At 44.3% G+C, this 64,148-nt stretch overlaps 1 protein-coding gene and 2 long non-coding RNA genes across 4 annotated transcripts in view; 2 read left to right on the plus strand and 1 right to left on the minus strand.

The window, feature by feature from the left end:
• LOC119241594 (uncharacterized) overlaps positions 1 to 9,467 on the plus strand; it is a 19,999-nt gene extending 10,532 nt beyond the window's left edge. The window contains exons 2-4 of the long non-coding RNA XR_008550658.1: positions 519 to 3,744; positions 5,813 to 5,913; positions 6,002 to 9,467. This is a non-coding gene — a long non-coding RNA (uncharacterized LOC119241594). The remainder of the gene's footprint in view (positions 1 to 518; positions 3,745 to 5,812; positions 5,914 to 6,001) is intronic.
• Positions 9,468 to 18,816: 9,349 nt separating this feature from the next.
• Positions 18,817 to 48,061, minus strand: LOC119241597 (uncharacterized). 2 transcript variants are annotated; one of them, XR_005124340.2, is made up of 4 exons: positions 47,911 to 48,061; positions 23,381 to 23,487; positions 21,182 to 21,287; positions 18,817 to 20,364 (listed from the first exon to the last, which is right to left on the minus strand). It is a non-coding gene; the product is annotated as an uncharacterized LOC119241597 (long non-coding RNA). The 2 variants fall into 2 exon arrangements; XR_008550659.1 differs by lacking the exon at positions 23,381 to 23,487.
• Positions 48,062 to 48,174: 113 nt separating this feature from the next.
• On the plus strand, positions 48,175 to 57,623 carry MRPS24 (mitochondrial ribosomal protein S24). The gene is made up of 4 exons (XM_037510510.2): positions 48,175 to 48,238; positions 48,318 to 48,386; positions 48,630 to 48,741; positions 54,468 to 57,623. Exons 1-4 carry the CDS (start codon positions 48,200 to 48,202, stop codon positions 54,749 to 54,751), a joined length of 504 nt encoding a protein of 167 aa, XP_037366407.1. The 5' UTR covers positions 48,175 to 48,199; the 3' UTR covers positions 54,752 to 57,623.
• Positions 57,624 to 64,148: the final 6,525 nt, after the last annotated feature.

A 64,148-nucleotide genomic window follows, 5' to 3' on the forward strand; every position in this document is an offset into this window, starting at 1 on the left:
TTCCATTGCCATGCTGCTTTAACTACTCTGGCTTTAGCATATAGTTGGAAATCAGAAGTGTGATATACCTTCATTTCCCCCCTTTGATATCAGGAAAGCTTTGGCTATTTGGGGTCTTTTGTGTTTTCTGATGAACTTCATTAATCTTTGTTCTATTTCTTTGAAGAACAACATTGGGATTTTTATTGGGATTGCATTGAATCTCTAAATTGCTTTGGGTTGGATGTCCATTTTGACAATGCTGACTCCTCCAACCCATGAGCTGGGTATATCTTTTTGTTTATTTAAAGGAAGGGGGATGGAGTACAGATGATCCAGGGTCTGTGGGCCAGGCTAAATTTCAGTCTTTGTCCTTAGGGTAATGTATAGCAACATAATCCTTGTTTTTAGCTTTCACAGCATTTGCAGGATGACACTAAGAGTTTCTTGTGTTTATTTATTTATTTATTTATTTATTTATTTTTAAGATCTGGACTCAAGCCCAGCTCTCTTCTTTCTTTTTCTTTTTTTTTTTTTAGATTTATTTATTTATACAAGCACTGGGTACAGTCAGAAGTGCGAGAGGGTGAGAGAATTCACCAGAGCCAGAGCAGGGAGCAGAGAAGGCAGAAGGACCGAAGTACATTGCTGAGGGAGCAGCGGGCGGCAGGAGAGGTCTGCGCACCATGTGGGACCCTCTTCCGGTGGCCAGGGAGCAGCCGGGGATCGAACCAGCACTGCAGAGGCCTCAGGCAGCTTCGCAACCCAGAGCTCAACCACTGAGCCACCAGGGAGGTCCCCTCTTGTGTTTTTTAAATAAGAATGTCTCACCCCATGCTCCACCCCCAGAAAACTTTTCCTCATATGAATTACCTCTGCATTCTGCCAGTAACTTTCACATTATGCATAGGAATATAATAAAAATGAACATACGATTCTGCCTGACAAACATAAAACCAAAAAAGTATTTGGGGATTGAATTTATTGAATAAATAAGATTAACTGAATGTTGATGGAAGAACAGTTAATTGTTAATTAACAGTTAATTAACAGTTTCTTGAAAAGTATATTTTTTATATATATGTAAATAAAAGGTCTATTTTCTTCTGAATAACATTGAAAACATATTGATCAAGGTAATATATAAACATAATTAGGAAATTTCTAGAAGAATCTGAGTGTAGTACCATTCAAAATTCACAGTCCTTGAGATCACGGAGTCATATCTTTCTCAGTCTAGTAAAAATATCACGAATTGTGTACATCATTTTAGTAAGGTTTTAAAGAAGTCATCACACAGGCATCATTGAGCAAATCGGAATCTATTCAACAGTAGTGAGCAACACATTCTTATTTCTGAAATGCCACGTTAGCTACATGAAAATTATCAATATTTATATACAAAGAAAAGTGATAGAATTTGTGATTACTGATTAGTCTAAATCGTCAGACTCATCCAGATACTTCTTTTACGTCTGAGAGATATGTGTACTGTTACGGAGCATCAGATAAAATCCAGCTGTACTTTAATCCCATTTCAATCTATCCTCACAGAAAATATTGACTCTTTTTTTTCCTGCAGACATGCAGCTGTCAACTATCCAATTATGGGTCTAGATTTGCATTACACTTTTATTTCCTACCTGTTCCTTTTCATCTAAAACACTTGTCCCTTGAAATAGCTTTCACTGTCTGAATATGAAGGCAGGAAGTGCAGTGTCATCAAACCTGTTGGATAATGTTCATGGGCACAACAAATAATATTGGCTAAATTTAAGGGGATGTATTTCTGCTTTTAGAAGTGGTAAAATCACTACTTATCGCCATGCATTGTTAATGTCATAGTTATCGTTCCAGTAAAAATTTCATTCCGTACCAATATGTATGACATTCTGCCCCCCACCCCCAAAGTAAAGTCTTTAGCACATTGAAATACCCACAAAGTATGTGCACTTGATTGAAAAGTAGGTGAAATTACAGAAGCTCCTAGGGATATATATAGACTGGGATTTCTGGAAATCTTAAAGATTTATAAGCAATAGCAGAAAGTATATATATTGTAAAGATTAGTGAAGACCCACAAGATTGTGGTGATCATTAAATCCAAATGCAACAGTTCAACAGAATAAAAAATTCTTTCTTATGAATTCTTTCTTAGAACAGTTCTCTTGAACCAACCATTTTTTTCCTGCTTGGTCTTATAAGAATACTAGCAACCTCTGACTCACAGATCAATTATCCTAGATAATATCATAGTATATTACATCAATTCTTTGGATGTGGACTAAAAGGTCATTGAGAAGGAACATGAGCTTCTTATTATGTCCATAGGTAACATCTGTCACATTTGTTCACTTTGTATTGGGAAGAACGAGTCACATGATCACTCATAACTGTACAGGAACTGGGAAAGCTACTTTTGCATCACTAATTTCAGGCTATAACTATTATGGAATTGAAAAAGGATTTATAGGTAGCTTCTTGTCTTTAATATAGAGAAATATTGCCATTCAATTGTTCTGAACGTAAGAGGGTGTTTTTGTTGCAGGTTTTGTGGGGTTTTTTGGTCTGTTTATATTTTGCCTGCTCAATTTTCTGGCCAACTAGGTACATATAAAGCCCCAAAATGCAAATTAACTCATATTGGGAACAATAGAATGAAATAAATCTGCAAAAACAAGGTCAGTATATAGAGCTCATCTCACTAAACAGGAAAGAATTGAACTCAATAGTCTATATCCATGTAGAAAATGCTTGAATTAAGGTGAATGCTTGAATTAATAAGGTGAACAGATTTTTGACTTTGAGATTCATGTAACATTCACAGTGAAGATACCCTAAAATGTCATTTATATTTGACTGCATTGCAAAGACCCTTTATATTTTTGTGTACAATGAATAATATTCTCAATTCTGAATCTTATAGGAACATCCAGGGAAAAGAAATAATGCCCCAGGCAAACATGCATGAAATTAATTAGCATCATAGAGTAAATGCCACATTTGGCCTTATATGGTGGCAGCCCTGTATGAGTCACTGAAATGGCTTTAAAATAGAAATGTTTGCTGATAGCCCCTGACATATTCATCTTTTTCTCCCAGCATAAATACTCAGTGAGTACAAAGGAGATTATTTTTTTTAAGATTTATTTATTTATTTATATAGGCACTGGGTACAGTCAGAAGCACGGGAGGGTAAGAGAATTCGCCAGAGCCAGAGCGGGGAGCAGAACAGGCAGGCTGAGGAAGTACACTGCTGAGGGGAGCAGCGGGTGGCAGGAGAGGTCTGCGCGCCATGTGGGACCCTTCTGGCGGCCGGGGATCAAACCAGCACTGCGGAGGCTGTGGGCAGCTTCACAACCCATCGCTCAACCGCTGCACCACCAGGGGAGGCCCACAAAGGAGACTATTTTACAATAATATACACATTCAGTTCATAAAGCAAAAGGAAAGTAAGAGGGCTCATTTGCATGTCTGGACCTGGGATTTCTTGCATAGCACTCCAACAATACACAAGAGTCTTGCCAGGTCCCCATACCAAAAGCTTTCCCTATGGTCCGTGTGCCCCAGAAAATGGGTGATCTTGGCTTTCTTTTCCTTATATAATAAGTTTCTTTTCTGGATTTATTGGACTGCTTTCTATGGAAATTTTCATCTTTCTCCAATTTCTCGCTCTCTCTAGTCTATAGGTAGAGTGTACCAATGATGTTCCTGATGCTGGTTTTCATGGAAAGTCTTGTAGAGTTGTCCTTTCAGAACGCTCAGGTAACCGCACCAGGATGAGGTCCAGATCCCAGCACCTCTTAACAAGTTTCTGTCATGGACCGTGCATATGTGGGAATGGACCCAACTTACATTTCTGGAGGACTGTAGTGCAAGGAGAGGATGAAATAATGCATTCAGAATAGAGATAAAATATACGGGTCACAAATATCCTAACCTGCAGGATTCTCCTACAGAGACAAGAGAGTAAAAATGTTCTTCCCAGACAAACAAAAGCTGAAGAAGTGGTCCTCTAACAAATCTTCCCTGAAAGAAATGTTTACAAGAGATCCCCTGTATAATTTAAAGAGAAAAGAAAAAAAAGAAAAGAAAAAAGAAAAAGCTGAGCAGGGAAATAGAACCAGAAAACTAAAGTGAAAGTGGCAGTAGAAGATCCTCTATAGAGCTCACCAATCCAATGGCAGAGAGAGGCCAGCCTCGGTTCAGGAAACAAAACCCAAGATTGCACAGTCCCCAGGAGACCCATCTGAGCCCCCCAAAATAAACACAGGCTCCCGGCTCAAGGCTGAATATTACACCAAACCACGGAACAGACTCAGGGATGTCAGAGTCTGGGCTAAAGTATATTGTGCTGAACCATGATGTGCAACAAGATACATTCTATGTGGAGCCGAGAGTTTTCATTTTTCTCACAATGCATTTTGAATAGCAGCTGCTTTGTAATGTTTGCAATAGGATCCATTTCTGGATCTGTAGATAAATGATGTTTTAGTCGTGCTTTTATTTTACTTATTTTTTTTAAAGATTTATTTATTTTTATACAAGAACCAGTGTACAGGCCAGATGCACTGGAGGGTGAGAGGATTCACCAGAGACAGAGCAGGGAACAGAACAGGCAGACTGACGAAATATACACTGCTGAAGGGAGCAGCAGGAAGGCAGGAGAGGTCTGCCCCGCTATGTGGGAGTCTCGCCGGCAGGCCAGAATTGAACCGGCACTGCAGAGGCTGTGGACAGCCTCACAGTGCGGCGCTCAACCACCTGTGCCACCAGGAAGGCCAATTTTTACTTATTTTTTTTTAACAGATTTCTTTACTTATGAACATAAGAGCTGGGGTGCAGCCAGAGGTGCAGGGGTGGGGTAAGGGGATTCACCAGAGACAGAGTGGGGAACAGAACAGGTAGGCTGACTGCAATCCACTGCTGAGGGGAGCAGCGGGGAGACAGGAGAGGTCTGCAGCGCCCTGCAGGTCACCTTCCTGGCGGGGGATGTGATGTTGGCACCAGATGATGTGATGAGTCCCTTCAAGGTCGCCAAAATGTTGTAGGTTGTAGAGTGTGTGCGGGTCCTGGGGGTCACTCTGGGAAAGATGCCCCCAGAGCTCCCGTTACAGCGGGACACAGCGAGTTCCCCAGCCACGTTTCTCCAGGAGACAGAGACACTAGTTACATTAAAGGGCAGATTTAGGGCCTCCCCTGCTGGCGCAGCCATTGAGCTCTGGCCTGTGGGGCTGCCCGCAGCCTCTGCAGCGCCTGTTCGTTTCCTGGCGGCTGGCGCGGGTCCCACAAAAAAAACAAAAAACGGCAGGTTTCTGAGGGAAAGGGACAGGTTTCCCTGAGAGAGGCCTGCATGGTTGCGGGCGGGCGGCCTTGACAGGTCACGGCGGGCAGGAGGCTGCTGCTGCCCTGCAGAGGGAGAGAGTTGGTGAGAAGAGGCACCTGCATAGTCATGGGTGGGCAGACGGACAGCTGCCCCGAGCCCGTGCAGAGACTGCCCTGATACAGTCCTTTTCTCTTTGGGAGGGTCAGTCCTCCATGGAGTGGCTGTTTGTTGCTGATGTCGGGTAACAGGCAACACTAGAAAGGGACCAGAGATTCCAGGGTGGGCCCCATCTCCATATCCTTCCCCTCAGGCCTGTGCGCCACTCCCTAGAGCTTCGGATCCTGCTCAGGTGTCCTGCCTTGTGACAAGGCACTGGCCTAAGGGTCCAACCTCCACAGCTGGGTTAATGGTCCTATTATTCCCCTCGACCCCCACCTCCTTGCGTGAGTCAGGTTTTAGTCACGTGAGGCCTCCCTTTCCAGTCTTTCCATTCTTGCCCTCCATCAGATGGAACTCGTGAAGCAGAGTCTGCAGATGGCTTCACAGTGTGGTGCTTAACCCCTGCGCCATCAGAGAGGCGCCACGCCTTGCTTTTATGTCAGCTTCAGGTAAGGGGATTTTTAACGATTAAAAAAAATCTTTCCCAGAAATTCAAGCAACCTTGTTTGCTGTTTTAATGACTTGTGTATATTTTAGGGTCTGGCTGCGGCGGACACTGTCGGTGAAAGGCTGGGAATCCCGGAGCGTGCAACAGACCCGCCTGTGCCTTCTGCCCCATCCTGCCTGCCCCAGCCCACTGTGACCTGCTCGTTAGCTGGAGTTATGTTGGGACAAGGCCTGGGGGTGGACTAAAAGTTTCAGGGAGTGACTGGCCAGGAGCCTGATTTGTGCCCCCCAGATGACCAGGTGAGCTCTTAGAAGTCTCCTGCTTCTCTACTCCCTGCTTGCTTCAAGTTGCAAATGTGCCCCTGCTGGGGCCATGGGTACTCTGTCACCCAATGGCTCAGGGCTCGGACTTTGGAAAAAGATCACCTCTGGGCCTGCGGGATAAATAAAGAAGAAATTTTTCCATAACCTCTTACAATCTAAAAATCAAAAGGTAGAAGGTCCTAACTCTAAATGCAAATAAAGCGAGGTGTGTTAAGAATTGTATTTAAAATAGGGCCTCCGGGCCTTCCCTGGTGGCATAGGCGGTTGAGCACAGTGCTGTGAAGCAGTGCTGTGAAGCTGTCCGCAGCCTCTGCAGCGCCTGTTTGATCCCGGCTGGCTAGAGAGGGTTCCACATGGCACAGCAGACCTCTCGTGTCACGCCTGCTGCTCCCCTTAGCAGTGCATTTCAGTCAGTCTGCTTGTTCTGTTCCCTACTCTGTCTCTGGTGAATCCTCTCACCCCCCAAATCTCTGGTCTGTACCCCAGTTCTTGTGTGCATAAATAAATAAATCTTAAAAGATTATTTATGCACACAAGAACTGGGTTGTAAGCCAGACATGGGGGTTGTGTTTGAGAGGATTCACCAGAGACAGAGTTGGGGGCAGAACAGACAGACTGACTGAAACACACTGCTGAGCAGTGCAGCGGGGAGACAGGAGGGGTCTGCACACCATGTGGGCTGCTCCGAGGCCTGCGGAATCGACCTGGCACTGCGGACAGCTCCACAGGCTGCGCTCAACCTGCTGCGCCAATGGGGAGGCCCTAAAACACATTTTCAATGGAAATAGTAATTTTAATTTTGGAAATGACCTAAGGAAATGCTTTCAAAATCAGATAAATCTTTATGTGTAACAACAATACCAGAATTGTCAGGCCTAGTCTGCCAGCCAGGAACGGATCCCAGGCTGCAGGGCAGCACAGAGCCCCAGCCACTAGACCCCCACGGGTTGGTGTCTCACAAAGCCGCAGCAGGAACTTCGCAGACGCTCAGGCAAGCAAGCGAGAAGAGGCAGTTTGTTTATAGAAAGAAAAAGTTTATTGAGGAGAAAAAGAACAGAAATAAAGTGGGACTCCCAGGCCAGGGAACCAGGCCTGGGAGGGGCAAGGAAGCCAAAGTGGAGTCGTGTCTCAGGGAATATATACCTTTTTTCCCTCATTATTCTAAAGCTCCACCAGTCTCTTTGTGATTGGTTAGTTCTCGGCTGTCTCACTTAATTTGCTACTGAGCAGGGGATCTTTACATTCCTTATCTAACAGCTTTGTCTTTCCCCATTTGTTGCATCTTTAAATTTATGGCCCAGTCTTCTGGATGGACATCCCTGCATTGAAGTTAAACAGCTGCCCTTCTAATGTGTCCATAAATTAAACCACTCTCCATTTCTCCAGTCTCCGCCTCCCTTTACCACCTGAAGGAAACCAGGACTAGCATTAACAATGTTGTCCTTGGTCCTGGATGTTTGTTTTTCCTAGTGGAATGGGTTACTTTCCCTTGGTTGTCCTTATCTCTGAAGCCTCCCTAAATTCTTCAGAGGTCCCCTCCTGCACTGTCCCTAAAACTGCATAATTCCTAGCTTGCCCTGTGTCTTAACAATGTTCAATAACACTTTATTTACAGTAAAATGATTCGAAACTATCCAAATAAAAACCCCCAATATACACAAAATTAAATGTAAAAGCTGGATACAGTAACACTGAACAGTCTTTAATGGTGTGAAAAGTCCTTCTATTAGTGTTAAATGTTGAAAGTGGAGAATCCTGGCAGTGCTGTGATCCCACCACAGAAGAAACATTAATGACACACCCTCTCCTTACCCCTCACGTGTGAGGATGATACCGGAATTGTCAGGCCTAGTCTCCCAGCCAGGAAGGGATTCTAGGCTGCAGGGCAGTGCTGAGCCCCAGCCACTAGACCCCCCATGGGTTGGTGTCTCAGGAAGCCACAGCAGGAACTTCGCAGACACTCAGGCAAGCAAGCGAGAAGAGGCAGTTTGTTTAGAAAAAGAAAAAGTTTATTGAGGAGAAAGAGCAGAAATAAAGTGGGACTCCCAGGCCAGGGAACCAGGCCTGGGAGGGGCAAGGAAGCCAAAGTGGAGTCGTGTCTCAGGGAATATATACCTTTTTTCCCTCATTATTCTAAAGCTCCACCAGTCTCTTTGTGATTGGTTAGTTCTCGGCTGTCTCACTTAATTTGCTACTGAGTAGGGGATCTTTACATTCCTTATCTAACAGCTTTGTCTTTCCCCATTTGTTGCATCTTTAAATTTATGGCCCAGTCTTCTGGATGGGCATCTCTGCATTGAAGTTAAACAGCTGCCCTTCTAATGTGTCCATAAATTATTTTTTTTTTTTTCTTTAATACCTCCTCAAGGGTATGCTACCGCACCTCCACACCCTCACCAAAATACCAGTAACCCTCTACCATAGTTCAATGGGCCCCTTCCGTGCTTTGCTTTGACCCCTCCTCCCTCCATAGTAACTTCAGTTCTGCAGTCAGAATCCAAGAGTTTGTTTTGGCTTCATTTCCTCTCTTCTGTAGGTTTGTGTCTTTAGATTCCATATGTAAGTGACATCATCTGGTATTTCTTTCCCCTTCGAACTTATGTTGTTTATCATAATCCTCTCCAGTTCCATCCATGTTGTAGCAAATGACAAAATTTGATCTTTTTATTTTTATAGCTCAGCAATATTTCATTTTATATGTATATACTACATCTTCATTGTCTAATCATCTGTCCTTGGGCATTTACATTGTTTCTGCAACTTAGTTATTGTAAATAATGCTGCCGTAAACACAGGAGTGCATATATCTTTTTGAATAAGTGTTTTTATATTCTTCAGATAGGTACCTAGGAGCAGGATTGCTGGAATGTAATATTTTTCAGAAACCTCCATGCTGTTTTCCATAGTGACTGGACCAGTTTACATGCCCAGCAATAGTATCGAAGGGTCCTTTTTCTCCATACCTTGGCATCACTTGTTTTTTGGTCTTTTTGATGTGGGTCATTCCCACAGATAGGAGGTGACAGCTCGTTGTGGTTTTGATTAGCATTTCTCTGATGATGTGATGATGTGAACATTTCTTCTTGAGCCTGTTGACTAGCTATCTGTATGTCTTCTTTGGAGAAGTATCTATTCAAATCCTCTGCCTATTTCTTGATTTTTTTTTTTTTAAATATTAAATTTTATTTTTATATTCCCCCATACAATTGCAAACGCCCCATTCTGACCCCAATCCTTCCCCTCCCGCCCCCCACCCCCCAAAAAGTGTCTCTGGTTCATAGTTTTTTGTTGATTTTGATTTTCACTTTCTTATATTCATTTTCCTGGTCCCTTATTTAAGTTTTCTAGATTCCTGCTATGAGTGAGACCATCCGGTATTTTTCTTTTTCTTTTTGGCTTATTTCGCTGAGCATGATCCCTTCCAGCGCCATCCATGTTGCTGCAAATTGCATGTGTTTATCTTTTTTGAATGCTGAGTAATATTCCATGGTATATATGTACCACATCTTCTTGATCCAGTCATCTATTTTTGGGCATTTGGGTTGTTTCCAAAGCTTAGCTATTGTAAACAGTGCTGCTATAAACATAGGAGTGCAGGTGCTCTTTGGAATTGATGTTTCTGTGTCCTTTGGGTAAATACCTAGGAGTGGAATTGCTGGATCATATGGAAGCTCTATGTTTAGTAGGTCCAGAAATCTCCACACAGCTCTCCATAGTGGTTGGACCAGTTTGCACTCCCACCAACAGTGCACAAGAGTTCCTTTTTCTCCACATCCTCGCCAACATTTGTTGTTGCTAGTTTTTTTAATATGTGCCATTCTCACTGGTGTGAGATGGTATCTCATGGTAGTTTTGATTTGCATTTCCCTGATTACAAGTGATGTTGAACATTTTTTCATATGTCTGTTGGCCATTTGCATTCTCAGTATCTTCTTCTGCTTCTTCTCTTCCTGCTCAGCTCCACCCTCCCTTGGGTGGGGCAGGGAACCTCCCCCTTTCCTGGGACCACCCTGTTACAGGATCGGGTAGGACGCATTAAAGACTTTATTTCCCTATTTTCTCCCTGAGTTGTACATTTTCCTTATTTCTTTTTCTCTTGTAAATAAACCTTTTATTAACCCTTTTGTGTGTGTCTATAGTAGAGTATTCATAAGTCCCTTTAAAGCGCGCGGGTGAGGACCCACAGCCAGGAACCCGTTTAATATCGGGGTTGCTCTATAACACTGCCTCCGCCCTGGCGGCCCCCGCGGCCTCCGGGCCCTGACGGTGCGGTCCAGCCCCTCCGACACGGCCTACCCAAACGCCCCTCGCCGGCACAGTCCGCGGCAGGGACGGAAACGCGCCGGGGAGGGAGAAGCCGTGGGGCCGGCCGAGGCCGGGGCGGGCAGTGGCCCGGCGCAGGCTCTAGACGGCGGGCGGCCTGAGGGCGCGGCGAGGAGGGGAGCCCAGGGGCCAGCAAGCCCGACTCTGTTTCCCGCACTAGTGGGGCAGGCCTCATCGCGAGCGTGGCGACACTCGCCAAGATGGCGACAGGCCACCCGGCCGGGGCCTCCTGCGCTCGCCGGGCGCCGTCGCCGGGGAGTGTGGGGCGGCCGCCCGCCCGACCGCGGCCACGGCCCTCGCCCTGCCCGCCCGCCCCAGTCCTCGGCCCTGCGCCTGGAGAGCGCGGCCGGAGCGCCGGGGGCGGCGCGGAGGTCGGGCGGGGAGACGCGCGAGGGAGGCCCGGGCGCGCCCCTCCTCGCTGTCCCCGCGCCGACCGCGGGAGGGGCCCCGGGTCGCCCTCCCGCCGCCCCCGGCCGCGCCCCCGGGGCCTCGCGGGGACCCGACGGCGGACTCCGCCATCCGCGCCGAGGAGACCCCGCGGGCCCGGCCGCGGCCGCGCAACTAGGATAGTCCGGACCCTGGCCGCGGGCTTCCCCTGGACCCCGCCCCCCGGCAGGAGAAGGTGCCGCATTCCCAGCCGCGCTGCGGGCGGCGGCGCCTGGGCCCGCCCCCCGGGGTCATCGCCACAATAGCGCGTAAGGGCCGGGGCGGAGCAGGACGAGGAGGGGCGGGGCAGGGCGAGCAGGGGTCGCCTGGGTCCCGGGGCGGGGCGGGGCCGGGCCGGGTCGGGTCGGGTCGCCTGGGTCCTGAGGTGTGGTGGGGCTGGGGCAGGATCAGGGCGGGGCCGGGCCGCCTGGGTACCGGGGCGGGGTTGGGGTGGAGCTAGGGTGGGGCGAGGTCTCCTGGGGCCAGGCGGGGCGGGGCCTGGGTAACGGGGCGTGGCCGGGGCGGGGGGCGTGGCCGGGGGCGGGGGGACGGGGCGGCGCCCCAGAGCGCAGGGGCTGTGGACGCGCCCTGGCCGTCAGACCGCGGGCCTCGAGCCGGCGGAAACTGCGACCTGGCCCCCCGCCCCGCCCCCGCGCCTCCCCGCCCCCGCCTACCTTGGCCGCGGGCAGCCGGCGCCGGGCCTGGCGGCCGGTGGGGCGGGCGGCGAGGGGACCGGCAGCGCCGGCGCGGGCTCTGGATCGCGCGGGGGAGGCGCTGGGTCTGCGGCCGGGCCACCCAAAAACGCCCAGACACGTCTCTGATCACGAAGCTCAGCAGCGTCGGGCCCGGGGGGTGCTTGGAGGGGAGCCCGCCCGGGACTCCGGGGCCGCTGGCCTGGCTGGCTCGCCGGCCCCGCCCCTCTCTCGCCCGGCCCCGCCGCAGCCCCCGCCTGGCCTCGGTCGCGGGGCCCCTGGCGAGGGCGGACGCAAGACGGGGTACACGCGGGTTGGGGGACAGTTCCTGCAGAGGAGCCTGCGGCCCTGAAACGCCTCCCGGCTCTCCCGGCACAGCGGCGGGGACGGGGCGCTCGCGGCCTCTGCTCGGGGCGCGCACACGAGCGGTCACCCGTGTCCACGCCCGTCTTCGTGCGGCGGGAGCCCCGAGAGGGGGAGCTGCCTGCCTGGGCGGCGTGTGGCCCCTCAGCCTGTGGGTCCCGCTGCGTGGGCGACGCGAGGCAGGACTTGGTGATCTGCCGACGCCGCGGCTCCGGGGTTGGGGGCCGGGTGAGGGTGCGCCCCGTGGGCCCCAGGGGCGATGTGGGCCCGGCCCGCGTGCCCCGAACAGCCGCCCGGGGGGCCGTTCCCTCGAGGAGGCCGGGCCGCCGCCTGGCCACGCCCCCTGGAGCCTCCGCCGCCGTCATCCCGGGGAGCGCAGAGGAGCCGCGGGGCCGCCCGGCACGGCACCCGCAGACCGCGCTCCGCAGCGCCCGGGGTGCGCGGCCCAGGGCAGGGCAGGGCGGGGCGGGGCGGGCTCTCCGGGACCTCTCTGGCCCGGGCGGCGCCGGGCCCCCTGGCCCGCCTCGGGACAGCCCGCCGGCTGCGCCTTCCCGGGGACTGGAGCCGGGGCCGCCCCGCCGCGCCCCGACTGCGTGAAGGTCCTTTCCGCGGAGGCCGCGGCACCGCGGGTGTCCGTCTCGGGCGCTGGATGGCGGAGCCCACGGGGGACGGGCGGGTTTGGGGGTGACGGGGTGTCCCCACTTTGTGGGACGGCGAGTGAGAATGACCAAGACAGATATGCTCACTGACTTGGCGGGGGGACAAGTCCAGTTCCTGGAAAGAAGAAGGGGCTCCGAGAGGCCAGCGAGGGGCTGGGGTCAGAGGACGGGAGGGCGGCGGCCGAACGGGGTGTCAGGGGGACGAGGTGTGGGGAGGACGGGCAAGGACACAGACTGGCCCCGGGGTGCCGTGGGCACAGCTGGCAGATCGCCTGTCCCCCACTCCCCGCAGCCCCCCACTTACTTTAGCGCGGTTCACAGCGGGTCTTTCCCCGTTTGTCACAGCTGCCCCTCCCCGCAGTGAGGGACGCTGCGCCCCCCGTCTCCCGCTGAGCGGCGCCCCCTGCGTCCACGCACCCTGCCCCGCCCCCCTGGGGCGCACGCCCGCCCCCGCCCCATCAGGACGGGTCTCGCGGACGCGAGTCGCCGCCCTCCGGCACGGCCAGCCGCGCTCCCCTCCCCCACACTCGGAAACGGGGCCGCCGCTGCGACGCCGCTCCCGGGAGCCCCGGGCTGGGGGGGCGTCCCGGACGGTCGCGGGAGGCGACTGTGCGTCGGGCGGAGCGTGCCCCTCGACGGCCGCGGGGACGGGGTGTGGTCGGAGGCCCGGCCGCGTTTGCGGGGATGCTGGGGGGGCGGCAGGAAAGCTGAGACACGCCCTTTCCTGCCGCGGAGCCAGAGACCCCGCAGAAAGGACGGCTGGGTGTCCCCTCGGGGCCCCCCGGGGAGGCGCCCTGCGTCTGGGGGACGAGCCGAGCAGCAGCCCCGAGGGAAAGAGTAAATAAATACAAGTCGCGCGGACTTGAGACCCACAGCGACGGCGTCCACGGAAAGACCCCGCGGGGCCGCCCTGGGGTGGAAGGAGGCTCCGTCCGGCCGTGGCCGCGCCGCCCGGAGCTGGACCCACGGCCAGGAGCGCGCAGCGCCCCCACCCCCCACCCCCCACCCCCGCTGCTCCCGAACCAGGGATTCAGCAGATCCCCGTTCGGCTGCCCACTCCCCTGGTGCACCCCCTCTGGTCTACACCCGCGCGTGGACACGCAGTCAGTGACTCTTGAAGAAGAAGGGCTGAGCCGTCGCGGCGTGAGAGCAGGGGCGGGGGCGCAGCTGCAGAGCAGCGTCATCAGCGTGGGGAGGCGGCTGTCCCGGGCGGGCGTGGGGGTGCAATGGGCCGGGCCTGGATTCCTCATGGGAGCAGGGTGATTCACTTTGGGGGCGATGCGCCGGGTCCCGGGAATATTTTGGTTAAATGCATGTGGAGCACCGTGGTGGGAACGCGCGGCGCCGCCGCAGGTGGGGTAACTGCGGGAGGCGTCCCCAGAGTGAGGTGGGGCGCCCCCGAGCTGCAGGTGGGGTAACTGCGGGAGGCGCCCCGAGAGTGAGGTGGGGCGCCCCCGAGCTGCAGGTGGGGTAACTGCGTGGAGGCGCCTGAGAGTGACATGGGGTGCTCCCGAGCTGCCGGGAGTCCCCGCTGGCAGCCACCTGCGCGGCGGCGGCTCTTCAGCCTCTCCCGAGACTGACCAGACGCCGGGATGTTCGCGGGCGAGGCCGAGCAGATCTCCGGCCCTGCGGAGGGCTCAGGGCCGAGCGGAGTGTGGGGGTACAGGCCGCCGCTCCGCCGTGCGCCGGGGCTCTGCGGCCTCCACCTGGGCGCGGGGGCGCGGGGCGGGCGCGGGGGACCCCTGGATGCGGGCGGAGCATGTAGGGGCGCCTCTGCGGCCGGGGCGGGAGCGGCGGCGGGAGAGGAGCGGACCCCGCGGGGGCGCCGGGGACAGCGCAGAGTCAGGGTGCCGCGTGCCCGGGCCCCCGGAGATCCCCGTGGCCCCAGGACCCTCCGCCCGCATGCCCGGACCCCCGTAGCCACCCCCACTGCCGCGGCCCCAGGACCACCCGTCCTTGTGCCCGGGCCCCCGGAGCCGCCCCTCGCGGCCCCAGGACCCCCGCACCCCGGCCTGCGTGCCCGGGTCCCAGGAGCCGCCCCCCGCGGCCCCAGGACCCCACGCCCGCGTGCCCGGGTCCCGGAGCCGCCCCCCGCGGCCCCAGGACCCCCCTCCCGCCTGCCGGGGCCCCCGGAGCGCGGTCCCACGCCAGGGACGCCCACGACGCCCGCTGAAGAGCCGCTCAGACCCGCCCCCCGACTCGGAGCTGCGGGGGACGGTGCGCCTGGCGGGGGCCGCGGACGGACTTGGCCCGGTTCAGAGCAGGTCTGGGGTGAGCGTCCCCCAAGCTCTGCCCTGGCCGGGCGGGACGACCCTGGAGGCGCCGCGGCCCCCAGAATGCGGACGCGGCCCGGGAGCGGCCCGAGGAGACCTGGGGGGAGGGCGAGCTGCCGCCGGGGACCCCGCCAGGGACCCCGAGCCGCAGACGCAGCGGGGGAGCAGGAGCCCGAAGCCCCCGAAACCCCGGCCCCCGGCGCACGGGGGCAGCCCACGGAGGGCGGGGCTCACGGCCACGCCAGCGGCTGGGGACGGGGCGGGGGGCGCCTTCTCGTGGCCCCGGGGCAGGGGGAGCTAGGGGCCCCTCTGAGCCCCCGAAAGGAGAGTCGGGGTGCCCGAAGCTCCTGGGGGGGGGGGGGTTCTCCGCAGCAGGCGGGAGAGTCTCAAAGAGCCGCTCCGACCAGCCGAGGCGGGAGCCGAGCCGGGAGCCCTGCCCGCTGGGACGAGCCGCGGGGCTCCCGGAGCAGCTGCGTCCCTCGCGGCCCCCGTGGGGGAGGCCCGCGGGCGGGAGGGCGAGGGCGGAGGAGCCGCGGGGCGGGCGGGGACGGGGCCTGCGGGGACGCCCGGAGCGGCCCGCGGGAGCTGGTCTCAGGGCCTGGCGCAGGGTCCGGGCAGCGGGGGACGAGGCCTGGATCGGCGGGGACGGCGGTGAGCGCCCCTGGGGCGGGGCGGTCACCCAGGAGAGCTGCGGTCTCAGACCTCAGAGCGCGCGCAGCGGTGGGGTTGGTATGGGGGGCGCTGAGCTCGCGGCCGGAGAGGCGGGAGCCGACGCCCCTGCGGGGAGCGGGTCTGTGGGGGGCGTCGGGAGCGACCATGGGGTCCTGCACACGGGCGCCTCGTTCCGCCCGCGGAGCGCCCGGTCTGGAAGGAGCGGGTCTCCGCTGTGTCTGTGGTGCTGCGGAGCTCGGGGCGCCGCTCAGCCGTGCGGGTCGTTGCCTCAGGGTCCCGTGGCCAGAGAAGCCAGGGGGCACGGTACGGAGACGGCAAGTGGCGAGGTGCACGGGGGCGGGTAGGGGAGACGGATCCTTGCGTGGTTGCGCCCAACGCCTAGTGGCAAACCTGCAGCTGGAAAACAGGGGGCCTTTGGGTGAGCGAGCTCTCTCGGCTGCTGGGGGTGGGCTCCTGGGGAGCCGTGGGCCCCTGGGGAGGGATGCGACCCTGCGGGAGGGGAGGGCCCCTGGGGAGGGGAGGGCCCTTGCGGAGGGGTGGGCCTCTGCGCGGTGGTGGAGAGTAGGCCCCTGGCGAGGCGTGGGCCCCGGGGAAGGGGCAGGCCCCTGCGGGGGGGGGGGGGGTCTGTGGGTGGTTGGGCCCCTGCAAGGGGGGGTGGGCCCTGGGGAGGGGCCTGTGCACACTGCACCCCTGGGCCGCCGGGCTGCGAAAATAAAGGCTCCGCGGAGAGCAAGGAGCAGAGGAAGACCAGTGCTGCAAACAAGGTCGCTGCAAACAAGGCGGAGGATGTGGAGGGTCCTGGGGGGATAGGGTCCTGGGGATAGAGGGTCCAGGGGCAGAGGGTCCGGGGTGTAGAGGGTGCAGGGGGGAGAGGGTCCTGGGGGTAGAGGGTTGGGGGGCAGAGGGTGGGGGGAGAGGGTCCCGGAGGTAGAGGGTGCCTGGAGGGAGAGGGTCTGCGGGGGTGTAGAGGGTCCTGGGGGTAGAGGTTCCAGGGGGTAGAGGGACCCTCTACATCCCCCGCCTTGTTTGCAGCTGCCGTTCTCAATTAAATACATTTCTTAAGACACCTCACTTTATATGCATTTTGAGTTACAACATTCTATTTTTTAATTTTTATTTATTTTTTAAAAAGATTTATTTATTTCTACAAGTACTGGGTACAGTCAGAAGTGCAGGAGGGTGAGAGAATTCGCCAGAGCCAGAGCGGGGAGCAGAACAGGCAGACTGACGAAGTACACTGCTGAGGGGACCCTCGCCAGTGGCCGGGGATCGAACCGGTGCTGCAGAGGCTGTGGGCAGCTTTGCAGCCCAGGGCTCAACGGCTGGGCCTCCAAGGAGGCCCCTTGTCTCGTTTATTAATTGTACATAAACATGTGGCTTTATTTCTGGGCTCTCCATTCTATTCCATTAGCCTGTGTGTCTGATTTTGTTCCATTGCCATGCTGCTTTAATTACTCTGGCTTTATAGCATAGTGGAAATCAGGAGTGTGATACCTTCATTCCCCCCCCCCTTTTTTTTTTTTAAAGATTTTTTTTTTTTTTAATAGAGGCATGTTTTTTATTTATTTATTTATTTGTTTGTTTGTTTGTTTTGTTTATACATGCACTGGGTACAGTCAGAAACGCGGGAGGGTGAGAGGATTCACCAGAGCCAGAGCGGGGAGCAGAGCAGGCAGAAGGACCGAAGTACACTGCTGAGGGGAGCAGCGGGCAGCAGGAGAGTCTGCGCGCCATGCGGGACCCTCCTCCGGTGACTGGGGAGCAGCCGGGGATTGAACCGGCGCTGCAGAGGCTGCGGGCAGCTTGGCAACTCAGCGCTCAACCGCTGCGCCACCAGGGAGGCCCCATTTCCCCCCTTTGATATCAGGAAAGCTTTGGCTATTTGGGGTCTTTTGTGATTTCTTATGAACTTCAGTAACCTTTATTCTATTTCTTTGAAGAATACCATTGGGATTTTTATTGGGATTGCACTGTATCTCTAAATTGCTTTGGGCTGGATGGCCATTTTAACAATGTTGATTCCTCCAACCCATAAGCTGGGTATATATTTTTTTAAAGATTTATTTATTTATTTATACAAGCACTGTGTACAGTCAGTAGCGTGGGAGGATGAGAGAATTCACCAGAGCCAGAGTGGGGAACAGAACAGTGATGAAGTACACTGCTGAGGGGAGCAGCAGGCGCTGCAGGAGAGGTCTGCGCGCCATGTGGGATCCTCCCTGGTGGCCGGGGATCTACTTGGCGCTGCAAAGGCTGCAGGCAGCTTCGCAGCCCAGTGCTCAACCACTGCGCCACCAGGGGAGGCCCTAGCTGGGTATAGGCATATCTATTTATTTAAATGAAGGAGGATGGAGTACAGATGATCCAGGGTCTGTTGGCCAGGCTAAATTTCATTCTTTGTCCTTAGAGTAATGGATAAACATAATCCTTGTTGTTAACTTTCACAGCATTTACAGGATGACACTGAGAATTTCTTGTGTTTTTTAAATAACTAAGAATGTCTCACCCCTTGCCCTACCCACCAAAAAACCTCTTTCCTCATATGAATGACCTCTGCATTCTGGCAGTAACTTTCATATTATGCATAGGAATATAATAAAAATGAACATGAAATTCTGCCTGACAGGCATAAAATAAAAGAAAATATTTGGGAATGTAATTTATTTAATAAATAAGATGAACTGAATGTTGATGGAAGAACAGTTAATAGTTTAATCAAAAGTATATTATATAGGGCCTCCCCTGGTGGCGCAGGCAGTTGAGCGCCATGCTCTGAAGCTGTCCACAGCCTCTGCAGTGCCAGTTCTATCCCAGCCGGCTGGCGAGGGTCCCACATGGTGCACAGACCTCTCCTGCCGCCCACTGTTCCTCTCAGCAGTGTACTTCGTCAGTCTGCCTGTTCTGTTCCCCGCTCTGGCTCTGGTGAATCCTCTCACCTCCCGTGCCTCTGGCCTATACCCTGGTTCTTGTATGAATAAGTAAATATTTTTTTTAAAGGTGTATATATATATATATATATATATATATATATATAATAGAGAGAGAGAGAGAGAGAGAGAGAGAGAGAGAGAGTCTGTTTTCTTCTGAATAACTTTTAGAGCATACTGACCAATCTCATATATAAACATAATTAGCACATTTCTAGAAGAATCTGAGTGTAGTGTCATTCAGAAATCACAGTTCTTGAGTTCATGGGGTTATATTTTTCTGAGTCTAGTAAAAATATCATTAATTGTGTACATTATTTTTGTAAGGTCTTGGAGAAGTCATTACATAGGTATCATTGAGCAAACCTGAATCTATTACAAACAGTATTTAGCAAGGCATTCTAATTTCTGAAATGCCACATTAGATAGAAGAAAATTATCAATATTTATATACAAAGAAAAGTGATAGAATTTGTGATTACTGAATAGTCTAAGTCATCAAATTCATCCAGATATTTCTTTTAAGTCTGAGAGAGATGTGTGCTGTTATGGAGCATCAGACAAAATCCAGCTGTACTTCAATCCCATTTCAATCTATCATTACAGAAAATATTGACTATTTTTCCTGCAGTCATGCAGCTGTCAGCTATCCAACTATGGGTCTAGATTTGTGTTATAGTTTTATTTCCTACCTGTTCATTTTCATTTAAAACACGTTTTCCATGAAACAACTTTCGCTGTCTGAACAAGGAAAGCATGAAGTGTGGTCTCATCAAACCTGTCAGTGAATGTTCATGGGCACAGCAAATAATATTGGCTAAATTTAAGGGGATGTAGTTCTACTTTTAAGAAGTGGTAAAATCACTACTTATCTACACAGTTTGTTAATGTCATGGTTATCATTCCAGTAACAATTTCATTTTGTTCCAATATATATGACCATCTGCCCTCGTCCCCATTAAAGTCTATTACACATCGAAATACCCACAAAGTATGTGCACTCGATTGAAAATAAGTGAAGTTACAGAATTTCCTAGGGAGGTACATAGACTGAGGTCTCTGAAAATATTAAAGATTTGTAAGCAATAGCAGAAAGTATATACATCGTAAAGATTAATGAAGACCCACAAGATTGTGGTGATAATTAAATCCAAATGCAACAGTTCAACAGAATAAAAACATTCTTTCTTATAAAATGATTCTTACTTAGAAACAATTGTGATGGAACAATTTTTTTCCTGTGTGGTCTTGCAAGAATACTATCTCCCTCCAGCTCACAGATCAACTATCTAGAGAATATCATAGTATATAACATCAATTCTTTGGGTGTGGACTAAGAGGTCATTGAGAAGCAACATGAATTTCTTAACATGTCCAGAGGTAACATGTCACATTCGTTCACTTTGTATTGGGAAGAACTAGTCACATGATCACTCAGAGCTCGAGGGAACTGGGAAAGCTACTTTTGCCTCATTAATTTCTGGCTATCACTATATTATGGAGTTGAAAAACGATTTATAGGTAGCTTCTTGTCTTTAATCTAGAGAAATGTTGCTATTCAGTTGTTCTGAATATAAGAGGGTTTTTTTTTTTTTTTGGTCTGTTTATATTTAGCCTGCTCATGTTTCTGGCCAACGAGGTACATATAAAGCCCAAAATACAAAGTAACTCTTCTTGGGAACAATAGTATGAAATAAATCCACAAAAATGAGGTCAGTATAGAGAGCTCATCTTACTAACAGAGGAAAGAATTGAGCTGAATATTCTGTATCCATGTAGAAAACGCTTGAATTTCTGTGAATAAGGTAAATAGATTTTAGACTGTGAGATTAATGTAACATTCACAGTGATGATATACTAAAATATCCTTTATATTTACTACATTATAAAGACCCATTATATTTTTGTGTACAATGAATAATATTCTATACTGTAAATCGTGTAGGAACTTCCAGGGAAATGAAATAATGCCCCAAGCAAACATGCATGAAATGAATTAGCTTCATAGATTAAATGCCACATTTGGCCTTATATAGTAGCAGCCCTGAATGAGTCACTGAAATGGCCTTAAAATTGGAAATGTTTGCTGGTAGCCCCTGACCTATTCTTTTCATCTTTTTCTCCCAGCAGAAATACTCCGTGAGTAAAAAGTAGATTACTTTACACTTTTATTTCACAAACTGAAGGGAAAGTAAGAGGGCTCATTTGCATGTCTGGACCTGGGATTTCTTGCGTAGAACTGCAACGATATGCACTGCTCTTGCCAGGTCCTGTACCAAAAGCTTTCCCTGTGGTCCTTGTGCTCCAGAAAATTGCTGATCTTGGCTATCTTTTCCTTATATGATATTTTTTTTTTCTTTTCTGTATTTACTGGCTTGCTTTCTATTTAAATTTTCATCTTTCTCAAATCTCTCTCTGGTCTATAGGTAGAGTGTACTGATGATGAGCCGATGCTGGTTTTCATGGAAAGCCTCGTAGATTATATCTACGGCTCTAGTTTTCTGAGTTATCCTTTCAGAACCCTCAGGTAACCACTACAGGACAAGGCCCAGATCACAGCACCTCTAACATGTTCCTGTTATGGTACGTGCATATGTGCGGATGGACCCACCTTACATTCCTGGAGGACAGTCCAGCACATACTTCAGCTTCAGGTGGGGGAACTTGCCTCTTGGCCCCGTTTTTTGTGGTACTTAGAAGATTCCCATTACACAGATCTGGATCAAAGAACAAATTGATTAGTAATTTGAGCAGTTTATATTCAAATATCTCTATATGTGCACTCCCCTAGAATAAACCTAAAATTTCATTAAGACTTTCACATGAAAAATTTAATTCAGGGCCTGCAAATATCCTCTAGGCTGATTGTAAGACAAGGTTTGTCTTTAAGAATAAATGGAAAATGTGTAAATCAGAGTATTCAATGTACATTAATTATCATTATATGGAACATTTATTTAATCATAAATTAATATGATAGAATTCCATCCTTCTTTGTAAATCAAAAGAGATCATTGCTATCATTTCTTTTTTAATGCCCAACAGTTCTTAGTGATGAAAAATGTGGTCATCCTAATAGCTAAAGTTCAAATTTAAATTAGGTTACTTGCTTATTTACTATAAAGTCTTGGGGAAATTATTTTTTTTAGTTTTTTTCTTGTGTCCCTATCTGTGATATGCAGGTAATAATAGCAATCGCACATGACTCTTGAATTAAGTGAAGGGAAAATACATGTTTATATGTAAAAAAAATCCATAAATACACTAATATGCTGTTAAATGTAAAGTCTTTGTTTTTAATGATATTTTAAATTTATTGAATGAAGTGGGGTGCAGGCCAGAATAGCACCAGAAACAGGGTGGGGAGAGAAACAGTCAGATCCACTGCCGAGGGGAGCCCTGGCAGGGACAGGAGTGGTCTGTTCCACAGTGTGGGTCAGCTCCCCGGCCGGGCATCAAACTCTGGCCACCGTGGCCGGTTCTAGCTCGATAGCGCTGAGACTTGAACCCCTGCAACACCAGGGAGGCCCAGACTGCTGTTGGGGTTTTGGACTGTGACTGGTACTTGGTCTCTGCCTCCCGGGGTTTTGCAAGCCAGCCGCCGGAACCCGTGTGGTTTCCATTCGCACATGTCTATCTGGGTGCGAAGGCCAAAGAGCCTTCAGCAGGCACTGGTCATGGCTTGTCACCTTCAGGAGGGGCATCCTTGGCGATATATTGGGTTCTTGCAAGGTCTGGATCCGAACAATTCAAGGGATCTTCTCTGTGTTGGAATGATTTGCTCTCGGGCAGTTTTGTTTCCATTTCCATTCCAATGCTGGGTCTGGTCTTGACACTGAATACCAATTTCTTTTTCCCTCAGTCAATAAAAGGAAACAGAGTTTGAGGAAGAGGAAAGTGGTTGAATTTGTCAACAAATTAGAGGGCAGCAGACACATGTCTGAAAGACCACCGTCCTGCTCTTGGGCAGAGGGCAGGGGTGTTTCTAGGAAGGGAAAAAGGGGGAAAACAGGCAAGGGGCTGCAAAGCGGAGGGGGAAGTGGCTGGCATGGAGACAGGAGGGTGCCAGCCTGCTTTTCTTCAATAGCTGATGTTTAACTCCCTCTTCCTTGAAATGCGGGAGGACTGGTTATCTAAAGACAAACCTGTCAAACAAGGGGGGAATTGCAAGAAATACAGGAAAGACAAACTGGTTCATGCTTATCTGCCAGACCAGTCATTTGTAACTGCATCATGATCCCCACACACTGGTCTGCCCTTCCACTTCTGTGGGAGAAAGGGGCATGGCATCTTCTGGCTGCTTTCTGCTGAGTGGGGTCCTGGTGGGGGGTTTACCAAGGAAGACCTGCACTTGCTGGTGCCACAGTTCCTGACATGGTGTTAATGTAATGAGTGTACTGTAATGAGGTGTGGCTGTAATGAGGTGTACAGGGATGGCTTTTTCCCTTCCTCAAGAGCATGGCATGTAGGGTACAGCCGTCACTGAAAAGGACCAGAGACTAGTATAAATAGTGACTGAGACATCATTTTTCTCTACCATCATCCCAAGTCTGTAAAATAGTAAACCAAGTGCAATTTTAAATGATTTTACCTATATTTGCGTAAACTCAGGACAGAATAACCAAGCAGAATGTTGTTGTCTTTGTGGAAAATTCCACAGGCCTTAGCGTGAGCCTTTTAACACCCAGTCCATGAAGGCTTCATCAAAGTCACAGTCTTACCAGACTTCATCTGAGATTTCTTCTCCTCAAGGGTCCCAGAGCTTTCTCCAGGGTTTTTCCAGTCCTGCCAATCGAGGCAGCTTCCTCACCTTTCATGGAGGTCTTTGGAATCTGGTAAGCAAGGTGACAGGCTCTTCTTGGCTCGTTCTTCTCAGCTCAGTTCCAGTTTTACTCCCAGAAGAATTCCAATCAAAGCCTTGTAACATAACATGTTTTTAATTTTCTTGTTTAAGGAGAAATAAATAAAATTGTCTATTGAGGTTGTGCAAAGGTAGACAGTGTCCTGAGAATACAAATATGGCCTACACATTTTTAGGATGAGAAAAGAGAAAAGCAAATGTTCCAGTTTGCTCATAAAAAGATGCAAATTGCCACTGCTAAGATCACAGCCCTGGTATAGAGAAGTTCTCTGGAGATAAAAAACAAAACATTAAAAACCAATATTTTTAAAAAGACGTTAAAAATTATACAAATCCTCCTCAGTGAACTTTTCCCATCTATTAAGTCTTGATCTTCTGTTGGTAATTTTCATAAATCCAATTTCTCTATAGGCTCGGTAGGTCTTCTCAGTTCCAAAACATATCTATATTGTCAGTCTCTTTTTGTGAGTTTTCTGAAGACAAAACTCACTCAACAAGTTACCCTTAGAAATAACCAAAACTTGAAAATGACCATACCTAAAATTATGGTTTAAGCTAAAAGGCAAGGATGTTTGCTCACAAGGATGTTTTGGGATACACACACACACACACACATATGTATTTTAGAATAATAAGAATCATCCAATAATATACTGGAACATACATGGTTTTTAAAACTCTCATATACTTTAGAACACTTTAATCAAATTTTATATATGCTGAAAAGTTATAACTTTTCCTCTCCATGACAATGTTTTCTCGATGAAGTTTTAATATCTCTAGATTGATCCAATGTTGTTGCATTTTCCTACAAGGAAAATAATTTATTAAGAGTCCTAAGACATATTCAATCATTTTACTGATCAATAAACTTTATTGTTTTTGAAATTTGACTTCAAGAAAAAATTTGTCACAGAGTTAATAAATATATACAGATTTTTATAAAACAACACTAAATTACCCACAGTGATAACTAGAGCTTTTAAAAAGTATATATATATATATTAACAGTGCTCAACAATGCTGATAGGACTATATTTTTCAGTTAACCAAGTTTGAGTGTAAAAGAGAAACAAGATTTTAGATTTCCTAAACAGTATTTAATTTTGTCATCAAGAACCAGAAAAAGCAGTTTAAGAATCCTTGAGTCTTGACTGCAGATGAAAAAGAAATTAAATTTGGTTTTACGTAAGTACACTATTAACAATAAAATATTTCTAAAGCCAGGCATTCTAGCACAAAACATTTTTCTAAAATGCCTCTCTCAGACCTTCAGTGCTTCAACATGTTCTTTGTCTTCCTATTTTGCACCATTTTTTAAAATAGCCATATTGTTTTGACACCAAAATTTTTTTTTATAGACAGAGTTTTTAATGATGCATGTGGTATGATAACATACATCTATGGAGGTGTGAACCTATACCCCTGTAACATACACAGTGTTGGAAACCAATGTTAACTCAATAACCATAATTTTTTTTGATTTCTTTTTTTTTTAGACTTTTAAATATAATTTTTTTTTATTTTTATATTCCACATACAATTGCAAGCCCCTTATTTTGACCCCAATCCCTCCCCTTCCCACTCCTGACACCCCATAGAGTGACTCTGGTTCATAGTTGTTTGTTGATTTAGCTTTTCACTTTCTTATAGTTATTCTTTTTCCTGGTCCCTTATTTAAGTTTTCTAGATTCCTGCGATGAGTGAGACCATCCGGTATTTTTCTATTTCTTTCTGGCTTATTTCACTGAGCATGATCCCTTCCAGCGCCATCCATGTTGCTGCAAATTGCATGAGTTTATCTTTTTTGAATGCTGAGTGATATTCCATATGTACATATGGAATATGTACATATGTAATATTCCGTATGGTACATATGTAATATATGTACCACATTGTCTTGATCCAGTCATCTATTTTTGGGCATTTGAGTTGTTTCCAAAGCTAAGCTATTGTAAACAGTGCTGTTATAAACATAGGGATGCAGGTGCTCTTTGGAATTGATGTTTCTGTGTCCTTTGGGTTAATACCTAGGAGTGGAATTGCTGGATCATATGGAAGCTCTATGTTTCCTAGATCAAGAAATCTCCACACAGCTCTCCATAGTGGTTGGACCAGTTTGCACTCCCACCAACAGTGCAGGAGAGTTCCTTTTTCTCCACATCCTCGCCAACATTTGTAGTTGCTAGTTTTTTTTAATATGTGCCATTCTCACTGGTGTAAAACTTACACCAGTAAGTTTTGATTTGCATTTCCCTGATTACAAGTGATGTTGAACATTTTTTCATATGCCTGTTGGCCATTTGCATTTCCTCTTCAGAGAAGTTTCTTTTTAGGTCTTCTGCGCATTTTTTGACAGGATTATTTTCCTTGTTGTTGTTGAGTCTCATCAACTCTTTGGAGATTTTTGTGATCAGTCCTTTATCATTAATGTTGTGTGCAAAAATGTTCTCCCAGTCGGTGGGGTTTTTCTTTGTCTTGGTTATTGTCTCTTTTGCTGTGCAGAAGCTCTTTAATTTGATGTAGTCCCAGCTGTTTATCTTTGCCTTCACTATCACTGCTTTGGGTGATGTGTCTGTAAAGATGCCTTTGAGGTGCATATCATATAGTGTTTCGCCTATATTTTCTTCTATGTATTTATGGTTTCAGGTCCTATGTCTAGTTCTTTAATCCATTTTGAGTTGATTTTTGTGTATGGTGTGAGGTAGTGGTCAAGCTTCATTCTTTTGCATGTAGCGACCCAGTTTTCCCAGCACCATTTTTTGAACAAACTTTCTTTGCTCCAATGCATAGTCTTTGTTCCTTTGTCAAAGATTAGTTGACCATAAATCTGTGGGTTTATTTCTGGATTTTCTATTCAATTTCATTGATCTGTGTGTCTATTCTTGCTCCAATACCATGCAGTTTTGATGATTATTGCTTTGTAGTATAGTTTGAAGTCTGGGAGTGTGATGCCTCCATTCCCTTCTTTTTTTTCAGGAGAGCTTTGGCTATTCGGGGTTTTGGGTGATTCCACATGAATTTCATCAATAGTTGTTCTATTTCTTTGAAGAATGACATTGAGATTTTTATTGGAATAGCATTGAATCTGTAGATTGCTTTTGGTAGGATGGCCATTTTAATAATGTTTATTCTTCCAATCCATGAGCAGGGGATGTCTTTCCATTTCTTTATGTCTTCTTCTATTTCTTCTAACAGTGTTTTATAGTTTTCTTTGTATAGGTCCTTTACCGCTTTTTTTAGATTTATTCCCAAGTATTTGATTTTTTTTGTTTTGATAATAAAAGGGATGGTTTTTTAAATTTCTTCTTCTTCAGATTTATTGTTTGTGTATAGGAAGGCTACTGACTTTTGCGTGTTGATTTTGTATCCTGCCACTTTACTGAACTGATTGATGAGTTGAATTAGTTTTTCTGTGGATTTTTTGGGGTTCTCTATGCATATTATCATATCATCTGCAAATAGTGATAGTTTGACTTCTTCTTTTCCTATTTGGATTCCTTAGATGTCTTTCTCTTGTCTTATTGCTCTGGCTAGGACTTCCAGTATTATATTGAAAAGCAGTGGTGAGAGTGGACATCCTTGCCTTGTTCCAGATCTTAATGGAATTGCTTTCAGCTTTTCACCATTGAGAATGATACTGGCTGTTGGCTTGTCATAGATGGCCTTTATGATGTTGAGGTATGTTCCTTGTATCCCAAGAATTTCAAGGGCTTTTATCATGAATGGGTGTTGCACTTTGTCGAAAGCTTTCTCAGCATCTATTGATTTTATCATATGGTTTTTATATTTCTTTTTGTTGATGTGTTGGATAATGTTGATTGATTTTTGGATGTTGAACCATCCTTGTGTCCCTGGCATGAATCCTACTTGGTCGTGGTGAATTATCTTATGGATACATTGTTGGATTCTGATAGCTAAAATTTTATTGAGGATTTTTGCATCAGTGTTCATTAGGGAGATTGGCCTGTAGTTTTCCTTTTTTGTGTTGTCCTTGTTTGGTTTTGGTATTAGTGTAATGTTGGCTTCATAGAACGTGTTTGGTATTGTCCCTTCCTTCTCAATTTTTTGGAAGAATTTGTGAAGGATAGGCACTAATTCGTCTCTAAATGTTTGGTAGAATTCATTTGTAAATCCATCAGGTCCTGGGCTTTTGTTTTTGGGGAGGTTTTTGATTATCATTTCAATTTCGCTGCTTGTAATTAGTCGGTTTAGGTGTTCTATTTCTTCTTTATCTAGCTTTGGGTGATTGTAAAGTTGTAGGAATTTGTCCATCTCCTCTAGAATGTTGAACTTGTTTCCATATAACTGTTCATAGTAGTTACTGATTATTCTTCTGATTTCTGCTGTGTCTGTTGTGATTTCTCCTCTTTCATTTATGATCCTGTTTATTTGTGCTTTCTCCCTTTTTTCCTTTGTGAACCTGGCTCGGGGATTGTCTATTTTATTGATTTTTTTTCAAAGAACCAGCTCTTGGTTTCATTGATTTTTTAAAAAAAGATATATTTATTTATTTATACAAGCACTGTGTACAGTCAAAAGCGTGGGAGGGTGAGAGAATTCATCAGAGCCAGAGAGGTGAACAGAGCAGGCAGAAGGACCTAAGTACACTGCTGAGGCGAGCATCGGGTGGCAGGAGAGGTCTGCACGCCATGTGGGACCCTCCTCCAGTGGCCGGGGAACAACCGGGATCGAACCGATGCTGCAGTGGCTGCGGGCAGCTTTGCAACCCAGCGCACAACTGCTGTGCCACCAGGGAGGCCTGGTTTCATTGATCTTTTGGATTGTTTTTTTTAGTTTCAATTTCATTTATTTCTGTTTGGCTTTTATTATTTCTTTTCTTCTACTGGTTTTGGGTTTTTTTTTGTTGTTGTTCTTTTTCTAGATCTTTGAGCTTCAAGATTACGTTGTTTCTTTGAGTTCTCTCTTGTTTCTTGATGTGAGCCTCTATTGCTATATATTTTCCTCTTATTACTGCTTTTGCTGCATCCCATACATTTAGGAAATTGGTGTCCTTTTGTCATTCAATTGGAAGAATTTTTTAATTTCTTCTTTGATCTCCTCATTAGTCCAGTGGTCTTCTAGTAGTATGGTTTTCCATCTCCATGAGGTAGGAGAGTTCCTTGCCTTCTTTTTATGGTTTATTTCTAGTTTGATGCCTGCATGGTCAGAAAAGATGGTTGGTATAATTTCAATCTTGGTGTATCTGTTGATGTGTGTCTTGTGTCCCAGTATGTTATCGATCCTGGAGAATGATCTGTGTGCGCTTGAGAAAAATGTGTACTCAGATTTTTTTGTGTTTAGTGTTCTATAGATGTCTGTTAAGCCCAAGCGCTCTAGGTCCTTATTTAGAGCTTTAGTGTCTTTACTTATTTTTTGCCTCATTGATATATCCATTGTTGATATTGGTGTGTTGATGTCTCCCACTATGTATGTGTTTTCTCTGATGTTTGTTTTCAGATATGACAATAGTTGTCTATTTTTGTGCTCCTTCCTTTGGTGAATATATGTTAATGAGTGTTATTTCTTCTTGAAGTATTGTCCCCTTGATCTTAATGTAGTGACCGTTGGGGTCTCTTTTTGTCTTTTTGAGTTTGAAATCTGTTTTATCTGATATAAGTATAGCTGCTCCTGCTTTCTTTTTTGGTCCATTTGCTTGTAGGATTGTTTTCCATCCTTTAACTTTGAGTCTATTTTTATCTCTTGTAGCTAAATGTGTTTCCTGGAGACAGCAAAAGGTTGGGTTCTGTTTCTTAATCCAGCCTGCGACTCTGTGTCTTTTTATTGAAGATTTTACCATTTACATTTAGAGTTAATATTGATATGTTAGCATCTCTATTTGCCATTGTGTTTGTCTTTCCTTTGATTTTATTTATTTATTCTTTTAACAACTTTTTTTTGGCCTTGTTTCTTTGTTATTTGTCCCTCGGAGGTTCTAGTTCTAGGACTCCTTGTAGTATTTTTTGGAGTGGGGGTTTAGTCATGATGAAATTCCAGAGTTTCTGTTTGTCTGGGAAGGTCCTTATTCTTTCTTCATAGAGGAAGGAGAGCTTTGCAGGATAGAGTATTCTTGGTTGGCATCTGTTTTCTTGGAGTCTGTTGACTATGTCCCTCCACTCTCTCCTTGCCCGTAGTGTTTCTTCAGAGAAGTCTGATGTCAGCCTGATTGGTTTTCCTTTGAATGTTATCTGTTTCTTCCCTCTTGTCAGCTTCATTATTTTTTCCTTGTCCTGGATTCTTGGGAGCTTTACTATTGAGTGTCTTGCTGTATTTTTCCTTTTGTTGTGGAAGTTTGGTGCTCTTCTTGTTTCTTATATATCAATTTTCAGCTCCTTCTTCACGTTTGGGAAGTTCTCTTCAATTATCTCCTTGAATATTTTCTCTGTTCCTACATCTTTCTCCTCTCCTTCTGGGATTCCTGTAACTCTTATATTTCCTTTCCTCATACAGTCAGATAGTTCCCGAAGTCTTTCTTTGGTCTTTTCCCTTCGTACTTCTCTTTCCTTTTCTGTTTTGGTTCTTTTTATTTCTATGTCTTCAAGAGTGCTTCCATTTCATCTATTCTGCTTTCATTGCTTTTCCCAGAGTTCTATGTCTTCAAGAGTTCTTCCCTTTCATCTATTCTGCTTTCATTGCTTTTCCCAGAGTTCTTTAGGGCCTCCATTAATTCTTTGATCTCCTGCATTTCTTTTACTTCCCTCTTTAGGGACTCAATTTCATTCTTCTGATCATTGATTATTTTTCCCTTATCATTGTTTTCCTTTATGACTTCTGTCAGTTTTTTAATCATGGCAATTTTAAATTCTCTTTCTAGAAGGCTCAGAAGTTCTTCCAAGTTACTGTTGTTGCAATCTGGGGGGTGGTTTTATTTTTTGGTGTTCTTTTTTCCTGAGGAGTTGCTGGGTGGCCTGTGGTTTTTCTATTCCCTACCGTATGTTTTCTAATTTGCCGTATGCATTGGGACACTGTGTTGCTGGTATTTGGTGGCATCTTGGGTGAACTTCCCAGCTCACCTCTCGCTCCTCCAGGAGCCATCTGCCGGTTTAAAGCAGGCTTTACTGAAGAAAGGTCCCTGTTCTAAAAAGGCGATGCGGGTTTGCACTCCTCTGTGTGCCTGGTCTGCCCCGGTCTTGGGTGCCCACACCTGCTCTGGGCTCAGACTGCAGGCCAGAAGGGGCCTGGCATGAGCGTACTTCCCAGCTCACCTCTGGCTCCTCTGGGAGCCTTCTGCTGGTTTCAAGCAGTCTTTACTGAAGAAATGTCCCTATCATGGCAATTTTAAATTCTCTTTCTGGAAGGCTCAGAAGTTCTTCCAAGTCACTGTCATTGCAATCTGATGGGTGGCTTTCTGTTTGTGGTGTGTCTTTTTCCTGAGGAGTTGCTACGTTGCATGTAGTTTTTCTTCTCCCTGCTGCCTATTTTCTAATTTGCCATATGCATTGGGACTCTGTGTTGCGGGTACTGGCTGGCATCTTTTTGGTGTGCTCTTTGTGGGTTTTCAGAAATTGGTGGTCCAAATGAGTCAAATTCTGTTATGCCAGGAGTCTAGTGAGGCAGTGGTATTTTGAGTATGTTAATGGTTGCTGTCACAGAATATCGCCTCCTTCTGTGTTTAATTACAAAGGTGTGTCTTGAAGTCCCACAAACTTCCCTGTAGGTGGGGCAGCTGGATTGCACTTTGGGTTCCAAATCACTGGATTCCCCCTCGGGCTCCAACTTCCTGCCAGGCGGGACCAGGCTTGTGGGGGCCTTCAGCTCACCTCTGACTGTGCAGGGAACCTTCTCCCTCTGGCTCCATGGGGAGCCTTCTGCCAGTTTCAAGCAGTCTTTATTGAAGAAAGGTCTCTGTTCTAAAATGACGATGCAGACGCACTCCCCTGTGTGCCCAGTCTGCCCTGGCCATGGGTGCCTGCTCCCTCTCTGGGCTGGAACTGCTGGCTAGAAGGGGCCTGGCATGGGCGAACATCCCAGCTCACCTCTGGCTCTGCTGGGAGCCTTCTGGTGGTTTCAATCAGTCTTTATTGAAGAAAGGTCCCTGTTCTAAGATTGTCTTACCATTTTAAAGGAAATTTTTTCTTGTCTTAGAAAACTGATGTAAATTCTCTGTGCACAGCTTCTTTATAGCTAAAGAGTCACTCTTAAAAATATAAATTTAGGATATGGTTGATCTAAAAGAGTTGTTAAATAGGTGAAATTAAATCAATAACAGGTTTCTCAGTGTCTTCACAAATATTGATAAAATAACTATCTCCTAAAATTTATACAAATGGCCAAAGTTTTAAATGAATATCAAGAGATCTCTGTGTCTGTTTGTGATGGTCTTTGTTTTTTGTTTTGTTTTGCTTTTTACCTCCGGAGAACTAATTATATATGGCACCTATATAAATTATCATAGAAACAAATCTTGATTTCATTCAAGATTTTTGATAAACAGGAACTACTTCAAATCTTATAATTTAACTCAAAGCATATATGCCTTAAAGTTATAATGTTAAGTATTAATAATTTCCTCTGTTTAAATGTGTTTATGTGAAAAGAAATTTCTGGTTTTAAAAGGCACTTTTGTCTTTTCTACTGAGTCACATGTAAATGAAAAATGTACATAGTATCAATATGTTGCTCTGATTTTTCTTGTTTTTATTAACCTGCCTGATGCTTGATTATTAGCCAGTCTAGAAAAACCTTGGTATGTGCCATTGTTTCATTCAGAGTCCTGCAAAATGGAATTCCAGTGCTAACAGAAACTAAAGCTACAACTAAATTTTCAGGTTTACTTTCTTTTAATTTTTATTTTATATATTTTTTACATAATTTTTCATTTTTGTACAATGTATGCATTTTGGTTATCGTCCCTTTAAAATTCCCAGCACCCCTTGTTTTGATCCTACCCCTTCACCCCCCTCATAGTATGTCTCTGATTTATAGTTACCTGTTGATTTTGATTTTTACTTTATTATAATTAGTCTTTTTCCTACTTTTTGTATCTGATGTAAGAAAGCTGTAAATTTTAATGCCATATCACCTTGTGCGTTTACAGTTATCTAGTCCAAAGAAATTATAGTATAACAATATTATAATGTCTTGCTGCAAACAAAAGATATGACAATCCTAAATTGATGTAAAGTGAGATGTGTGTTTGCAAAGAAAAACATGTATTAAAAATACATATTTTAATGGTCCTAAAAGTAAAAAGCATTAAAGCAAGTGTTGAGGGTCTGAAAGAGGAATTTTAAGAAAGTAAAAGAAAGTGTTAAAAGTAACAAAACAAATGATTTGTAACAAAAATTTTTGGTTACCTTAGTGTTTTGAGAACACATCATCTGAAATAATTTTTGGTTAATAGTAACTAAGTTGTAATCTAATGAGTTGTTTTAAAACATGTACTTATAAGGTCGTATTGGGAATAATCTTGTCTTTTGTCTGGGTTAATGATGTTGGGTACATAATGTCTTTTAAGTGTCAAAAAAATTACTAAGGTTTTTGAGATGAAAATTAAACGTTGGGACTCCCTGGTGGTGCAGCGGGTTGAGTGTAGTGCTGTGAAGCTGTCCACAGCCTTTGCAGTGCCAGTTCAATTCCCGACCAGCCAGAAAGAAACCAACATGGTGCAGCAGACCTCTCCTGTCTCGCCCGCTGCTCCCCTCAGCAGTGTTTTCCGTCCGTCTACCTGTTCTGTTCCCCATTCTGTCTCAGGTCAGAGATGCAGAGGATGAGAGGATTCACCAGAGACAGAGTGGGGAACAGAACAGGCAGATTGACCAAAGTACACTGCTAAGGAGAGCAGCAAGCGAGTCAGGAGAGGTCTGCTGTGCCATGTGGGTTGCTCCCTGGCTGGCCAGGGATAGAACTCATTCTGCAGAGGCCAAAGATTGCTTCATAGTGTGGTGCTTAACCTCTTGCACCACCAGGGAGACCCTGATAGAACTTTTGCATTTTTTTAAAAGATTTGTTTATTTATTTATTTATTTATACAAGCACTGGGTACAGTCAGAAGCACGGAAGGGTGAAAGAATTCACCAGAGCCAGAGCGGGGAGCAGAGCAGGCAGAAGGACCGAAGTGCACTGCTAAGGGGAGCAGCGGGCGGCAGGAGAGGTCTGCGCACCATGCAGGACCCTCCTCCGTGGCCAGGGAGCAGCCGGGGATCGAACCGGCACTGCAGAGGCTACGGGCAGCTTCGCAACCCAGTGCTCAACCGCTGTGCCACTGGGGAGGCCCAGAACTTTTGCATTTTTTTTCCAGCAGAGCTAACTTGTATTTGCATTTTGTCTCCCCTTGATACTAATGCAGTATGAAAATAGTGGCAGTAATTTTTTATTACTCATGTCAGTGTCTATTTTTGCATAACTTCCATAGGGATTTTGTCTACTTAAACTAGTAAATTGGGAACAAGTTTCATTGTGTGACTTTGAATGGAATTCTTCCAGGAAGCTGAAATAGAGCTAAGCCAAGAAGACGAGAAACTGCTGCTTTGTTTGTAGGGATCCAGAGACCTCCAAAGAAGGTGAGGAAGCTGTCTCCATTGGCAGGACTGGACAACCCAAAAAAGGAAAAAAGTCCTGATACTATCGTGAAGAGGAAAGCCCAGGTGGAGTCTGACAAGACCAACTGTGTTCCTGAAGCCTACATGGACTGGATTTTAAGAGTTCACTCTGATCTTATATGGAGTATTCCAACAAAACCAGCTAAAATTGCTGTTTTGTTATTCTGCCTTGTGATTTTATGCAAAAATAGGTATATTGGTCTGAAAGTAAATTTAGTTAGCAAATATTTTGCTGTACTGTTTTATAAAATTGGGATTAAGGTGGAGAAAACTTGTTATTAAATAACAAACTAGTTTTTTAAATTTTTCTTTTTGCTTCTTTTTTTTCCCTGTAATTTGATATATTTACTGTTTTGGCCTCATGATGCTTTTTTTTTGGCATGGACTAACTTCCAGTAATGTAGGACTGTCATATGGGACTTTCATAGACAATACTGGTGACATACTTATTCTCTAGCATACACAAAAACCCTGGAAAGGACTGTTTTCTAAGACTACACCCTGGGATCTGCCATTAAAAAACAAAAAAACATGCATGTAGAAAAAGACATCCTTCATGTCCAGTACTGAGAACCAGTGGAAACCCCCAGTTGTCAGTAAATGTATGTACTTGGCACAGTTGGATATTTGTTATGAACAATTTCATTAATGGCCCTCAAATCCTGAACAAAATAGTACCTATTTGTGTGGCATTTCTTTACTGGCAAAATTTGAGTTTGTAGGGAGAGTGGACTAGTCAAATGAGACCAGATTCATGAAACTTGAATATCTGCTGAATTCCCAACTCCTCCTCTTTTAGAACTGCTTCTTACTGGGATCCTGCTCCTTTCCACTATTCTAAATCTTATGGAGTCTGTAATTTTGGCACATCCTGGAATTCCATCAGCCCAAATTACCTTATTTAACCTTTCATAAATTTCTAGGTACAGCACTTGATCTTATGATGGGCATCCAGAGTGAATATCATTTGGGATCAAAAGGCATGTTCTAAGAAAGCTCATAGGTGCAGTCCCAGATCATGGGGTGAGTACATAATTTATGCATTAAGTTTTTTTAAGAGGTCATGACCAAGGGAAGGGGAGAGATTGGACACTCCTCCATGTACAGAAAGCTGTTTTAGAGGTTTCTATTACTGAATTGGCATTCCAAAGGTTGTTCAATAACCCCCCAGTCCTCTTGCTGCTGACCCTAGTTAATTTAGACTTCAAAATCAAGTAGATCACTCTGGTATTTACAAAAAAAAAAAAATCGACCAGTTCCCCAGGGCTCCAAAAGGGTATCAAAACATGTTTTTTCATATTGAGTGGAGCCCCTGAGTCTCTCATATTCTGCATTGTTTTATTACAACGTGTGGCAGAAGGATGAAAAAGGATTACTCAGAGTCCATGTGCAGAACAATGAGAAGCCTAGAGGGACTACACCATGAAGGTTCAGCCCAGCTCCAAGAGAAGTCTCATTTTTATTTAAAATCAAATAGAATATAAAAAATATCAAAACAACAAGCAGGCAAATGCGAATGCACCAGTGTGTAGGGGATGCATAACCATCTGGCCCCACCCAAGCCTGGGAAATCAGGGAGTCAAGGGAAACCTCCGTGTTTTTGCTACTCTAATCGTAACATCTATTACTATTTTCAGCACATGCTGTTTTCCTGTATAGATCTTCATGCCAGAACTTCTGACCTGAAACTTTTTTATCTCAAACTTTCCCTGTACATATTCTGAGAGGCACAGAATATTCAACGCACAGAATAGTAAAGGCAGAGACAGAATAGTTGAGGCATAAAATAATCTAAGCTCCCACACTGCATGAGGACACATCCTGTACTACCATTTGTTTCCTTTCCACTCATTTGTTTCTTCATTCCTTTTACTTTGCTTGTATTCATTTCTTCAACTCTACTCTCAATGTGAATTCTGTGCTGTCAAGTTTCCTTTACTTTCTTCTCACTTTCTCATTTCTCCCCAACTCTTGCTTCCAACGTGGGACACCTGACCTTCCAAAGTCACTATTTCCTGCAATTTTTGCAATGCAAACATTGATTCTTTTAGGGTTTACTTCTTCTCTGTATGTTCCTTATGTTTCCCTTCTAAATCCTATCTTGTCTTCTCTCTTGTGAAAAAAACTGCAAACTAAAGCAAACAGCCTAACCCTCCTTTGTTCTTTTGCATTACAAACTCTAAAGGTTATATACACCACTGTAAAAGTTTTGTATCTATTACAACTTCTATCTTAGTTATTTGCCTCCTCATATCTGGTGTACTCATCCAATGAATGTATAAATCATTGGGTGTATAAATCATTGTATAAATCACTCAAGCATTTTTGGAACATCTGGATTCAAGTCTGTGTTGTGAAGATATGATAAGCTTGGATAGTCCTGTCAAGAAACTCAAATGGCTTCTCATTGGCTTTTTATTGAAGTTCTTGTATCTTACAAAGAAGTCCTTGCTTAGATATTCCTTTCCCTAGCCTACTAACAAACATCGCTTATAGTGTTCTAGTCTTTCCTTTCCCCCACCATGAGGTCCCTGCTGGAGATGATGAGCCCTTTTTTACCATCCTTGAAAGTAGTCTCTTCTCATCCAACACATAATACAAGTAACATGAACTTTATGTCCACCCATTAAGCTGATAGGAGGCAAAAATAGAAGCAAACAAATCTGCCATCCTTAAAGAATCTTGCTGGTATAGAAGGATGGAATTTCTCCAATTCAGGAGGCCCCCAGTGGAAGGGTGTGTATGTGACCAATAGTATTCAACGGGTTGCCACATTCATTCAATCCATCTACTGGGAATTGGTGAGTAGGCAAATGTCCTAACCCAGGCAGCTCCTTTGGCTAAATTTGGTGCCCTATCTGAGAAAGAAAAACTACTTTAGTCCTATCCGGGTAGTCAGCAAAGCCTGAAGCCCTTCTGCAGCCTCCCCAGGAAGGGTTCTGGCCTCCTGAGTATTCTCTGATGGTGGATTCAAAGGTTCCAGTAAATAGTGGTCCTCTTCAGCTCTTCCCTGTTCAATTATCAGGGTAAGGGGAAATACACTCCCCTCAACTTTGTACCAGTAAGTGGGCCTATGACTTTTCTAAATCTAATTTATGAAGGGTCATAAATTTCTCCAGTTGACAACTGAGCTGAGCTTGTTGTCAATCAGAATTCATCTAAATTAACCCTTGGCCAGAGTAGAGCATTCACCTCATTTTGATACAAAAATAAAGTCATAGAAACCACTTAAACACATACCAAAGAAGCTCCCAGAAACAAAATTCTTAAATGAGAGGTTGAAATGAGCCCCAGATATTTGCCCACAGAACCTCCCATAATACCAAAGTTAACTGTCATATACCTCACTTCATCAGCCCACTCAAACCAAAATTGAAAGTAGAGGAAGAGAAAAAGGAGAAGGAGGAGAAGAAGGAGAAAGATTGCCTAAATAAAAGTTTGAAGCCATGCCTGAATCAAAACATCCACAGAGAGAACTCTAAGTAAAGACCAAACTTTTCTAAATTAGGAACAGAAAATCCCTGCCACATATCCTGCAGATGCAGTGTGGTTATTAAATAGAGCTATAGGTAAGACAGTACCATGGTAAAGGTCAGGTCACTGTCTATAAATTCTCACCCTCAAACACAATTGCAAGACCACACAGGTTCAGGAAATAAAAATGGGATTTATTTAACAGAGGAAACAAAGAGTTTATAAGGCCACAAGTGGCTGGCCTTAAAATTTGGCCACAAGTGGCCAAGATAGTATCCACAGTGTTCAGAAATCTGAAACAAAAGACCACACTTCATCAACATGGAGCTGTCCTGTCAATGAGGTTCTTGAGCTCATGATACACTGGAAAGCAGTGGACCAGGATCCAATTCATGGTGGCAGCTGGAGGTGCTCACAGTTGGGACCACTGAGATGACACTGCAGCAGCCCACAGCAACAGTTTGAAGGCCAGGTTGAACATCACTAGAATGGACTGGACAGTAATGGAGGCAATAACACTGAGAAGCATGCCAGATGGTGAGAAAACGTGGACAGCTCTCAAAGGTGACAAGAACACAGAGTGCTGGCCATCTGTCAACAGTGCTGGAAGGTAATGGCCAGTAGTGTTGGTTACCACCTGTCACCAGGAGGTGATTTTAGAGACACCAGGGTTAGCAGTTCTCTGTGAGTTGTTGGCCTACACCACAAAAAACAACTCTTTGAGACACCAGGCTATGGCCTATGCTGCCTCTTTCAGGTAATGTCAGAGGCTGGACCAGAGGCAGGTAGAGTGGCCAGGTCCCTAGGATAGTATTCGGCTCCTCTTCTTTTTTCAGAGATCAGCTACTGGATGTTTCTTCTTTCTTTGGAGGCCAGCTGGCTCCCTGCCTCATATCCTCTTTCAGGGTCTTCTCACCTTATAAACTTGATTGGACCATATTCAAACCTAAGTGATCAGTTGGACCATTTTGCACCAATCAGCTCATTCTTGATTTTCAATCTGAATAATTAACTAATGAGCTGGCCCTCAACCTGACTGGCTCATTCTACAAACCAGACCCCAAGTATAAAAGGGAAAACTTGGTGTCTCCACTGAGTCAATCTGCTGAGCCCACCATGTTGACCCAGGACTCCCAGGCTTCTTTACTGTCTGTGGCCCCAGGGTTTGCAGTGCTACAGCTGGCCTACTAAGGCCACATGCTCTTCCCTGAAGCCCTGAATCAGAGGTTGTGGGGCTTGTTGCTGCCTCTGCTGGAGCTTGCTCTGGAACAGGGCAACACTGCCACTGCAATTGCTGGCACAGTAGGCCACTGGAGCAGCAGGGCAGGAAATCACCACTACTTCTGTGAGTCACTGTCAGACCTTTGAGCACCTGCTAGCCCCTGCCTGCACATTCTGGGCAGTGGGGAGGGAAAACAAGAATGCCACTCAGCCTCCAGGCACCACCTTCCAGGCAGCAGGTTTTGGCAAAGCTGTTCATGTCCCGAGGCTTATACCATGGGGCTCTGGTTTCAGTTATGGTGGCCAGTGAAAGGAAGAGATCCTTGGACTGGCTAACCATTGTAGAGTAAATGGTTTTTCAGGTTTTTCTGCCCTCCCACCATTAGAATTGCCCTGCCTGATGGGGCACCTGTAGTTGTTATATTGTTGCCAGCTGTCTTGTTTACTTCTGTAGGCCATGGGAGGAGTATTGAGAGATAGTTGCCAATATGGAACCAAGCATAAGTATTCTTAGCCATTGCTTTGTCATTTTGTGTGTAACTGCCATTTTAGAATTTTAGGTTTTGCTGTCCCTGGAAAGACTGCATTCCAGAGATAGTTTCGACAGTTTCGACCCTCACTCCACCCTCGCCCTCCGCCACCAATGAAGGCGAACTTGCTGTAATTGGAGCTGCAGGCTGGAGCTGCATCTGGGCCGGGCCAGTCAGCTTAGAATGATAGCCAGGCAAAGTTGGAGAACGCATCCTTGTAGCCAATGAGTAACTGCCAGCATAATTTAACCTTATTAAAAGACCCCTGCTTCCTTTGTTCAGGGCTCTTGCTATCTGCCACTGCATTGGTAGGTGCCATGAGCCCAGACTCGAGTCTGAAATAAACTCCCTTTTGTGTTTGCATCGGCTGTCTTTGGGTTCTTGGAGGCTATGCTCGCAGAGTCTGCTGACCTTGGGCACAACATTTTGGGGGCTCATCTGGGATAGGCTAGCACAGACCCCAACCACCAAACAGCTGAAGGGAGCCATTAAAGCATGCAGGTGAGTGCCAACACTCACCCTGGTGAGGTTTTAGTCTGCAGTACTGAGTACCTGTATTTGTATTGTTTGTGCTCAGTACCTGTGGAATTGTTTGCAAACCTGTAATTTTGGTAGCCAGACACTTAAGTGGACGTGCTGGTAGGCGTCTTGGCATGGACCAGGGGCGACATCCCTGGACCACCTGATTGGCTATCCCCTGTGGGGCAGCACTGGGGTAGCATTTGTATGGGGCCCGTTTGAAAAATTTGTTTTTGGTTCATTTCTTGTGTTTGTTATTCTTAAAACTTTGGTGTTTGTCTTTACCCAGGGACCTTTGATTGGTTATCTGTACCCCCTGTGGGGCAGCACTGGGGCAGGTTCCCCTTTTGAGGAAAGTTCGAAAAAGCTATTTTTGTTTTGTTCCTGGTGTCTGTTGTCCTTGTTGCATTTGTGTTCGTAATCATGGGCCAGGCAATGCCTATTCCACTGTCTTTGGTCACAGTCAAGGCAAAAAGTAAAATGCTGGGGACTAAAAATAAAAGAGCCACCACAGCTGGCTGGTTAAAGACTGCCTCTGATCTCACCTAGCAGCTGCCTGGACATTTTCTCCAGTGCTGAGATCATTGGTATGTCTCTGCTGCCTTCCAGCTGTGGGGGGATTAGATGCTCCCTTTGTCCACCTTAAAAACAAACAAACAAACAAAAAACCCAAAGCCTGCTGAGTTACTTTGCACTTGCTAAAGTAAAGAAAAGGAAAGCCAGGCTGAATTTCTCAAGGGAGAGGAAAATTTATTGCACCCTGGGCAGACTTCACAGACCCAAGGTGGGGATTAGTGAAGCCATGTATGGCAGAAAAAGTTTATAGGGCAGAGAGAGTTTCTTTGTCTGAACAACAACAACAAAAAGTCTTTTGTCTTAAAAATGTGCTTGGTCTCAGTGAGACAGAACTAAAACAATGTAAAGCCAAATAATAATTACTTAAAAATACAAACTCAAAATGTTTTTCTTATCTAAGAAAGTTAGTACAAACTGCTTAACTTTGAAATTGTGGACTTTGTTGGACCCTAGGTTTTAAGTAAGGGTTAAAATTGAATACTTGTTCTATGAAAGGATTCTAACTTCTATGTTATTAAAAACCTGCTTGATATAAAAAGGATTTAAAAACTTGCCTAAATGGATGTGTCAAACTTTAAAAAAAATTGTTACTACAGAACTGAAGTTTACTAAATTGTAGTTTCTCAGTGTTTTTGCAAATATTGGCAAAATAACTGTTTCTTAAAATTAGTGCACATGGCCAAAAATTTTAAATGAAAATTAAGAGATCTCTTTGTTCTTGCTTTTTGCCTCTGGAGGATTAATTATAAATGGCGCCTATAAAAAAAAAAATCCTAAATTTTGAAATTGCAATCTAAAATTGTGAAGAAAAGCTAATTCAAAATTTAATGGTTTAGAGCATACATGCCTTAAGATTTGAGTGTTAATAAAAAAAATTGGTGCTTTTCTCTGTTTAAGTGTGTTTTCTTGTGCTGTACGAGGAAAATAATAATTAACCTGGCCTATGCTAACAAACAAACTTACTTCTAGCCTTTACTTCTCTTGATAAGGTCTTGTTCCAGGAAGACTGATCTACTTGTCTTTTTCCCTTGGAAAAAAATATATATTCTCCCAGTAAATGACTAGACTTCTTTGCAAAATTCAAGGTAACATCTAAAGCCATATGGACAAGTTACTGGAAAAATGTATATGGTATTAGGTGTCTATTTTTTTTTTCTTTTCTTTCTTGCTTTTGTCAAATCTACCTGTAACAAGGTGGTCCCCAGGAAAGGGGGAGGTTCCAGGTTCCCTGCCCCACCCAAGGGAGGGAGGAAGAAAGAAGGATGAAGATTCAGAAGGAGACCTAAAGGAGATGCATGGAGCCTAGAGACACGTGAAGAAACTGCGCTTGTCTTTTGGTCGTGGACTGGGTGACACAGATGTGGCTGAGACCTGGGGGGAGGAGACAATGGCAACTTTTATCTTGATTTTGATTTTGCTCTTTTCCTTCTGGGCTTGTCTGGTTGTTTCTAACCCTTTTCTGTGGGTCCCCACTGGAAGATGCTTTAGACTTGTGGCAGGCTTTGGGGACTTGCTCTGGGCCAATCCCATTTGGACAGAGTTTTACCCATGAGGGAACGGGTAACTTTGGGTGCTTAATTTAGAAACTAAATTCTTTGCCTTTCCTGCATTGTTTCCTAGTTGTATTAAAGCTCCTTCCCATTAAAGTCTCATACATTTTGTGTTGATGCAGCTGATGGCAGAACCTATTTAGAACAGGCAGGTTTGCGGGGTCTGGGCTGCCCCTCTCACTGCCCTGTGAGTGCTTGCCTATCTTTATATCTTTAATGCTTGCCTAAAAAAAAAAACAAAAAAAAACTTGGTATATAAAATTGGTATAGTGGCAACTCTGAAGTTGACTTAAAATACCAGTTTTAAGGAAAAACTAAAACTAAACTAAGGTTTTGCTAAGTTTAGTAATTAAAAATTGTTAACTATTTACTGAACTTTCAGGTTTACATTTTGTTCCTTATTGTAAGGAAACTAAGTTTAATGTCATCTCAACTAAATTAAAAAATGTGTCTAAGTTGTGCAGTCTAAAGAGATGATAAACAGATATTACGAATACAAGTAAAGTGAAGGTAGTACCTTATACTGTTGTGTGTGTTTTAAATTCTTTTCCCAGGAGTCCTGTATCTCTGTATTTTGGCCTTGACTCTATAAACTGTATAATGTTATAATTGTTTTTAATAGTCTGGACTCTGGTTAAAAATTAGTATAAAAATTTTAGCTTCTTAAGTAAATTTAAAAGTTTCAGTTTTGTATTTTATGAAATCCCTTGTCTTTTTGGTAATGCATTACTGGATTTTGGCAATTGCCTATTCATTGCTTGGTTAAAAAGAACCAACTATTTTATCCCATGTGCCCCTGGCAAAGAGGTGTTATATGCAAAAGTGTGTATGTGGGAAATAGTAGCATTTTAGACACAGGGCAGGTGAACAAGGTAAAGTAAAATGATTTATATCAAACACCTGTTTTATAGTTAATGACAGGAATGGTAGAAAACTAGTTAGCTTCTTCACAAGAGAGGCAGCATAATAACTTTTGTGTTTCCTGTATTTTTCTCTCCAGTATTATATGTTGACACTATATGAGGAAAATTTTATAATGTTTAATTGTTCAGAATTGGGAAAATATTATTCACTGTTTTGGTGTCACTTAATATCCAAGTGGTCTCCAGTCTCTATTTTATAGAGACTGTATAAAACCTATAAAAATGTGTGATTAAAATATGTATGTTTTAGCCATCCTTGTTCTGACATCAGGTGCAGGCTCCTGAGACTAAATTACGGGCCTAAAATCCTTTTAACACTTTTAGACACGGACTTCAAGGCCTACAGTAATATAGAGGGGACTGGCTAGACAAAAAGAACGGGAAAAAGGCAAGAAAAAAAGCCCAATAAATGGCAGTTGCCATCACAGTACTCTGCCACCTCAGACTCACTCACCCAAGGCCCCATGTGCCCTAGGGCATTCGGGACCTCAACCTCTCAATGGGCTTCCACTGCCAGCAACCAGGACACCTCAGCTGCAAGATGCTGTCCCCAGGGCCATGCCTTCAGTGCCATTGTACAGGGCACTGAAAGGAGGGACTGTCCCACTCTCCAGAGAGGGAGGGGGCCAGTCCAAACCACGGGCCAGGATGGGAGGACAGGCTTGACGGTCAGCTGCCTCTGATGAAGAACCCGGTGCAGGAGAAGACCTTCTCTGAAGAAGCCCAGAGGTGAGACAATCTCCCCTGTTTATTGTTTATATGGATAAGCCTCGGGTGACCCTAGAAGTGGCAGACAAAAAGATCATCTTTTGGTAAATAAGGGGCCACTTGCTCTGCCTTACTCCAATTCTTTGGATTGACCTACTGGTCAATTGTCCCCCTCACTAGTACAGATGGCCAGGTCTCATTGTGCATTGATGTTGAGCATCGGTTCACAGAAACTGTTCATTGTAAATTTTGGTTGGTACCAGTGAATCTGTGATTTTGCAATTTGTCTGTTCATGTTTGAGAAAATTATGATGTAAAATTTCCATTTTTCTATAAAAATAGGTGCAATAATAAAGTTTTGATGTCCTGAGTCTTCATCTTGGAGGATTACCTTATTATGTTTAAACTTAACATTTTATGTACTAACATTTAGAGGGCCACATTTCGATAACTACAGTAAACTTAAGTATGTATGAAATCCTAGAGCCCTAGACCTGTTAATGACTAAAGTTAAAAGAATTTGTGACTTCCTTACTCTTGAACCTCAACACTCTTGAACTAAAATCTTTTGTTTTGTTTTTCTCTTGCTTGGGCCTTACATCCTCAATGCCTTCACTGAGGCCATTTCTTGCCTGGAGACCATCGAACTATGAAGCCCCCACTGTCCTTTCCAGGTCCCTTAGATCGTCGCCCTGCAGTGGAGCCTTGTTTCCCCTCATCGCCCACTTTCAGCAGGAAACAGTTACTGATCAGAACGATGCCCCTTTCCCTGACTGCAGTTAGGGGCTCCATTCGCAGAAGGGGAGGAATGAGACATAGGGCAAGTTAGGGTAATTAGGCAGTTTTAGGGACAGTGCAGGATGGGACCTCTGAAGAGTTTAGGGAGGCTTCAGAGATAAAAACAACTAAAGGAATGTGTTAACATTGGCCTTGGTTTCCTTCAAGTGATAACGGAGAGTGTTCTAATTAGAGCAGCAGACTCATTTATGCAAGGAGGAAATGAGAAGGGGTTAGTATTAAGACTGGTGGGCCAGCAGCCTGTTTTATTCAATAGCTGATGTTTAGTGACCAGATGAATAACTCTGTGACTGGCTAACTGAAGAGAGATCCCTTGTTTGAGCAGAGTAATTCTCATTTGTAACTGAAGATAATACCTCTTGCTGACTAGATAGATGGTTTAGCGTCTGATTTTCAGAGGTTGTGGTCTGAGATGACCCAGAAAAAGTCAATGTTTTGTATAAGGATGGCAATTTTTCAACTTTGCTGGACCTATAAACCTGTGAATGAACAATAGATAGCACATTATGTGTGGCTGAACTTAACCATAATTTTGAGACTGACTAACTGATAAAAGGCTTGGTAGCTGTGTTATAGAATAAATTTGCGCTTGGCCCAATACTGTTGTAGAGCAACCCCGATACAAAACGGGGTGCCTGACTGTGGGTCCTCACCCGCGCGCTTAAAAGGACTTACCAATGCTCTACTGCAGGCACACGTGAAAGGTTAATAAAAGGTTTATTTACAAGGGAAGGGGAAATGAGGAAATGTACAGCTCTGGGAGAAAAGTGGGAGACAAAGTTTTAAATGAGTCCTACCCAATCCGCCAATCAGGAATGGTGCTCTCAGAGTTCGCCGCTAGCCAGGAGCGGTGAAGCCAGGAGGCGAGCGATCGCGAGCCAGAGAGAGAGCCCAAGGCCCACGTGTTTGGTTTTTTATATCCAACCTGGCTGCCCAACTCCACCCTCAGGTCCCAGCCACCCTCCCTTGGTGGTGATGGGATTTGTCTTTCCCAGAGTCTTGATGGCTTTAGTCTGGAGTGGGGGTGGGGTCCACAAAGCCTGTATGGGATTATCTCAGGACATCATTTCCCCCTAACAATACTACAGAACTCTGGTTATGTAAAAGTTTGGAATGGCTTAGTGTTTGTACAGGAGGAATAATATTTTAAGGTAGGGGAATCTTAGTTGATGTTAGAGCAGCTTTTTATTTCTGTAGTAGAAAGATACCCTGATGATGAAATTGCAGATGAGTAAGACTGAGTAAGTTCCACTGAGACCTGGGAGGTCTTCTGTCGCAACCCTCCATTGCTCACCTGAGTAAAATCTCCAATTGCATTGTAGGATAAAAATGACTGCCTAGTTGTTTCCTGAAAATTAACTATACTCGTATTTGACAGACAATTATGTAAGGAATGCTGTGAACCAGTCAGTTGTGCCTGAGTAGACTGGGTACCTGAAGGCCGCTAATGGTGTTTTGAGGCAGCAGTATCTGGACTTAGACCAATAAGAATCTCCTTAAAAGAGACATGATTGCAAACCATTCAGCTCATGGTCCTCCACTCCCTATATGCTCCCCTCCCTCCTAATGATTCAAATAGCTTTGCTTTATAACAGTTCTTGCAAAAAAAAAAAAAAAATGCGGGAATGTGCCAACAGCCAAGAGAAGCAGAAGCAGTAGAGAAGCAGAAAAGGCAGGAGAGAGAGAAGGGGAGGAAAGAAGCCAGAAAAGCCCAGAGTGAAGACTTGCCAGGGGCTTGGAGGCCTACTGTCCTCCTGGCCCCCCCCCCACCCCTATTTGCCATGTACCTCTTTGCTGCTCTATATGTAACAGCTCAACAAAAGCCTGAGAAACCCACTGATGGCTCCAGGACTCCTCCTTTAGCCCATCTGCCGGATCAGAAAACCTGCTTAGTGGGCATCCTGCCACTACACCATGGACTCCCATCCCACATAGGATGACAGGCTAAAACAGAGTAAACCCTGGGGACCAGGGTTGACCTGGTTAAACAATCTTTCAAAACCAGACATATCGGGAGAAACACCAGTACAGGATTTGATAGGGGTGAAGGATGTCCTGAGCAAACCCCATACAGGCTTTGTGGACTCCACCCTTACAACACTGAGAACTACAAATCCCATGATTACCAAAGGGAAGGTTGCGAGTACCTGAGGGCGGAGTTAAGCAACTAGGCTCTCGGTTTGGATATTTAACTGGGGGGTGTGGGGTTGGGAGTTCGCTGGCTTGGCCACAGGTGTGTTAGGTTTTTCCCAGCTTGGCTGGTCATTGGGATTCCGGTCAGTGGAACGGGTAGGACGCATTTATGAACTTATGTCCCTCTTTTTCTCCCTGAATTATTCCTTTCTCCATTCCCCCTTCCCTTGTAAAAAAACCTTTTATCAACCTTTTGTGTGTGTCTGCAGTTTAGCATTCATAAGTGCCCTTTAAGCGCGCTGGTGAGGATGCACAGTCAGGAAACCCCATTTTTTATCGGGGTTTGCACTGTAACAGATTTATTTACACAGGGAGTGAGAAAAAGGTGTAAAGCAACCAACCCATTCCGAGCAGGTTTATGAACAGTTCTAGCAGCCACATGCTCTTCGCCGTGGTTTGTAGTCGCTCCAACACTCCTTCGTACACTCCACTCCTCCACCCTTAATACCACACTACCACCACACCGCACTCTGCTGCACCACCCTTATATTATCAGTCTTTTAGCGCAGGTGTACCCACTTCAGGTGCCCGCCATCAGGCATGCACCCAGGATCACAGGGCTCCCTCATCTATGCTGATGGCGGAAGAGCAGAAAAGCCTGATACCTTTTACCTTACCCTACAAAGGGCAACAGGAGGGAGAGAGGATAGAAAGAGGATTTGCAGGCTGGTATATATCCAGATGCCAATCTACGTCATATAGCATCTGCTGAGCAGAGACCACTGTTTAAGCTGGCAGCTTCTCCACAGATACCTCTCCTCACTACATGTTTGACTGTTGAAGTCTCAAGCAAAAGCCCAGTAGTTTACCAGCCAAAAGCTCTGGTAGTTATATTGCCAAAAATCCTCAGTTCTCTCCCTTTTCCCCAGCAGCTCATCCTTACCCCATTAAAAGGATACAAGTTGGAAAGCACCATCTTCTACCATGGAATTGGCTATTAGCACTGCCCACTGGCTTGGAGAGTGCTTCTCACTCTTCGACTTACAGATTCACCCCATCTCTGCACAGTAGAACAATCTGTGGTAGGACAGACAGCATCTGGCCAGATGCCAGTCAATAATCTCTCCTCTCAGCTCTCCTCTTTCTCAAGTCCTCTGTAAATAAATCCTGTTATTATCTTCACCCCTTCTTTTTTTTGGTGGGACCCTCGCCGGTGGCTGGGGATCGAACCGGCGCTGCAGAGGCTGCGGGTAGCCTCTCAGCCAGCGCTCAACCGCTGCGCCACCAGGGGAGGCCCTACCCCTTCTGTCTGATTTTGAGTTGTGTTCTGCTAGCTAAGCTTGTGGTGAACTTAACAAAGTGACTCATAGTCCCCCAGGTTTTTTCCCCTTTCAAAAACACATTTTTTCTTCATTTGTGGGTATTTGTGGGTTTACTTTTTCTTTTTTTTTAAGTTTAAGATTTCCCCCCTAGACCGTCTCCCTCTTCAAGACACCCATTGCTTACCTAGTTTTGCTCATCAAATGTCAGGATCTGAACCCAGGACGTTAACAACCACAAAAGCGGGGATGAAAAGGGCAAGGCTAAGCTGCATAAGTCAGCGGAGAAAGTCCTGGAGGAGCGCCACCAAGCTCCCAGTCTCCCCACCGGCAACGGAGAGTCCCCGCCCCCCACGCGCCGCTCGCCGTCAAGCACCCCGCCCCCACATCGCCGCCTGCCCAGCACCGCCCCCCGCCTCCCGCCCCTCGCGTGCGGGGCGGTGCTCCGGCGTCTCCGCTTGTCCGCTCGGCCTAAGATGGCGGCGGCTTTACGCGCTGGCGCCGTCGCGCAGCTGGTTAGTGGGCAATGCCGGTCGAACCTGGAGGTGGAATTGGGAAGCCCTACTTTATGTCTCACGCCCCTTCTCCCAACAGATGCGGTCCTGGATCCGCCCGCTGCCCTGCTCCAGGCGGACCCTGCACACTAGCGCGGCTTGCGCCAAGGTGAGTGCGGTCGCGGCGAGGGACCGGGGCTTTGGGGAGGTGACTCGGGGGCTGGGAGGTGCCGGAGGAGTGAGGAGTAAGGAGGGGCCTAGGTGAGGGATGGTTGAAACCCGGGACCTGGGGGCGGCCTCGAGGGATGTTGGTTGGCGAGGCGAGAGCCCAGAACCGTAGGCCTGGACTCAGGCTAGAGCGCGGCCGGGGCGCGGTGGGCGCCATAGCCACGCCCCCCCGTTTTTCCCCTAGAACCGGGCGGCCCGAGTTCGAGTGGGTAAGGGAGACAAGCCAGTGACCTACGAAGAGGCCCATGCGCCGCACCACATCGCCCATCGCAAGGCCTGGCTTTCCCAGCACACAGGTAAGAAGATGATGCCTGTATCTGTGACAGGAGAGAACCAGGACTTTTTGGGGAGCTGGCCATTTGACACCAGGCCCCAAGAAAGGAAGCATTCGTAATCGTGACTGTCACATAAACTCGAAATGAGCACTTGTCAGAGGCTTTATTAACCTCAGTTATCAATGGGCCAGTAAGATAAGTTAAACAACTTCAAAGGAGAAGTAAAAAAGCAGACATCTAGATAAGGAATGTTGAATGTTATTTGAAAGGCATACAAAGCCGGCCTTTTCTATGGGGAGCAGGGACTCATTTGGACCACAACAGAAATTGTTTTCATATCTAAAGACAAGAATTATTTTGCATTGTTATCAGTTCTGTAACATTTACAGAGATGTAAAATAGCTCAGAGGCCATGAAGGAGTGAAACCACCAAGAATGCGATGACCAAGAGTATATTCTAAACATTGTAGTTTTCCCTGAGGCATAATTTTTTCTCTGCAGGTATATTCACTTGACCTCCATTATTCTCAGAATCCATACTTAAAATTTACCTTATCTGGTGCTTTCTCAGATATGGGCATAGCATCAACCCCAGGTTTGCTTTGTAGCTGAGTTTCTTGATGAAGAGATGGCCTTGCCATCTTTAAGCTTTCATTTTTTTTAATTGTGTATTTACATATTTTTTACATCATTGTTCATTTTTAAACAATGTTTGCTCCCCTTTCAGGTGTAGTACGCACAGAATTTCCTTCACCAATGCACCCATGTACCATCACCATAGTCCTTTGTGCTCTTCCCTCCTCCCTCTGATGCCTCTCCCTCCTGCTCTGCAAGATGTCTCTGATTTATAATTGTCTGTTTTTGTTTTGTTTTGTTCTGTTTTGTATTATTACTATTTTTTCCCCTATTACATTATTTGGCTCCCCTATATTCCTCTTATAAGTGAAACCATCCGATATTTTTCTTTTTCCTTCTGATTTATTTCACTGAGCACAATTCCTTCTAGCTTCAACCACGTTGCTGCGAATTGCATGAGTTTATCTTTTTTGATTGCTGAATAGTATTCCATTATGTATATATATCACATCTTCTTGATACAGTCATCTATTTTTGGGCATCTGTTTCCAGGTTTTACCTGTTATAAATAGTGCTGCAATAAACATAGAGGTACAGGTATTCTTTTGAATCAATGTTTTTGTGTCCTTAGGGTAGATATCTATGTGTGGAATTGTTGGGTCATATGGTAGCTCCATTTTTTAGTAGACTAAGGACCCTCCAGACAGCTTTCCATAGTGGTTGGACCAGTTTGCACTCCCACCAGCAATGTAGGAGAGTTCCTTTTTCCTCACCCTTGTCAACATTTGTTGTTACTAGTTTTTTGATATGTGCCATTCTTACTGGTGTAAGGTGGTATCTCATTGTGGTTTTGATTTGCATTTCCTGATTATAAGGGATGTTGAACATTTTTTCATATGCTTGTTTCCCATTTGCATTTCCTCTTTGGAGAAGTGTCTTTTAAGTTCTTTTGCCCATTGCTTGACTAGATTGTTTACTTTGTTTTTGTTCAGTCTTCTGAGTTCTTTGTATATATTTGTGATCAGTTCCTTGTCAGTTGTATAGAGTGCAAAGATTTTTTCCCAGTCAGTGGGTGTCTCTCTGTTTTGGTTAATGTCTCTTTGGCTGTACAGAAGATTTTCAATTTGATGTAATCCCAGTTGTTTGTCTTTTCTTTGACTTCCTTTGCTTTGTGTGAGGAGTCTTTAAAGATGTTACTGAGATGTATGTCTTATAGTGTTTTACCTATATTTTCTTCTGTATATTTTATGCTTTCAGGTCTTATGTCCAGATCTTTTATCCATTTTGAGTTGATTTTTGTGCATGGTGAGAGGTAGTGGTCTCTTCTTTCTTCTGCATGTGGTGGTCTAGTTTTCCCAACACCATTTTTTGAACACACTGCCCATGTTCCATTGCATATTCTTTGTTACTTTGTCAAAGATTAGTTGTCCATATAAGTGTGGGTTTATTTCTGGGCTTTCTATTCTGTTCCATTGGTCTGTGTTTCTGTTTTTGTTCCAGTACCATATTATTGTAATTATTATGGCTTGTAGTATAGTTTGAAGTCTAGGAGTGTGATACCTCCATTCCTTCCAGGAGAGCTCTGGCTATTTGGGGTTTTTTGTGGCTCAATACAAATTTCGTCAATATTTGTTCTATTTCTTTGAAGAGTATAATTGAAACTTTTATTGGAATAGCACTGAAATTGTAAATTGCCATTGGTAGGATGGCCATTTTGATAATGTTAATTCTTCCGATCATTTAGCAGGGGATGTCTTTCCATTTTTTTGTGTCTTCTTTTATTTCTTTTAGCAATGTTTTATAATTTTCTTTGTATAGGTCCTCTGTCTCTTTTGTTAGGTTTATTCCCAGGTGTTTGATTTTTGTTGTTTCAATTATAGAAGGGATGGTTTTCCTGGTTTCTTCAGATATATGTTTGCATGTAGGAAAGCTACTAATTTTTGTGTGTTGATTTTGTGTCCTATTTTACTAAAGTGGTTGATTATTTTGATTAGTTTTTCTGTGAAGATTTTCTATGTATATTATATCATCTGCCAATAGTGATAGTTTTACTTCTTTTTTCCTTACTTGGATTCCTTGTATGTCTTTCTCTTGTCATAATTATTGCTCTGGCTAGGACTTGCATCATTATATTAGAAAGCAGTGGTGAGAGTGGACATCCTTGTCTGGTTCCAAATCTTAAGGGAAAGGCTTTCAGCTTTTCACCATTGAGAGTGATAGTGGCTATGGGCTTGTCATATGTGGCCTTCATTATGTTGAAGTATGTTCCTTCTATCCCAAGAGTTTCAAGGGCCTTTATCCTAAATGGATGTTAACTTTGTCAACTGCTTTCTCAGCATCAACAAATAATTGCTTTTCCAATGTTGAACCATCCTTGTGTCCCCTAAATAAATCCTACTTGGTCGTGGTGAATTCTTATTGATGCATTGTTGGATTCAGGTCAGCAGGATTTTGTTGAAGATCTTTGCATCAGTATTCATTAGAGATTGGCCTGTAGTTTTCTTTTTTGGTGACGTGCTTGTTCACTTGTGGATTAGTGTAATATTGGCTTCATAGAACGTGTTTGGTATTATCCCTTCTTTTCCAATTTTTTGAAGGCGTTTGTGTAGGCACTAGTTCATTGCTGAACGTTTGGTAGAATTCTTTTGTAAATCCATCTGGTCCTGGGCTTTTGTTTTTGGGGGGAGGGTTTTGATTACTGTTTCAATTGCAGTGCTTGTAATTGGTATGTTTAGCTATTTTATTTCTTTTTTATTTAGCTTTGGATGATTGTAAAGTTGTAAGAATTTGTTTCTTCTAGATTGTTGAATTTGTTTGAATATAACTGTTCATAGTAATTTTTGATTATTTTGATTTCTGCTGTGTCTGTTGTGATGTCTCCTCTTTCATGTATGATCCTATTTGTGTTGTCTCCTGTTTTTTGTGAACCTGAGTAGGGGTTTGTCTAGTTTATTTTTTCAAAGAACTAACTTTTAGTTTCATTTATCTTTCGAATTGTTTTCTTAGGTACTATTTCATTTATTTTTGCTTTGATTTTTATTATTTCCTTTCGTCTTCTGTCTTTTGGATATTTTTGTTGTTGTTCAGTTCTTTAAGGTGGTGGGTTAGGTTGTTCTTTTTTGTTTCTTGATGTGAATCTGTATTGCTATGTATTTTCTTATAACTGCTTTTGCCTATGTCCCATATGTTCTGAAGAGTTGTGTCCTCATCATCACTCATCTCAAGGTATTTTTTAATTTCTTCCTTGTTCTCCACATTGACCCAGTAGTCTTCCAATAATGTGTATTTCAATCTCCATGAAGTAGTGATATCATAGGTATTTTGGTGGATGCTGTCGCTGAAGATTCCTTCCCTCTGTAATTACTCATTTCCACAAGGGGATCATGGGTTCCCTCGGTTCGTTTTTTGAGTCATCTCTCTCTGGGTTCCCAAAGGGGATTGTGGGGTTCTTGCCTTGCAACAATAGCGCAAGGGCCATGCTTTCCTGGTGTGCCTGCAGTTCAATTTGATGACGAATCCTGTGCCCTAGTTCAGATAGGTTCCGTAGCTCAGGTAGGAAGGCGTCAAAGGTCTGCAGTGGCTTTGTTCAGCATGCACTTCCCTGCTGAGTCTGTTTCAGGGCTCTCCCTCCTTCCAGTCCAGAGGGTGGTTGTGGGGGTCCCTGACTTCCCCCGCTGATGGTGCAGAGACTGCACCTTCCTGGTCTTTGCAGTTTACGTGGATGGCTGACATGTGCCCCAGTTCCACAGCTCAGGTGGCCAGGCACTGGAGGCCTGTGGTGGCTTTTTCAGGATGCACTTCCCTGCTGAGTCCATATCGGGGCCCTCCCTCTCTCCAGTTCAGAGGGTGGCTGTGGAGGTACCTGATTTCCCCCTGATGGCACCAAGACCACCCTATTAATTGGTTTTATGGGAGAACTTACTCGTAGCATTTCTTTGCTGCCACATTGATCAACTGACCTTCCTCTTTAAGCTTTCATACTATAAACAAGTGTTCTTTGGAGATCTGTTTTCAAGTTTGTGCATTCCACTGCTTAAAATAGCCTATCACAGTAAAGTCCTGCCCACTGTTCTTATGGACAAGAAGACTGTGGTGTGCCTTACAGAGAAATTTTGCATGTTAGTTGAGCTTCCTTCAGACATGGATTATAGACAAAGTTTTTTTTTGTTTGTTTTTTTTTTGTTTTTTTTTTTTTGGTAGGAGAACTGGTGTATAAGCCAGAGGTGGGATGGAAGGAGGATTCACCAGAGACAAAGTAGGAAGGAGAACAGGCAGATCCACTGAAATACACTTCTGAGGGGAGCAGTAGGCGAAACAGGAGAGGCCTGCTGCACCTGGCTGGGATGGAACTCAGGCCATGGTAGTGATAGTGCTGAGCCCTAACCCCTAGTCACCAGGGAGGCTCTAGACAAAGATTTCAGTGGTAATTAAGCACATATATTAAACAAGTTGTGCTTAAATAAACACACGTGAAAACAAAGTTTATGTATTGAACTTTTAGCAAAAATAGTGTAACCAAGACTTATAGAAACTTAACCCTGTATTTCTCCTAGGAGTAGTGGTTCTGTAGTCTCTAATTCATTGTTCATGGTTTGTTTTTAGAAAATGACTACTTTGAATTAATAAGAATCAACTGTATTTTATTCTGTATGATAGTTCTCAACTTGGATATTTAAAATACATCTATTTAAAGAACTTACTTAGCATACAGATTCCCGTGTCCCACCCTTTTCAGATTCCGAAGTCCTGTTGGGGGTGAGGGATGAAGATTCTTAAAAGATAATGTAAGAGAGGTAGGGGTTCCAGGTCCACACAAGGCATGTGCTGATTGAAGCCATGATAGGTAGGTGTGATCTCGTCTTTCAGGCCTATAGGTTGACCAGTGCTTTCTTAAGGCAGTCAAGTGTAAGAAAAGAGCTAGACATGGAGGAGTCATCCGAGTTTTGTGGCCTAATTAAGGCTTCTTCCGTCTATTGTAAAACAAAGTTGATGGTATCTACTTCACAAGATTGGTTTGAGAATTTAGTAAAATAACATTTTGAACTTAAAAGTGTTATTCTCATTCCATAGATAGAATTAAAGAGACTCTGCTGGGAGCTAGAGTTGAGTGCCTAGTACTCTTGGATGTTATCTCTGGAGCTTTTGCCAACCCTGTGGTGTTTTTTCTTCAGGTAACTTGGATGGGGAGGACCATGCTGCAGAGCGAACTGTGGAAGATGTTTTCCTGCGAAAATTCATGATGGGCACCTTCCCAGGGTGCCTGGCTGACCAGCTTATCCTAAAGCGCCGGGCCAACCAGGTGGAGATTTGTGCCCTGGTGCTGAGACAGCTGCCTGCACACAAGTTTTACTTCCTCATTGGCTACAGTGAAACTCTGCTCTCTCACTTTTACAAGTGTCCTGTGCGTCTGTACCTCCAAACTGTGCCCTCAAAAATTGTGTATAAGTACATCTAGATAACCCCAACCCGCACCCCCGCTTTTTTTTTTATTTTATTTTTTTTTTTTTGCAACAAGCTCTCTTCTTCAGGGGACAGAAACACCAGGAAGGCGGGGGGGAGTATAAATGGAGAAGTACTCAGGCTTTGTTTTCAAAGTGCCACTAAATAAATAGAACTTACTTTTTACTTTTCAGTGTGTCTTTACTCTTAGGATGAGGAAACTAGAATAGGGTTTCTTTGAGGCCCCAGAGCTCCTGGGATAACTGCCAGTTGTTTGAGGTTTAGTTAGTAGCTATCATTCAATTACAAACTTGTATCAAACAGTATCAGGGACTTTTCTTTGTTTCTTCTCAAAATTGAAAGATTCAGTTTTGGTGATTATAAAGTAATAGTGTTTTGTTTTGTTTTTTTTTTAAAGATTTATTTATTTATGCATACAAGAGCTGTGGTACAGACCAGAGATGTGGGGGGTGAGAGGATCCACCAGAGACAGAGCGGGGAACAGGACAGGCAGATCGACCGAAATACACTGCTGAGGCAGGCAGTGGGGCAAGACAGGAGAGGTCTGCCTTGCCATGTGGGTTTCTCCCTGGGCAGCTGGGGATCGAACTTGTGCTGCAGAGGCTGCAAACTACTTCACAGTGAGGCGCTCAACCCCTTAAGCCACCAGAGAGGCCCAATAGTGTTAATTTTTCAAAAGAGAAATATGGACATGTATCAAATTAATCATGAAACTTTGTTGTAATTCCACCCCAAGGAGAACCATGAACTGAACAGTTTTTTGTATTTCATTTCCAGATGTACTTTTTTTCCAGAACTACTTTAATGCATACTCATCATTGATGAAACAAGTTTATAAATGAGCACCTACTCTGAATCTGGTTGTCTTCTAAGTGCTTGGAATCCATCAAAGAACAAAAATTATTTGCAAGCTCTTTGCCTTTATGGCACTTGTATCTCTTAGGAGAGTTCAAGGACGGTTAGGCAGCATTGGAGATTCCAGACAGGTATGAGAGAGAGACATGCAAGTAAATGGGGGAGAGTGTTTCAGAAAGCAACATCTGCAAAGCTACATGTACTGCTGGTGATTAGCCATGGATTACTGACCTTCAACTTGAATTTGATACCTTCACCATGACTAATACCCTTAATTTGAACTTGCCCTAATCCTGACCCTGATTCTCACGCTGGACCTTGTTCTCATTGATAGTAATGCTCCCCCTGACCTTACCCACAGCTTGACCTATACTCTCAACCTCACTTTACTCAGGATCCACTTGGACCCTTCCTTGATCCTGTCTCTGGCACTAACTTTGACTCATGACCTTGATCCTGAGTATGACCCTCATGTTTACTGTAACCCTGCTCACAATATGAACTTCTCCTTGAAAACTTCATTCTACTCTCCTTTAGCATGACCCTGACTAACTTCATTTTTAACTCTAAACTTGGTGCCTGCTTTGATTTTGAAAATGATCGTCATCCAGATTCTTGTGATCTTGACTATGAATCTGGAAGTCATTTAAATCTGACTCTCACTCTATTCAACAACCCTGAAAAATGACATTTAAGTCCTTTGACACCCTGAAGACAAAAATCAAAACCTGACTCTGACCCAGACCTTGATCCTTTTCACCTTTACTCTGCCACTGTTTCTGACTTTGAACCTAACTTTTGATTTGCATTTGACCCTCTCCCTCTTGATTCTCACCTTACTACAAACTGACCTGAAGTTATGACCCTCAGAGCATGACTTTGACAGAATTTCACTCTATAACTACTGCTTATCCTAATTGCTTATCAAATATAGCTGAACCTCAGCTGTACTTGATTATGTACCTGACTCTCATGACCCAAATTCATGCACATACTGATATGAAACTGAACTTGAATCTTACCCTGTCACTTACTGTGTCACCGATGCTCACCAGCTCCTTGATACCATCAGAGGGACCCAGATCTTGACCCTGATTCTTTTATTGAAATATACGTTACACCGTGTAGTTCAATATTGGTTTATGACACTATATGATTTAGGGGAATAGCCTCATATATCCTTAGCTGTATATTACTAGACCACAAATCATCACCAAAGCACCCATAGTCCTTTCCCACAGACTGTTATGCCCCCTTCTCACTTTGTTCCAATCACTATAGTAATCTCAGTTCGCTATAGTAATCTTAATTCTACAGTCATATTCTTAGGGTTTGTTTTGTTTTGTCAGTTTCTTTGATTATATATAAGTGAAATCATCTGCTATTTGTCTTCCTCCTAACTTATTTCATGTAGTATAATGTCCTTTAGTTCCATCCACATAAGTCACATGGCAGGAGTTCATCTTTTTTGTGCTTTTGTTTTTAATAGCTGAATACCTATTATGCTGAATAGTTTTAATAGCTGAATATACAGGGAATACTTATGCTTAATCCATTTATCTGTAGCTGGGCACTTAGTTTGTTTCCATAACTTGGCTAGGTAAATAGTGCTTCAATGAACACAGGAATGTATATATCCCTTAAGTTGGGGCATTTGCATTATATCCCTTAAATTCGTGTGTTTGTATTTATTTGAATAGATGCCAAAGAGTGGAATTACTGGCTCTATGGTAAGATATCCATGCTGTTTTCCATAGGGGCATGAGCAGTTTACATTTATACCAACAGCATATAAGGAAGGATTCCTTTTCTCCACACCCTTGCAAAAATTTGTTGTTGCTCTTTTCTCGTTTAATGGGCCATTTCAATGGGAGTGAGGAGGTTTTGATTTAGAATTTTGTGCATTTCATGTTGAATATTTTTTTCAATTGTTGACCATCTATACATCTTTTGCGAAATACCTTTAACTCTTTTTTTTTTTTTTTGAAGATTTATTTATACAAGCACTGGGTACAGTCAGAAGCGCGGGAGGGTAAGAGAATTCACCAGAGCCAGAGCGGGGAACAGAACAGGCAGACTTGACGAAATACACTGCTGAAGGGAGCAGTGGATGGGCAGGAGAGGTCTGCGCGCCATGTGGGACCCTCGCTGGTGGCCGGGGATCAAATCGGCGCTGCAGACGCTGTGGGCAGCTTCTCAGCCCAGCGCTCAACCGCTGCGCCACCAGGGGAGGCCCAATCTTTAACTCTTTTGACTGTTTTTAATTGGGTTATTTGTTCGCATTTTTTCTTTTTCTTTTTTTTCTTTTTAGTTGTATGAGATACTTGTAGATCTTGGATATTAACCTCTTGTGAGATGTACGATGTGTAAATATTTTCTCCCATTCACTAAGGTGTCTTGTTTTAGTGATAGTTCATGCAATTGTGCACAAGTTTTGCAGTTTGATGTAGTCCCATTTGTTTATTTTTGTTTTTGTTTCCCTTGTTAGAGTCCAGTTCCTAAAGACATCACTGAAGGCAATGTCATGGAGATTTTTGCCTGTTTTCTTTTCTTCTATGTATTTTATAGTTTCATGTCTTAAATCCAAGTTTTTCATTAATTTCTAAGTTAATTTTTCTATATTGTGAGAGAGATGTCTCTAGTTACATTTTTCTGCTGTGTGTGTCCAGTTTTCCCAGCACGATTTGTTTTTTCCCCATTGTATACCCTTAGCTACTTTATCATACCTTTAGCCATAATTTTCCATGCAGGTATGGTTTCATTTCTGCAGTTTTTATTCATTTAGTTTCTATGTCTGCTTTTGTTCGAATAGCATACTGCTTTTTTAATACAGTCTTGTAGTATAGTTTGAACTCTGGGAGTGTAATACCTCAATTTCACTATTCTTTTTTTCAACATTGATTTGACTGTTTAGGGTCTTTCATATTTCCACATAAATATCAGTTATATTTTCATTGTTTCTTGGAAACATCCATTGAAATACTGATAGTAATTCCATTGTATCTATATATTGCTTTCAATGAGATGGACATTTTAACAATGTTAATTCTTTCAAACCATGAGCATTGATATGTCTTAAAATTTTTATTGGATAGGTATTACATCTTCCCTGTTTTGTTTATGCCTGGCTATTTCATACTTTTTGATGCTACTGTAAATGGGATTATTTCCTTGATATCCTTCTCTTCCAGTTCATTATTTGTACATAGGTATGTAATAGACTTTTATATGTTGATTTTGTAATCTGCCACTTTTCAATAGAGATTTATTTCTAATGTGAAATTTTTTTAGTGGAATCTGCTAATAGTGATAGTGTTACTTCTTTTGTTGAGTGTATAATGTAGATAGAGGGGTATATATGAGTGATCATATAGTGTAGAATATTTGTATAGTTACTTAGTGTAGTTTGCATTGAATTTTCTTTTCAAAAAATTTTTTTTAAAGATTTATTTATTTATACAAGCACTGGGTACAGTCAGAAGCACGGGAGGGTGAGAGAATTCACCAGAACCAGAGAGGGGAACAGAACAGGCAGACCGATGAAATACACTGCTGAGGGGAGCAGTGGGCGCAGCAGGAGAGGTCTGCACGCCATGTGGGACCCTCACTGGTGGGCAGGGATCGAATTGGTGCTGCAGAGGCTGCGGGCAGCTTCTCAGCCCAGCACTCACCCGCTGCACCACCAGGGGAGGCCCTAAAATTATTTTTAATTGAGGTAATATTAGGATATGCCCATCAAGTATTGCCATTATAGTGCACCCAACCCATACTCCATCACCACAAGCATTGTACTTCCATCCCCCTTTGTTATTACTCTTCCTTCACGCTTGGTGCTTTAGTTCTGTAGTCGGATATCAAGGATTAGTTTTTGTTTGTTTTGTTTTTTTTAAAGTTTTATTTATTTATTTATACAAGAACTGGGGTAGAGGCCATATGTGCAGGAGGGTGAGGGTATTCACCAGAGACAGAGCGGGGAACAGGACAGGCAGAATGACGAAATACACTGCTGAGGGGAGCAGCAGGCAAGAAAGAAGAGGTCTGCTCGCCATGTGGGACCTTGCTGGCTGGGATTGAACCGGCACTGCAGAGGCTGCCGACAGTTTCACAGCACTGCACTCAACCGTCTGCGCCATCAGGAGAGGCCCTCAAGGATTAGTTTTTAAAGTTTATTCTTTTTTTTTTTTTTAAATAATAAATTTTATTGTTATATTCCCCATACAATTGCAGCCCCCCCATTCTGACCCCAATCCCTCCCCTCCCGCCCCGCCCCCTAAAAGTGTCTCTGGTTCATAGTTTTTTGTTGATTTTGATTTTCACTTTCTTATAGTTATTCATTTTCCTGGTCCCTTATTTAAGTTTTCTAGATTCCTGTTATGAGTGAGACCATCCGGTATTTTTCTTTTTCTTTTTGGCTTATTTCGCTGAGCATGATCCCTTCCAGCGCCATCCATGTTGCTGCAAATTGCATGTGTTTATCTTTTTTGAATGCTGAGTAATATTCCATGGTATATATGTACCACATCTTCTTGATCCAGTCATCTATTTTTGGGCATTTGGGTTGTTTCCAAAGCTTAGCTATTGTAAACAGTGCTGCTGTAAACATAGGGGTGCAGGTGTTCTTTGGAATTGATGTTTCTGTGTCCTTTGGGTAAATACCTAGGAGTGGAATTGCTGGATCATATGGAAGCTCTATGTTTAGTAGGTCCAGAAATCTCCACACAGCTCTCCATAGTGGTTGGACCAGTTTGCACTCCCACCAACAGTGCAGAAGAGTTCCTTTTTCTCCACACCCTCGCCAACATTTGTTGTTGCTAGTTTTTTTAATATGTGCCATTCTCACTGGTGTAAGATGGTATCTCATGGTAGTTTTGATTTGCATTTCCCTGATGACAAGTGATGTTGAACATTTTTTCATATGCCTGTTGGCCATTTGCATTTCCTCTTCAGAGAAGTTTCTTTTAGCTCTTCTGCCCATTTTTTGACTGGATTATTTTCTTTGTTGTTGTTGAGTCTCGTCAGCTCTTTGCAGATTTTTGTGATCAGTCCTTTATCATTAGTGTTGGGTGCAAAAATGTTCTCCCAGTTGGTGGGGTTTCTCTTTGTTTTTGTTATTGTCTCTTTTGCTGTGCAGAAGCTCTTTAATTTGATGTAGTCCCAGCTGTTTATCTTTGCCTTCACTATCACTGCTTTGGGTGATGTGTCTGTAAGATGTCTTTGATGTGCAAATCACGTAGTGTTTCGCCTATATTTCCTTCTATATATTTATGGTTCAGGTCTTATGTCTAGTTCTTTTAATCCATTTTGAGTTGATTTTTGTGTATGGTGTGAGGTAGTGGTCAAGCTTCATTTTTTGCATGTAGCGACCCAGTTTTCCAGCACCATTTATTGAAAACTTTCTTTGCTCCAATGCATAGTCTTTGCTCCTTTGTCAAAGATTAGTTGACCATAAATCTGTGGGTTTATTTCTGGATTTTCTATTCGATTCCATTGGTCTGTATGTCTGTTCTTGTTCCAATACCATGCAGTTTTGATGATTATGGCTTTGTAGTATAGTTTGAAGTCTGGGAGTGTGGTGCCTCCATTCCCTTTTTTTTCAGGAGAGCTTTGGCTATTCGGGGTTTTTTGTGATTCCATATGAATTTCATCAATAATTGTTCTATTTCTTTGAAGAATGACATGGAAATTTTGATTGGAATAGCATTGAATCTGTATATTGCTTTTGGTAGGATGGCCATTTTAATAATGTTTTCTTCCAATCCATGAGCAGGGGATGTCTTTCCATTCTTTGTGTCTTCTTCTATTTCTTTTAACAGTGTTTTATAGTTTCTTTGTATAGGTCCTTTACCTCTTTTGTTAGATTTATTCCCAAATATTGATTTTTTTGTTTCAATAACAAAAGGAATGGTTTTTTTGATTTCTTCTTCAGATTCATTGTTTGTGTATAGGAAGGCTACTGACTTTTGCGTGTTGATTTTGTATCCTGCCACTTTACTGAACTGATTGATGAGTTGAATAGTTTTTCTGTGGAGTTTTTGGGGTTCTCTATGTATAATATCATATCATCTGCAAATAGTGATAGTTTGACTTCTTCTTTTGCTATTTGGATTCCTTGGATGTCTTCTCTTGTCTTATTGCTCTGGCTAGGACTTCCAGTATTATATTGAAAAGCAGTGGTGAGAGTGGGCATCCTTGTCTTGTTCCAGATCTTAATGGAATTGCTTTCAGCTTTTCACCAGTGAGAATGATACTGGCTGTTGGCTTGTCATAGATGGCCTTTATGATGTTGAGGTATGTTCCTGTGTCCAAGAATTTCAGGGCTTTTATCATGAATGGGTGTTGCACTTTGTCGAAGCTTTCTCAGCATCTATTGATATTATCATATGGTTTTTATATTTTTTTTGTTGATGTGTTGGATAACGTTGATTGATTTTCGATGTTAACCATCCTTGTGTCCGGAATGAATCTACTTGGTCGTGGTGAATTATCTTATGGATACATTGTTGGATTCTGATAGCTAAAATTTTATTGAGGATTTTTGCATCAGTGTTCATGGGAGATTGGCCTGTAGTTTTCCTTTTTGTGTTGTCCTTGTTCGGTTTTGGTATTAGTCTAATGTTGGCTTCATAGAACGTGTTTGGTATTGTCCCTTCCTTCTCAATTTTGGAAGAGTTTGTGAAGGATAGGCACTAATTCGTCTCTGAATGTTTGGTAGAATTCATTTGTAAATCCATCAGGTCCTGCGCTTTTGTTTTTGGGGAGGTTTTTGATTACCATTTCAATTCCGCTGCTTGTAATTGGTCTGTTTAGGTGTTCTATTTCTTCTTTATCTAGCTTTGGGTGATTGTAGAGTTGTAGGAATTTGTCCATCTCCTCTAGATTGTTAAACTTGTTTCCATATAACTGTTCATAGTAGTTACTGATTATTCTTTTGATTTCTGCTGTGTCCGTTGTGATTTCTCCTCTTTCATTGATGATCCTGTTTATTTGTGCTTTCTCCTTTTTTCCTTTGTGAGCCTGGCTAGGGGTTTGTCTATTTTATTGATTTTTTCAAAGACCAGCTGTTGGTTTCATTGATCTTTTGGATTGTTTTTTTTAGTTTCAATTTCATTTATTTCTGCTTTGGTTTTTATTATTTCTTTTCTTCTACTGGTTTTGGGGTTTTTTTTTGTTCTTTTCTAGATCTTTGAGCTTTGAGATTAGGTTGTTTCTTTGATTCTTTTCTTGTTTCTGATGTGAGCTTCTATTGCTATATATTTTTCTCTTATTACTGCTTTTGCTGCATCCCATACATTTAGGATATTGGTGTCCTCCTTGTCGTTCAATTCAAAAATTTTTTAATTTCTTCTTTGATCTCTCATTAGTCCAGTGTTCTTCCAGTAGTGTGGGTTTTAATTCTCCATGAGGTAGGAAAGTTTCTTGCCTTTTTTTTAGGTTTATTTCTAGTTTGATGCCTTCATGGTCAGAAAAGATGGTTGATATGATTCAATCTTGGTGTATCTGTTATGTTTGTCTTGTGCCCCAGTATGTGATCGATCCTGGAGAATGATCCGTGTGCGCTTGAGAAAAATGTGTACTCCTGTTTTTTGGGGGTTTAGTGTTCTATAGATGTCTGTTAAGCCCAATTGCTCTAGGTCCTTATTTAGAGCTTGGGTTTCTTTACTTATTTTTTGTCTTGTTGATCTATCCATTGTTGATAGTGGTGTGTTGGAGTCTCCCACTACATATGTGTTTTCTCTGATGTCTGTTTTCAGAGAGGACAACAGTTGTCTGATATATTTTGGTGCTCCTTCGTTTGGTGAGTATATGTTATGAGTGTTATTCTTCTTGAAGTATGTCCCCTTGATCATAATGTAGTGACCATTGGGGTCTCTTTTTATTTTTTGAGTTTGAAATCTGTTTTATCTGATTAAGTATAGCTGTTCCTGCTTTCTTTTTTGGTCCATTTGCTTGTGGATTGTTTTCCATCCTTTAACTTTGAGCCTATTTTTATCTTTTGTAGCTAAATGTGTTTCCTGGAGACAGCAAAAGGTTGGGTTTTGTTTCTTAATCCAGGCTGCAACCTGGTGTCTTTTTATTGAAGAGTTTAGTCCATTTACATTTAGAGTTAATATTGATATGTTAACATCTGTATTTGCCATTGTGTTGTCTTTCCTTTGGATTTTATTTATTTTATTCTTTTAATAACTTTTTTTTTTTTTTGGCCTTCTTTCATTGTTATTCATCCCTCTGAGGTTCTGGCTTTTAGGACTCCTTGTAGTATTTTTTGGAGTGGGGGTTTAGTTGTAATGAAATTCGGGGTTTCTGTTTGTCTGGGAAGGTCCATATTCTTTCTTCAAGAGCGGAAGGAGAGCTTTGCGGGATAGAGTATCCTTGTTGGCAATCTGTTTTCTTGGAGTCTGTTGACTATGTCCCTCCACTCTCTTCCTTGCCCGTAGTGTTTCTCGGAGAAGTCTGATGTCAGCCTGATTGGCTTTTCCTTTGAATGTATCTGTTTCTTTCCCTCTGCCAGCTTCATTATTTTTTCCTTGTCCTGGATT

The sequence above is a fragment of the Talpa occidentalis genome, unplaced genomic scaffold (assembly GCF_014898055.3).
Source record: "Talpa occidentalis isolate TD23 unplaced genomic scaffold, MPIMG_talOcc4v2.1, whole genome shotgun sequence".
Classification (NCBI taxonomy): Eukaryota; Metazoa; Chordata; class Mammalia; order Eulipotyphla; family Talpidae; genus Talpa; species Talpa occidentalis.

Bases quoted from the DNA above. Each gene is read 5' to 3' on its own strand.
- MRPS24 (XM_037510510.2), top strand. From the start codon at position 48,200: ATGGCGGCGGCTTTACGCGCTGGCGCCGTCGCGCAGCTG. The intron at 48,239-48,317 runs GTTAGTGGGCAA...TTCTCCCAACAG, and splicing joins CTGGCGCCGTCGCGCAGCTG to ATGCGGTCCTGGATCCGCCC. The intron at 48,742-54,467 runs GTAAGAAGATGA...TTTTTTCTTCAG, and splicing joins CTGGCTTTCCCAGCACACAG to GTAACTTGGATGGGGAGGAC.